The following is a 72,089-nucleotide window of genomic DNA, read 5'->3' as shown; positions in this document are numbered from 1 at the left end:
CCCTCATGGGTAGGAGCAAAGCTCAAGTTTCTTCTTAGTTCATCTCTAACCCTAATCTGGAGGAAGGGGTGAGGTATTTATAGACCCAGATTCGTACAGGGGTAAAGTTGGAATTACATAAATTATCCTGGTCCATGGATGGGAAATCGACGGTTGAGATGAAGTCAACAGGGGTGGGGCCGGCAGTGCCGGTGAGGAAGGGCCGGCAGTGCCGGTAGGGCCGGCAGTGCCGCTGGGTCCAGGCCGACAGTGCCGCTGGTTGCGTCTTCAGCTGGAAGGGCCGGCAGTGCCGGGGTGAGCAGGCCGGCAGTGCCGGGGTCTTGAGGCCGGCAGTGCCGGGGTGAGCAGGTGCGTCCTTCAGCTGGGACTCTTCTTCTCCTTCTTCCTTGTCCATCTTCGGGTCTGCTGTGATGTCCTTCTCTCGAGGTTCATATCTGATAACACAAAGCATATCGGCCTGAGGTAGCAGCCCATCCAATGGGGTATCGAGATCAAGGGTAGTGAGGAGTGAGTTCACCTTATCATGTAGCGCTTTGACTCGAGCCCGTGTCATCGGTCCACTTGGGGGACTTGTTGGTCTTGGTGTAGCGTCGTCGGTGAGCGGGGCTACATCATATTGAGTCATGACCATGTTTTGTGCGTGGTAAGCCAAGTACAAAGTCCATGCTTATGTCCGACCAAGGTGCATATGGAATGGGTAAAGGCATGTAAAGACCATAAGGATTGGAAGTAGACTTAGCTTGTAAGCATGTTGTACACCGTCGGCAAAGACGTTCCACGTCGCGGTACATTCTTGGCCAATAGTAGTGGGTTGAGAGCATGGCATATGACTTCTCTCGTCCAAAGTGACCCATGAGAGCACCTCCATGTGACTCTTGCAAAAGCAACTTACGAAGAGAAGACTCGGGGATGCAAATCTTGTTAGCTTTAAACAAGTAGCCATCATGCAAATAGAAATCATCAAATCCACGGTCAACGGAACACTTGGCAAAGATTGGACCAAAGAAAGCGTCGGAAGGGTAAAGTTCTTTGATCTCCTCAAGACCCAAAATGTGAAACTCCAAGCGGGTGAGTAGAAGAGTAATCTTACGGGAAAGTGCATCCGCAACCACATTTTCCTTGCCCTTTTTGTATTTGATTACATAAGGGAAAGACTCTATGAACTCAACCCACTTAGCATGTCTTTTGTTCAAATTGTGTTGACTTTTCAAATACTTCAAGGACTCATGATCCGAGTGGATAACAAACTCTTTTGGCCAAAGGTAATGTTGCCAAACTTCAAGAACACGAACCAAAGCATAAAGCTCCTTGTCATATATAGGATAGTTGAGGCGTGCGCCATCCAACTTCTCGCTATAGTATGCCACGGGTTTTCCATTTTGCATGAGAACACCACCGATTCCAAGGCCACTCGCGTCGCATTCTATCTCAAATGTTGTTGCAAAATCGGGAAGTGATGCAGCCCCACCCAAGGTCGACACTACATCAAGACCGACAAGCCCTCCTCGTGGTCCAATGACACGAGCTCGAGCCCAAGCACTACGCCAAGAGGTGAATTCGCTCCTCTCCACCTATGACTTTGACACCCCCTTGGATGGCTTGTTGCTTCATGCAAATACACTATGTTCAATCAGGTACATCGACCAAGACACAAGCCATGGAGACCAAGACGTTGGAGAGAGAGCTGGAAACGATGAAGATGGAGCTACATCGCACAGGCCGGAACTTCCGCCCCCCAGGACCGGAACTTCCGGCCAGATTCCTCCAAGATGCCCCTAAGATGCCCTCCAGCGCGCAGGAAAAAGCATCGGACCGGAACTTCCGCCCCGAGGGACCGGAACTTCCGCCCGGTCGGAACTTCCGCCCAAGTTCCGCCCAAGTTCCGAAAGTCCGTCAAAACGCCCCTGGATGTTACTGCAAGGAAACGGGCTAATTTCGGAACTTGGCCGGAACTTCCGGCCTGGCCGGAACTTCCGCCCCCCAGGACCGGAACTTCCGCCCCTGACCGGAACTTCCGCCCAAGATGACCGGAACTTCCGCCACCGCGAACTTCAGCACAGCACTACTTTTCAGCGTGTAACTTAACTCTTCGCCCCCTACCTATAAATAGCCTAGTTGGCTCAGATCTGAGATTAGACTTGATGTGAAATTAAAACACGAGCTTTGCTCATGACCCTTGTGGGAACCCTTCTAGATTTACCATCTACGAAGTTATCAACTCTTCTAGGAAGTCGATCTCTTCCATTCTAGGAATTCTAGAATTTGGATCTTTTGCTATTTGCAATTCTATCTTTGCGCTCTTTTCCTCTTTGGAACTCTATCGATTTCTATTGCCAATCTTTTGTGAGGGCTTCTACTCCTCGTGAGTCTTTTACCTCGCAATTCTATTGGGTTGGTGTATCGGGCCAACGAAGAACAACCGGTTTGTGTGTGTGCGTTGCGTTTGTATCTCCGATCCACCCCACCTACCACCGTGTTCTTCGCGTTCCTCCACCTCCCCCACGAATCCCTTCAAATCCGTGAAGATCGGGCACATCCCCGGGCTTAGCCCTTATCATATGGTATCAAGAGCTCCTTGGTTGCCACGGATTTGACCCCCACACCCACCAATTCCACCAATTTCGCCCAAAAAACTTTCCAAAAAAATTTCCCAAAAAAAATAGCCCCAAATTGGCCTTGGTTGGATCTCGTGATTTGTTGAGTTTTTCGTGGTTTTGGTCCAATAGAAACTTGTCTTTGGTGTTGATCTGCAATTCCCCCACCTTCCCACCGCTCTTAGTGCCAAATTTTCCACGAATTCGAAGATTTTTGGCCCGGATTTCCGCCCAAATCGAAGAACAGCCCGCAGATCTGATTGCGACCGGAAGTTCCGCCCCGGAGGACCGAAAGTTCCGCCCCTCAGGACCGGAAGTTCCGCCTGGCCGAATTTTTGACAGCATTCTTCGTTTTTCGTTTTGGCACTAACCCCTTGTGTTTGGACTCGTTGTGTGTGCCATTTCAGCTACCACAAGCTTCCGCAACATCAACTACGACGACGGCACCCCGAGGATCCAAGCGGTTCATTTGACACCTTCCACCATAGCAAGTTCAACATCGTCGGCCACCGTCATCAAGTGGTATAACTTGCCCCCTAACTTGTAGCCTTAGCTTCCTTTGCGTACCTTTCCTATCGAGAGTGGCTTTCTAGTGTTGCGAAGCATTGCGCAAGCGTCCCGACCGTGAGGGTGTGCGTGTGTTGAGAAAAGCTACGAAGCAAGCTCGTGTGAAAAGATAGGCAAAAGAAGTGTGACATACTTACATAGATAGTGAGAAAAAGAAAGCTTCTAAGCATACAAAAAAAAAGGAAAAGAAAAAGAAAAAGAGTGTGAGTGACACCTATACACAAAAGAGTCCAAAGCTTATAAGCAAAAGAGAGAAAAGAGAAGAGAGGCGTCTTGCGCAAATCTTGTTGCTTCTCAATTTTGCAACCAAGCCACGGTCTCTCTTGCGTTAGCGTGACACCGAGCTAGTAGTCTTTGTTAGGACCAATTTTGTTCGTGCTCATTTTCCGTCGCGCTAACCCCATTTTGTCCCACGCGTGTGTTCCACCTTGTGCATGCCTTTTGTGATCATCGCCGTTGACTTGTGACTTTTGGATCTTACCCACTTTTGACAATAGACTTTTCGTTTGGTTCTTCCATTTGGCTTTCCACACCCACACCTAACACCATATAGAGTTTTGTTTTGTGTGTGTAACCGGTTGTTCTTCACCTTGACACACCTTTTCCAATTTTGTTGTGAGTCTTTGACTTACTTGTGAGTTTTCCTCTAACCCCCCACAACATAGTTCTTGTTTTAGTTTGTGACCATGTCTAGTGGAGAGGGGACTATTGCCACCATCGCCAACAACCGAAGCCAACACTCAAGGTCTTCGCGCTCTCATAGTTCAAGGCATCGAACTCCGTCACCATCTCATCATGCCTCTAATGATGACCCACACCACCATAATGTGGATGCTCAAGTGCTTCAACGACAAGCTCAAGAAATGGAGCAAGCAAGATGATGCGGGGTGGCTTTTGGACACCTCCGCTTCAAGACCGACAAGTGCATCCCCGCCTATCGTCGACTCTACACCATGGCCAAGGAGTCCCCCAAGTGGACCAACAACACAAAACCCCGCCATATACGTCAAGGTGAACTCCTTCCTCTCTATGGTCGATCTCAACACCAACTTGAATGGCATGCTACCTCATGCCTATCATCATGATGTCTATAGGTGCCAACGTCGACAAGGACCAAGAGAGAAGGAACCCCCATGGTGCATGGAAGAAGGAAGAAGAAGAAGGGAAGAAGAGGAGAAGGAAGAGGAAGAAGAGGAGGGAGGAACAGGCCGGCCAGCCCAGAGGCCGGTCAGACCGGGCCACAGACCGGACAGGCCGGCGCAGAGGCCAGTCAGACCGGGCCACAGACCGGGCGCACCCAGGCATCGTACCGGAGACCAACCGGACGGACATCTGCGAGGTTTCCGGTTTGCGACCGGTCGACCGGACCCGTGACCGGACCACCCTGATGCAGCCCCACCCAAGGTCGACACTACATCAAGACCGACAAGCCCTCCTCGTGGTCCAATGACACGAGCTCGAGCCCAAGCACTACGCCAAGAGGTGAATTCGCTCCTCTCTACCTATGACTTTGACACCCCCTTGGATGGCTTGCTACTTCATGCGAATACCCTATGCTCAATCAGGTACATCGGCCAAGACACAAGCCATGGAGACCAAGACGTTGGAGAGAGAGCTGGAAACGATGAAGATGGAGCTACAGCGCCCAGGCCGGAACTTCCGCCCCCCAGGACCGGAACTTCCGGCCAGATTCCTCCAAGATGCTCCCAAGATGCCCTCCAGCGCGCAGGAAAAAGCATCAGACCGGAACTTCCGCCCCGAGGGACCGGAACTTCCGCCCGGTCGGAACTTCCGCCCAAGTTCCGCCCAAGTTTCGAAAGTCCGTCAAATCGCCCCTGGATGTTACTGCAAGGAAACGGGCTAATTTCGGAACTTGGCCGGAACTTGGCCGGAACTTCCGGCCAGGCCGGAACTTCCGGCCCCCAGGACCGGAACTTCCGCCCCTGACCGGAACTTCCGCCCAAGATGACCGGAACTTCCGCCACCGCGAACTTCAGCACAACAGCACTTTTCAGCATGTAACTTAACTCTTCGCCCCCTACCTATAAATAGCCTAGTTGGCTCAGATCTGAGATTAGACTTGATTTGAAAGAAAACCTGAGCTTAGCTCACCCTTGTGGGAACCTTACCTAGATCTATGATCTTGTATCGCCACCCGGGCTCCTATCGACTCGTGAAGATCTCTTTGGTGACTTCTACCGTTTGTTTGATATTTTGCTTGCACTTCTACCTATTTGGTCTTTTGCTTGCACTTCCATCAAACCTTCCGGTCTTTTCACCCTTCTAGATCTCCCGAGCTTCGATTAGTCGATCTCTTTGCGGGACTTCTACCGGAAGGTCTTTTCCTGCAATCTCTATCGAGTTGGTGTTTCGAGCCAACGAGGGAAAACTCGAATTGTGTGCGTGTGTGTGTTGTATCCCCGCGTTTCCCCCACGTGTTCACCGCGTTCATCCACCATCCCCCACGAACCCCTTCAAATCCGTGAAGATCGGGCACATCCCTGGGCTTAGCCCTTATCATATGGTATCAAGAGCTCCTTGGTTGCCACGGATTTGACCCCCACACCCACCAATTCCACCAATTTCGCCCAAAAATTTTCCAAATAATTTTCCCAAAAAAAAAATAGCCCCGAATTGGCCTTGGTTGGATCTCGCGATTTGTTGAGTTTTTGGTGGTTTTGGTCCAATAGAAACTTGTCTTTGGTGTTGATCTGCAATTCCCCCACCTTCCCACCGCTCTTAGTGCCAAATTTTCCACGAATTCGAAGATTTTCGGCCCGGATTTCCGCCCAAATCGAAGAACAGCCCGCAGATCTGATTGCGACCGGAAGTTCCGCCCGGAAGGACCGGAAGTTCCGCCCGGGGACCGGAAGTTCCGCCCCTCAGGACCGGAAGTTCCGCCTGGCCGAAATTTTGACAGCTTTCTTCGTTTTTCGTTTTGGCACTAACCCCTTGTGTTTGGACTTCGTTGTGTGTGCCATTTCAGCTACCACTAAGCTTCCGCAACATCAACTACGACGACGGCACCCCGAGGATCCAAGCGGTTCATTTGACACCTTCCACCATAGCAAGTTCAACATCGTCGGCCACCGTCATCAAGTGGTATAACTTGCCCCCTAACTTGTAACCTAAGCTTCCTTTGCGTACCTTTCCTATCGAGAGTGGCTTTCTAGTGTTGCAAAGCATTGCGCAAGCGTCCCGACCGTGAGGGTGTGCGTGTGTTGAGCAAAGCTACGAAGCAAGCTCGTGTGAAAAGATAGGCAAAAGAAGTGTGACATACTTACATAGATAGTGAGAAAAAGAAAGCTTCTAAGCATACAAAAAAAAAGGAGAAAAAGAAAAAGAAAAAGAGTGTGAGTGACACCTATACACAAAAGAGTCCAAAACTTATAAGCAAAAGAGAGAAAAGAGAAGAGAGGCGTCTTGCGCAAATCTTGTTGCTTCTCAAATTTGCAACCAAGCCACGGTCTCTCTTGTGTTGGCGTGACACCGAGCTAATAGTCTTCGTTAGGACCAATTTTGTTCGTGCTCATTTTTCCCGTCGCGCTAACCCCATTTTGTCCCACGTGTGTGTTCCACCTTGTGTATGCCTTTTGCGATCACCACTTTTGACTTGTGACTTTTGGATCTTACCCACTTTTGACAATAGACTCTTCGTTTGGTTCTTCCATTTGGCTTTCCACATCCATACCTAACACCATATAGAGTTTTTGTTTTGTGTGTGTGCATACATATCGGTTGTTCCTCGACTTGAAACACTTTTTCGATTTTGGTTTGCAAGTTTTGACACTCTTGGTAGTCTTTCCTAACCACCCACCACATAGTTCTTGTTTTAGTTGTAACCATGTCTAGTGGAGAAGGGAACCAACTACCGATGACGCGGCACCAACATTGGATAGCTACTCAAGCCGTCCACGCCAAGCTCAATCAATTTGAAGCCATGCTCAAGGATACCAACGTCCGCTATGAAGAAAGAGCTCAAGTGCAAAGGATTGACCTCAACAATCAAGTTCAAGAACTCAATGAGAAGATTTAAACTCAAGGCAATGAGTTGAAGGCAACACTCGCCATGCAAGGTCAAGAAACAAGAGAAATGAAGACGGCGTTGGACAACATCCTCCACACACTCAACCGTCAAGAAGATAGAAGACACCATTGAAGGTCTTCGCGCTCTCATAGCTCAAGGTCACGAGCTCCTACATCGTCGCATCATGATTCCAATCAAGACCCACGCCACCATAATGTGGATGCTCAACTGCTTCAACAACAAGCTCAAGAAGCGGAGCAAGCACGACTTCGACTTGTCCAAGAACGTCTACGCCTTGAAGAAGAACGCCTTCAACAAGAACATCTCCATGCTCAATTCCAAGAGGAACAACAACGTCTTCGTCATGATCAAGATCTCCTTCATGCACGTGAGCAAGAAAGGCTCCGCCAAGAGCAAGAGGCACATCATCATCAAGGGCAACCTCGCACGTCTCAAGTGGCCAATGCTCAAAGGCAACACCATAATGCCGAACAAGAAGTGAACCAAGACCGCCGCATCATCAATGTTGATCAACCTCCTCGTGATAGGGCACCACGCCGTCAAGGTCAAGACAACCGTCGTCATCATGATGATCGCCCTCATGGTAGAAGACCACCTCATCAAGCACGAGATGTTGAGATGGAGGAAGAATCAAATCATCACCAAGCATCAAGTGAAGAAAGTGTGAGGCCTCCTCAACGCCACAACAATGATGATCAAGATGAAGGTCATGGAAGACCACCTCCTCCTCAACAACAAAGAAACAACAATGAAGATGCTCAAGGTCCACAACCTCAACCTCAACAACGTCAAGCTCATGGTGAAGAAAGACCACCTCCTAGACGCAATGACCGCAATGAGGAAGAAATCTTTGGGAAGCTAAAATTCACCATGCCCAAGTTCCAAGGAGAGGAAGATCCCGACGCATACTTGTCTTGGGTACTCAAGGTTGACAAGATATTCCGCATCCACAACTTCTCCGAAGCAAAGAAAGTTGCCATGGCATCACTTGAGTTTGAAGGATATGCAAATGTTTGGTGGGAAGAGGTAAACAAGAAGCGTGAGAAGGAAGACTTAGCACCCATTGACACATGGGAAGAGATGCAAGAAGTCATGCACACCCGCTTTGTACCAACTCACCACAAGCGTGACCTCTTCAACAAGCTCACTCAACTCAAGCAAAGCTACAAGTCCGTTGAGGAATATTACAAGGAGATGCACATGACCATGATGAGTGCAAATGTGGATGAGCGAGAAGAGCAAACTATGGCAAGATTCTTGAATGGCTTGAACATCCCCGTCAAGAGAATAGTGGAATTCTTGCCTTACAAAAACATGGTTGAATTACTCCACCAAGCAACAAGGGCCGAGCGCCAAGTGCGAGAAGACCTAGCAAGTGCAAAGACAAAGACCTTCTTCGCCGCAAGAAATGCTATGAATGCCTCCTCAAGCATCAAGAACACAAGTCCACTTGCCTCCAAGGATCCTCCAAAGCAAGCAAGAAGTGCCATCAAGACAACAAGCTTCAAGCCGGAGCAATCAACCATGTCCTCCAAAGCTTCCACCGGATCTAGTAACATCACTTGCTTCAAGTGTGGTGCTCAAGGACATAAATCCTTTGAATGCAAGAACACAAGAGTTATGATCACTCGAGATGATGGAGATGTGGAGTACTTGAGTGAAGGTGAATATGAAGCCTTGGTACAAGCCGCAACCTCTCATGAAGATGATGACTTGGAAGACCAAGAGCAAGTCCTATGTGTGCATGATGCAAGCCCTTCTCTTGTGCTGACCAAAGTGTTGACAACCCATACACTTCCCAATGAAGACCAAAGGTGCAATATCTTCCAAACAAGAGCCGGAATCAATGGCAAGTCAATAAAGGTTATCATCGATGGAGGGAGTTGCCACAATCTTGCAAGCACCGAACTATGCACCAAGCTCAACCTCCCGCTCCGGAAACACCCCCATCCCTACCATGTGCAATGGCTAAGCGACAATGGAAATGTGAAGATCCAACACACCGTCACGATATCCTTCAAGATTGGCGCTTATGAAGACACCATTGATTGTGACGTCGTGCCTATGACGGTGTGCCACATGTTACTTGGTCGCCCTTGGCAATATGACAAGAAAGCCAACCATGATGGCTACACAAATGCCTATAGCTTCAAGGTCAACGACAAGACCTACATCCTACGCCCAATGACTCCTAGCCAAGTAATTGCGGACAATGCAAAGGCTTTAGCGAGGGCTAAGGAAGCCACTATCACTAGTGAGTTGAGAGGTGAGAGAGTGATCCACCAAAAAGAGAGTGAGCGCCACAAACCATATGTGAGTGAGATGAAAAGTGTCCTCCTAGCTACCAAGAGTGAGATGAGAGAAGTGCACCACAACCCATCCACCACCCTACACTACGTGCTCATTTGCAAGGGCCCCTCGGAGGAGACTAATGACTTAACCAACATTCCTTCGTCTTTGTTGTCTCTTTTGAAGGAATTCCAAGACGTCTTCCCCGACGAGCTACATCATGGACTACCACCGCTTCGGGGCATCGAGCACCGCATCGACCTCATACCCGGCGCTCCCCTTCCAAACCGAGCCGCCTACCGCACCAACCCCGAAGACACAAAGGAGATTCAACAACAAATACAAGACCTCCTCGCCAAAGGGTACGTTCGAGAAAGCCTTAGCCCTTGCGCCGTTCCCGTGATTCTTGTGCCTAAACCGGATGAGACGCAACGGATGTGTATGGATTTTCGCCCCATCAATGCCATTACCGTCCGTTATCGCCATCCCATTCCGCGTTTAGACGACATGCTTGATGAATTGAGTGGTGCCACCATTTTCTCTAAGATTGATTTGCGTAGTGGCTACCACCAAATTCGCATGGCAATTGGTGATGAATGGAAGACGGCATTCAAGACCAAGCTTGGTCTATATGAATGGCTTGTCATGCCATTTGGTCTTTCTAATGCTCCTTCGACTTTCATGCGTCTTATGAATCACATTTTGAGACCACTCATTGGCAAGAGCGTGGTTGTTTACTTTGATGACATTCTCGTCTATAGCAAAAATCTCGAGGACCATGTTCACCATGTGAGAGAAGTCTTATGCATACTACGCCACGAGAAGCTCTATGCCAACCTCCCAAAATGCACCTTTGCTCAAAACAAATTGGTTTTTCTTGGTTTTGTGGTTTCCGCCAACGGGATTGAAGTTGATTCTTCCAAAGTTGAGGCCATCCACAATTGGCCCACTCCCACAAATGTTGGTCAAGTTCGAAGCTTCCATGGACTCGCCGGATTTTACCGCCGCTTTGTGAAAGATTTTAGCACCATCGCTTGCCCTTTAAACGAGCTTACAAAAAAGAATGTTCCGTTTGTTTGGGGCAAAGCACAACAAAAAGCTTTTGATGAATTGAAAAAGAGACTCACCGAGGCACCACTACTTGTTCTTCCCGATTTTGCTAAGACATTTGAGATAGAATGTGACGCGAGTGGCCTTGGAATCGGTGGTGTCCTCATGCAAAATGGAAAACCCGTGGCATATTATAGTGAGAAGTTGGACGGCGCACGCCTCAACTATCATATATATGACAAGGAACTTTACGCTTTGGTTCGTGTTCTTGAAGTTTGGCAACACTATCTTTGGCCAAGAGAGTTCATTATTCACTCCGACCATGAATCTTTGAAGTATTTGAAAAGTCAACACACTTTGAACAAAAGACATGCAAAATGGGTTGAGTTCATTGAGTCCTTTCCATATGTAATCAAATACAAGAAGGGCAAGGACAATGTCGTGGCGGATGCCCTTTCCCGCAAGCTCACCCTTTTACTCACTCGTTTGGATTTCCATGTGTTGGGTCTTGATGAAATCAAAGAACAATATGCCTCCGATACCTTCTTTGGCCCAATTTTTGCAAAGTGTTCCATTGAAAAGGGCATCGATGATTTCTATTTGCACCAAGGATTCTTGTTGAAGGGCAACAAACTTTGTGTTCCAATGTCCTCGCTTCGCCTTTTGCTCTTACAAGAATCGCATGGTGGTGGTCTCATGGGTCACTTTGGGCGTGACAAGACACTCTCTATGCTCTCCACCCATTACTATTGGCCACGAATGAAGCGTGATGTGGAGCGCCTATGCAACCGTTGCACGACATGTTTACAAGCTAAGTCCACCTCCAACTCTTATGGTCTTTATACACCGTTGCCTTTTCCCTATGCTCCTTGGTCCGATATAAGCATGGACTTTGTACTAGGATTACCTCGAACTAAATATGGTCATGATTCCATCTTTGTGGTAGTGGATAGATTCTCAAAAATGGCTCATTTTATACCATGCTCCCGAACGGATGATGCTTCACACATTGCCTCCTTGTTTTTTAGGGAAATTGTGAGACTCCACGGTGTACCAAGAAGCATTGTCTCCGACCGAGATGTCAAGTTCATGAGCTATCTTTGGAAGACACTAATGGCCAAGTTCAACGTCAAGCTTTTGTTCTCATCATCCTCGCACCCCCAAACCGATGGGCAAACCGAAGTGGTGAACCGAAGCCTCTCCACGCTACTACGAGTCCTTGTCAAGAAGAATTTGAAAGCATGGGAAGATTGCATCCCACATGCGGAGTTTGCCTACAACCGCGCCAAGCACTCTACAACATCGAGAAGCCCATTCATGGTCGTCTATGGATTTGAACCACCTACGGCGATCGACCTTCTTCCTCTTCCGCTACATGAGCAAGTGAACATGGACATCGACAAGCGAGCACAATACATGAAGAAACTCCATGAAGACACAAGGGCAACGATCGAGCAACAAGTTCTCCGTCAAGCCACAAGACTAAACTTGAAGAAAAAAGCACGGATCTTCAATCAAGGCGACCTAGTGTGGATACACCTTCGCAAGGACCGCTTCCCTCAAGAAAGAAACTCCAAGCTCAAGCCCCGAGGTGATGGTCCCTTCAAGGTCCTCAAGCGCATCAACGACAACGCCTACGTCGTCGACATACCAACATCCAAGTACTTGGTGAGCAACACATTCAATGTGTCCGACCTATCACCAAACCATGGAGATGAGGAGAACATCGAGTCGAGGACGACTCTTTCCCAAGGGGGGGAGATGATGCAGCCCCACCCAAGGTCGACACTACATCAAGACCGACAAGCCCTCCTCGTGGTCCAATGACACGAGCTCGAGCCCAAGCACTACGCCAAGAGGTGAATTCGCTCCTCTCTACCTATGACTTTGACACCCCCTTGGATGGCTTGCTACTTCATGCGAATACCCTATGCTCAATCAGGTACATCGGCCAAGACACAAGCCATGGAGACCAAGACGTTGGAGAGAGAGCTGGAAACGATGAAGATGGAGCTACAGCGCCCAGGCCGGAACTTCCGCCCCCCAGGACCGGAACTTCCGGCCAGATTCCTCCAAGATGCTCCCAAGATGCCCTCCAGCGCGCAGGAAAAAGCATCAGACCGGAACTTCCGCCCCGAGGGACCGGAACTTCCGCCCGGTCGGAACTTCCACCCAAGTTCCGCCCAAGTTCCGAAAGTCCGTCAAATCGCCCCTGGATGTTACTGCAAGGAAACGGGCTAATTTCGGAACTTGGCCGGAACTTCCGGCCAGGCCGGAACTTCCGGCCCCCAGGACCGGAACTTCCGCCCCTGACCGGAACTTCCGCCCAAGATGACCGGAACTTCCGCCACCGCGAACTTCAGCACAACAGCACTTTTCAGCATGTAACTTAACTCTTCGCCCCCTACCTATAAATAGCCTAGTTGGCTCAGATCTGAGATTAGACTTGATTTGAAAGAAAACCTGAGCTTAGCTCACCCTTGTGGGAACCTTACCTAGATCTATGATCTTGTATCGCCACCCGGGCTCCTATCGACTCGTGAAGATCTCTTTGGTGACTTCTACCGTTTGTTTGATCTTTTGCTTGCACTTCTACCTATTTGGTCTTTTGCTTGCACTTCCATCAAACCTTCCGGTCTTTTCACCCTTCTAGATCTCCCGAGCTTCGATTAGTCGATCTCTTTGCGGGACTTCTACCGGAAGGTCTTTTCCTGCAATCTCTATCGAGTTGGTGTTTCGAGCCAATGAGGGAAAACTCGAATTGTGTGCGTGTGTGTGTTGTATCCCCGCGTTTCCCCCACGTGTTCATCGCGTTCATCCACCATCCCCCACGAACCCCTTCAAATCCGTGAAGATCGGGCACATCCCTGGGCTTAGCCCTTATCACACCCGGTCCACAGCCCGGTCTGACCGGCCCCAAACCGGATCCGTCGGGTTTGACCCACCAACTTGTACCTTTTCGACCCATGTCGCCTTGTATGCCTATAAAAGACCCCAGCTCGCCCCCATAGCTGGTTAGACTTGTTTAGAACTCAAACCTAACTTTGAGCTTAGTCTCCCTTGGGTATCATCCCTCTGTAATCAAGGCAACCCTTGTGGATGTATGGATTTGGTAGTGTGAGATTCTAGTGTTTTACACTCTCTCTCCCACTCCTTGATTCGTCCTCCCCACCGGTCTCTCCTCTCGGAATTCTACCTCGAGTCTCTTCTGGGCGGATTCTATTGGCACGGTCCATCGAGCCGTGAGGGTAAGCATCGATTGTATCGGGTTGGTGTGCGTGGATCTTCGTTTGTTCTTCGTGTTCTTCGTGTTCTTCCGCCTCTCCCCCTCTTTCCCCCTTGATTCCTTGGGTCATTCGCGAGATCGGGCCACAATCAGGGTCTCAGACCTCATCATATGGTATCAGCAGCCTTTGGTTTCCGCGAATTTGACCCCCCACCCATCAGATTTCGTCTTTAAAAAATTTCCCCAAAAAATCCCCAAAAAATAGCCCTAATTTGCCTTTGGATGGATCTGCGATTTGGTTGCGTTTTGAGTGGTTCTGGTCCATGGATTTGGTGTTGAGGTGCTTGATCTACTATTTCCCCCACTTTCTAGCCCCCAATTCCATCGTTTTCCTTCGATTTGGTCGATTTGGCTTGATTTCGCTCAAGAACAGGAGAGAGAAAATGTTAAGGTCTAAGACCCCGTGTGTGGCCCGATCTTGCGAATGACCCAAGAATCAAAGGGGGAAAGAGAGGGAGAGGCGGAAGAACACGAAGAACGCGAAGAACACAACGCACACCAACCCGATACAATCGATACTTACCCTCGTGGCTCGATGGACCACGCCAATAGAATCACCACGGGAGAGACTCGAGGTAGAATCCCGGAGTGAGAGATCGGTGTTGAGGATGGAGGTAGGTGAGGGAGAGAGAGTGGGCTACACTAGAATCTCACTCACATAGATCCAATCATCCAACATGGGGTGCCTTGATACAAAGGGGATGAAACCCTAGGGAGACAAAGCTCAAAGTCATGTTTAAGCCTAAATCTTGTCTAACCAGCTATGGGGGCGAGCTGGGGTCTTTTATAGGCATACAAGGCGACCTGGGTCGAAAAGGTACAAGTGGGTGGGTCAAACCCGACGGATCCGGTTTGGGGCCGGTCAGACCGGGCTGTGGACCGGGTGGTCCGGTCACTAGTCCGGTCGACCGGCCGCAAACCGGAAACCTCGCAGATTTCCGTCCGGTTGGTCTCCGGTACGATGCCTGGGTGCGCCCGGTCTGTGGCCCGGTCTGACCGGACTCTGCGCCGGCCTGTCCGGTCTGTGGCCCGGTCTGACCGGCCTCTGGGCTGGCCGGCCTGTTCCTCCCTCCTCTTCTTCCTCTTCCTTCTCCTCTTCTTCCCTTCTTCTTCTTCCTTCTTCCATGCACCATGGGGGTTCCTTCTCTCTTGGTCCTTGTCGACGTCGGCACCTATAGACATCATGATGATAGGCATGAGGTAGCGTGCCATTCAAGTTGGTGTTGAGATCGACCATAGAGAGGAAGGAGTTCACCTTGACGTATATGGCGGGGTTTTGTGTTGTTGGTCCACTTGGGGGACTCCTTGGCCATGGTGTAGCGTCGACGATAGGCGGGGATGCACTTGTCGGTCTTGAAGCGGAGGTGTCCAAAAGCCACCCCGCATCATCTCCCCCCCCCCTTGGGGAAGAGTCGTCCTCGACTCTTGCTCCTCCTCACCGATGAGGTAGACGGGAAGGACTTGTATAGGTGCCCTTGTGTCCTTAGGGATGCTCGTCGTAGTGCAGGCGTCTTTGTTGTAGTCCATAACGGGTCTCCCATGTAGTGGTGGAGGGTCCAAGTCTCGGTCGAAGAAGAACAAGGGGAAAAACAACTTGCAAAAGGAAATCTTGTGGATGCCAACTTGGTGACCGGCGAACAAGAGGCTCTCAATCAAATAGGAAGCATCAAGTCGTTTCTCCAAAAGGCATTGGGCAAAAATGGTGATCAAAAGAGTGTCGATGTATCCAAAATGTGGTAGGACAAAAATTTGTGCAAGTAAAAGTTTGCTTTGTAAGGTGTCAAAAATGTTGTGTGTAGCATTGTCCCACACAAATGGAACAATCAAAAGGCAAGTATCGGCGGCAAAATTTGGGGCAAAATTGTTATGTGCAATGGCAAGGCTATGGAGACTTCTAGCTTGGGAAAGTATGGTTGGCGTGAGCCGAGTATGGGTATCCTCAAGTTTCAAAGAATCCATTGCAATTGCCAAAGATGAAATGAGAAATCCAAAGGAGAGCAACTTTTTGTGTAACTTGTGGCACAAGGTGCATAAGGTTTCTCTCACATGTATGACATGGTCCTTGAGATTCTCGGAGTGTATGATGATCTCATCAAGACATACAACAACCATTGTGCCAACAAGATATGTCAAGATATGTTGCAAAAGAAACAAAAGAGGTGACGAGGAATTGGACCAAACCGGAAGCTCGACAAGAAATGTCGGGAACACACGATGGCGAAGGCGTTGGGAAACATACCCTTTGGTGTGAGTCCCGCGGGTTAGGTCCTTGATGGGGTAGCTCTCAATTGCGCGTTTCGTGAGATCATGCTCCGTAGCGGTGGAAGTGGTCGTCCGTGTACCTACACATGGAAGAAACAAGACAAAAAGCGTGTGTGCATGGTAGATGAATACATCATCCATCATGATGTTCCATGTCTTGTGCACATCACCATTAGTGTCAAGCAAGATAGTATGAAATGCATGGCGATGGTGCATATGGCAAGAAGGTGCATTCATGGCATGTGGTAACTCATGATCATCAAAAATTGAAAAGGCTATGGGGGCCTTCTCATGAACAATAAAATAAGCATTCTTGCATACCAAGCATAAGAAAGAGCAATTGTTCGCAATCTTGGATGCAAGGATCATGGAATAGTGCAAACATGTGGGGCAAAGCATGCGGAAGCTAATGTCATCCTTGTCATTATCATTGCAAGCAATAGATGGTAAAGAGCAAGTGGTCGACATATTGCAAGCAATGGTAGAGAAATTGAAGCTCTCATAGCATGGCATGGTCATGGTATCACAAGCACTCACTTCCACATGATCAACAATGTTATCAAGCAAAGCATCGCATGGGAAAATGAAAGTAGCATGTGATGTAGCAATTGTATCATCAAGATCATGCATGCACTCATAAGTCATCATGTCCACTAGTGGGATCATGGCATCATCAACACCTATGTTGTTACCTTTGAAGGCCGACTCAAGTGAAGTAGGTGTTGTGGAAGTAGGAGGATCCATGTGGTCGACATGTCCATCTTGGATATCATCGTCTTCATGCACCATGTACATCTTCTCCATGAGCGGGAACTCGTCCTCCGTGGAACCTAGTGCAACATAAGAAGACACAAACGAGGGAGAGGTTAATGTGTTAGCAAATGCGATGTCCTCCATGGACCTATCATCTACCTCTCTCAACTCACTTTGTGTATCACTCATGTCCTCCAAATGGAAGCACTCAAACTCACATATGGGGTGGAAGTCACTAAACTCACTATCACTCTCGCTCAAGTGGGCTAAGTGGCTCTCATGCTCACATGGGATTGGTACCAACTCATCAAGTAAGCATGTAGGAGTAGGTTCGACTTGCTCATCTCCATGCGCCTCCTTGGTTGAAGGGAACATCCCATGCTCAACCATCTCAACTCCATGCGCCTCCGTGGGTGAAGGGAGAATCCCATGCTCACCATGCTCAACTCCATCGCCTCCTAAGTCGTCCTCAAGTGGTGGCATCTTAGAGACTTGTGCATTGAGCTCGTCGAAGTATAGCTTCTTGGCGCTTGGCATTGTGCATTGCCATGCCACGTGACCCTTGCCCTTGCACACCTCACATAGGAGATTGGGACATTCCCGTGGAGGGTGGCCTTGTTGCTTGCACTTGTAGCATCGGAGTCCATAGGCATATGACGAGGTAGGGGCCATTGTGGTGGTGGCGCAAGAGGTAGAAGTCGCCTTATGAGGAAGGTCTTCATGTCGAGGCTCTCGTCTTCTTGCCTCATCACCATGTCTTGAGTGGTGTCGTCGAAGATCATGTGTGGAAAGATGTCGATGTAGACCATGAGGTGGTGGTGGTCGACGACGATCATGAGATGGTGTGAGTCGATGACGGTCCTTGCCTTGCCTAGGTGATGGCTCATGTTGGGGGCGCTCTTGATGCTCCATATGATGTCCGTGATGTCGATGATCTTGTGCATAGGCACTCTCATGATGGCACCTTGTGGAGCTCGGAGAAGTGTGTCGATGCCGAATATGTTGGGGACGCTCTTGATGATCCACATGATGATGCCATCGTGGAGGCCCTCGATCTTCATATGTAGCTCCATTGGCCAAGTAGGGGTATGTGGGAGCATCGGCGGTGGACATGGTGGGGTCGATGTCGTCCTCGTGATGGTGCTCCACCATGTCGTCCAAGCTTGTTGAGCAAGTGTCGATGTAGAGCTCGTCGATGTCGTCCATGTTGGCGATGCTCTCGGAGCCATAGTCGGTGTAGAGCTCCTCGATGTCGGTCATGTTGGCGATGCTCGCGGAGCCATAGTCGGTGTAGAGCTCCACATGTTCCTCCACATCCGCGGTGCTTGAAGAGGCATCCTCCTCGAAGTGCTCCGTGTACTCCTCCGTATCTTCTTCGTCGCTATACATGTTAGCAAGACAATATCTATATGGTGTATGTTAGTGGAAGAACACTACCTCGCAATCTTACCGTGGTATGACAAGATTGGGGTGATCCAACAAAGCCGAAAGTTAGAACAATTGTATCGGGCACTCACACAAAGACACACGCAAAAGCTAGCAAATATGGTGTTAGGTGAGTGTGGTGGAAAGCCAAAAGATGAAATCCGAAATCAAGTTTGTTGTTAAGGGTGGGTAAGATCCAAAAATTCAAATGTCAAAGCGATGATCACTATAAACACGGAAAAGATATGGAACTCACACACGGGATAAGCGGGGTTAGTGCGACCAAGGAATGAGCGGAAAAGTGTATGAAGCCCGAAAGCAAGGGTGGCTCGGTGTCACACTAACACAAGGAGAGGCAAAGCTTTGGTTGCAACATGAGAGACAACAAGATTCACACGCGGCCTCTCTTCTCTTTTCTCTCTTTTGCTTAAAAGCTTTTCCCTCTTTTTGTATTTGGTGGCACTTACACTCTTTGTGTATATGTATGTATGATGGCACTCGCACACTTTTGCTCTATGGTGCACTTGCACTCTTTTTGTATTTTGGCGGCTTTTTCTCGCACTATGTTAGCGTTAGCTCGCTTTTGCTATCTTGCCACACGAGTTTTGCTTAGAAGCTTGACTCCACACTACACACACCTCACAATCGGGGCCACGTGCAATGTCTCGCAACACTAGATAAGCAATGCTCGATAGGATAGATCGCAAAACGAAGAGGGCTACAAGGGTACTGCAAGTTATACCTGCGATGGTGGAGATGGTGGTGGTGGTGGTGGTCGGCGGTGGTGTTAGACGATGTCGAAGACGTGTGCCCGGTCGGTGGTCCGGTCGGACCGGGTCTGGCGCCGGCTGCTCCGGTCTGGGGTCCGGTTGACCGGCTTCTGGACCGGCTGGTCCGGTTGGCGGCCGGTTGATCGGGTTCTGCGCCGGACGGTCCGGTCTGGGGGCCGGTTGACCGGTTTCGCAACCGGATTTCTCGGTTTGGAGCTTTCTCTCTCCTGTTCTTCCCCAAACCAAAACCAAATCGACCAAATCGAAGGAAAACGATGGAATTGGGGGCTAGAAAGTGGGGGAAATAGTAGATCAAGCACCTCAACACCAAATCCATGGACCAAAACCACTCAAAACGCAATCAAATCGCAGATCCATCCAAAGGCAAATTAGGGCTATTTTTTGGGGATTTTTGGGGAAAATTTTTAGAGACGAAATTGGGTGGGTGGGGGGTCGAATTCGCGGAAACCAAAGGCTGCTGATACCATATGTTAAGGTCTAAGACCCCGTGTGTGGCCCGATCTTGCAAATGACCCAAGAATCAAAGGGGGAAAGAGAGGGAGAGGCGGAAGAACACGAAGAACGCGAAGAACACAACGCACACCAACCCGATACAATCGATACTTACCCTCGTGGCTGGATGGACCACGCCAATAGAATCACCACGGGAGAGACTCGAGGTAGAATCCCGGAGTGAGAGATCGGTGTTGAGGATGGAGGTAGGTGAGGGAGAGAGAGTGGGCTACACTAGAATCTCACTCACATAGATCCAATCATCCAACATGGGGTGCCTTGATACAAAGGGGATGGAACCCTAGGGAGACAAAGCTCAAAGTCATGTTTAAGCCTAAATCTTGTCTAACCAGCTATGGGGGCGAGCTGGGGTCTTTTATAGGCATACAAGGCGACCTGGGTCGAAAAGGTGCAAGTGGGTGGGTCAAACCCGACGGATCCGGTTTGGGGCCGGTCAGACCGGGCTGTGGACCGGGTGGTCCGGTCACTGGTCCGGTCGACCGGCCGCAAACCGGAAACCTCGCAGATTTCCGTCCGGTTGGTCTCCGGTACGATGCCTGGGTGCGCCCGGTCTGTGGCCCGGTCTGACCGGGCTCTGCGCCGGCCTGTCCGGTCTGTGGCCCGGTCTGACCGGCTCTGGGCGGGCCGGCCTGTTCCTCCCTCCTCTTCTTCCTCTTCCTTCTCCTCTTCTTCCCTTCTTCTTCTTCCTTCTTCCATGCACCATGGGGGTTCCTTCTCTCTTGGTCCTTGTCGACGTCGGCACCTATAGACATCATGATGATAGGCATGAGGTAGTGTGCCATTCAAGTTGGTGTTGAGATCGACCATAGAGAGGAAGGAGTTCACCTTGACGTATATGGCGGGGTTTTGTGTTGTTGGTCCACTTGGGGGACTCCTTGGCCATGGTGTAGCGTTGACGATAGGCGGGGATGCACTTGTCGGTCTTGAAGCGGAGGTGTCCAAAAGCCACCCCGCATCAGAAAAACTGTGCCCCGCGAAATCCGGTCGACCGGGCGCCAACCGGGCCAGTGACCGGACAGCCTGGTGCCAGGGCCGGTCAACCGGGCGCCAGACCGGGCGCCAACCGGGCGCCAACCGGGCGCCGACCGGGCCAGAACCCGGTCAACCGGGCTGTCGACCGGGCAGGCCGGTCCAGGGCCTGGTCAACCGGGCGCTAACCGGGCGCCACCTCCACCACCACCGCCGCCAACCACCGCCACCCTCTCCGCCGCCGGCAACCACCGCCACCCTCCCAAAACCACCGGGAAACATCACCGCGGCCCCATAACCTCCGCCGCAACCGCAAGGGCATCGACACCACCCACCACCGGCTTACCACCGCCACCACCGCCAAGCTACTTTGACCCTTTTCTTCCGCTAACTTGTGTTTGCTTGTTCCGGTTTGAGTGCCTTGTTTGTGAAACTAACCCGCAGCTCCGAAGCAAGCGATGACATCCTCGGCACCCCGGACTTGCAACCGTACTCTTGACATCACCGCCATCATCGCAAGTTGTGTGTTCATCACCGCCTAACATCTTAGGTATAACTTGCATTACACCTTGTAACCCCTCTTCTTTTGCGATCTATCCTATCGAGCATTGCTTATCTAGTGTTGCGAGACATTGCACGTGGCCCCGGTTGTGAGGTGTGTGTGTAGTGTGGAGTCAAGCTTCTAAGCAAAACTCGTGTGGCAAGATAGCAAAAGCGAGCTAACGCTAACATAGTGCGAGAAAAAGCCGCCAAAACACAAAAAGAGTGCAAGTGCACCATAGAGCAAAAGTGTGCGAGTGCCATCATACATACAAATACACAAAAGAGTGTAAGTGCCACCAAACACAAAAGAGAAAAAGCTTTTAAGCAAAAGAGAGAAAAGAGAAGAGAGGCCGCGTGTGAATCTTGTTGTCTCTTCGTTTGCAACCAAAGCTTTGCCTCTCCTTGTGTTAGTGTGACACCGAGCCACCCTTGCTTTCGGGCTTCATACACTTTTCCGCTCGTTCCTTGGTTGCACTAACCCCGCTTATCCCGTGTGTGAGTTCCACATCTTTTCCGTGTTTATAGTGATCATCGCTTTGACATTTGAGTTTTTGGATCTTACCCACCCTTAACAACAAACTTGATTTCGGATTTCATCTTTTGGCTTTCCACCATACTCACCTAACACCATATTTGCTAGCTTTTGCGTGTGTCTTTGTGTGAGTGCCCGATACAATTGTCCTAACTCTTGGTTTGTTGGATCACCCCAATCTTGTCATACACGGTAAGATTGCGCGGTAGTGTTCTTCCACTAACATACACCATATAGATATTGGCTTGCTAACATGTATAGCGAGGAAGAAGATACGGAGGAGTACACGGAGCACTTCGAGGAGGATACCTCTTCAAGCACCGCGGATGTGGAGGAACATGTGGAGCTCTACACCGACTATGGCGCCACGAGCATCGCCAACATGACCGACATCGAGGAGCTCTACACCGACTATGGCTCCACGAGCATCGCCAACATGGACGACACCGACGAGCTCTACATCGACACTTGCTCAACAAGCATGGACGACATGGTGGAGCACCATCACGAGGATGACATCGACCCCACCATGTCCACCGCCGATGCTCCAACATACCCCTACTTGGCCAATGGAGCTACATATGAAGATAGAGGACCTCCACGATGGCATCATCACGTGGATCTTCAAGAGCGTCCTCAACATGTTCGTCTTCGACACACTTCTCCGAGCTCGACAAGGCGCCACCATGAGAGTGCTTATGCACAAGATCAAGGACATCATATGGAGCATCAAGAGCGTCCCCAACATGATCGCCATCGACAGGCTTCTCCAAGCTCCTCTAGGCGCCGCAAGCAACATGCCAAGTCGCATGAGCCATCATCTAGGCATGGCAAGGACCGTCATCGACTCACACCATCTCATGATCGTCGTCGACCACCACCACCTCATAGTCTACATCGACATCCCTCCACACATGATCTTCGACGACACCACTCAAGACATGGTGATGAGGCAAGAAGACGAGAGCCTCGACATGAAGACCTTCCTCATAAGGCGACTTCTACCTCTTGCGCCACCACCACAATGGCCCCTACCTCGTCATATGCCTATGGACTCCGATGCTACAAGTGCAAGCAACAAGGCCACCTTCCACGGGAATGTCCCAATCTCCTATGTGAGGTGTGCAAGGCCAAGGGTCACGTGGCATGGCAATGCACAACGCCAAGCGCCAAGAAGCTCTACTTCGACGAGCTCAATGCACAAGTCTCCAAGATGCCACCACTCGAGGACGACTTAGGAGGCGATGGAGTTGAGCATGGTGAGCATGGGATTCTCCCTTCACCTATGGAGGCGCATGGAGTTGAGATGGTTGAGCATGGGAAGTTCCCTTCAACCAAGGAGGCGCATGGAGATGAGCAAGTCGAACCTACTCCTATATGCTTGATTGATGAGTTGGTACCAATCCCATGTGAGCATGAGAGCCACTTAGCCCACTTGAGCGAGAGTGATAGTGAGTTGAGTGACTTCCACCCCATATGTGAGTTTGAGTGCTTCCATTTGGAGGACATGAGTGTTACACAAAGTGAGTTGAGAGAGGTAGATGATAGGTCCATGGAGGACATCGCATTTGCTAACACATTAACCTCTCCCTCGTTTGTGTCTTCTTATGTTACACTAGGTTCCACGGAGGACGAGTTCCCGCTCATGGAGAAGATGTACATGGTGCATGAAGACGATGATATCTCACCATGCTTGCTCCAAGATGGACATGTCGACCACATGGATCCTCCTACTTCCACAACACCTACATCACATGAGTCGGCCTTCAAAGGTAACAACATAGGTGTTGATGATGCCATGATCCCACTAGTGGACATGATGACTTATGAGTGCATGCATGACCTTGATGATATATTTGCTACGTCACATGCTACTTTCATTTTCCCATGCGATACTTTGCTTGATAACATTGTTGATCATGTGGAAGTGAATGCTTGTGATACCATGACCATGCCATGCTATGAGAGCTTCAATTTTTCTACCATTGCTTGTAATGATAATGACAAGGATGACATTAGCTTCCAAATGCTTTGTCCCAAGTGTTTACACTCTTCCATGATCCTTGCATCCAAGATTGCGAACAATTGCTCTTTCTTATGCTTGGTATGCAAGAATGCTCATTTTATTGTTCACGAGATGGCCCCCATAGCCTTCTCAATCTTTGATGATCATGAGTTACCACATGCCATGAATGCACCTTCTTGCCATATGCACCATCGCCATGCATTTCATACTATCTTGCTTGACACTAATGGTGATGTGCACAAGACATGGAACATCATGATGGATGATGTATTCATCTACCATGCACACACGCTTTTTGTTTTCTCTATTGTGTGTATAGGTACACGAACAACAACTTCCACCGCTACGGAGCATGAGCTCACAAAACGCGCAATTGAGAGCTACCCCAACAAGGACGAGATACATGTTCCAACCCATGGGATTCACACCAAAGGGTATGTCCCCAAAAAACTTTCGCCCTCTTTTGCCATGTCTTGACGAGTTTCCGGTTTGGTCCAATTCCTCGTCACCTCTTTTGCTTCTTATGCGACATATTTTGCAACATCTTGTTGGCACAATGGTTGTTGTATGTATTGATGATATCATCATACACTCCGAGAATCTCAAGGATCATGTCATACATGTGAGAGACACATTATGCACCTTGTGCCACAAGTTACACAAAAAGTTGCTCTCCTTTGGATTTCTCATTTCATCTTTGGCAATTGCAATGGATTCTTTGACACTTGAGGATACCCATACTCGGCTCACGCCAACCATACTTTCCCAAGCTAGAAGTCTCCATAGCTTTGCCATTGCACATAAAAATTTTGCCCCAAATTTTGCCGCCGATACTTGCCTTTTGATTGTTCCATTTGTGTGGGACAATGCTACACACAACATTTTTGACACCTTACAAAGCAACCTTTTACTTGCACAAATTTTTGTCCTACCACATTTTGGATACATCGACACTCTTTTGATCACCATTTTTGCCCAATGCCTTTTGGAGAAACGACTTGATGCTTCGTATTTGATTGAGAGCCTCTTGTTCGCCGGTCACCAAATTGGCATCCACAAGCTTTCCTTTTGCAAGTTGTTTTTCCCCTTGTTCTTCTTCGACCGAGACTTGGCCCCTCCACCACTACATGGGAGACCCGTTATGGACTACAACAAAGACGCCTGCACTACGACGAGCATCCCTAAGGACACAAGGGCACCTATACAAGTCCTTCCCGTCTACCTCATCGGTGAGGAGGAGCAAGAGTCGAGGACGACTCTTCCCCAAGGGGGGGGGAGATGATGCGGGGTGGCTTTTGGACACCTCCGCTTCAAGACCGACAAGTGCATCCCCGCCTATCGTCGACGCTACACCATTGCCAAGGAGTCCCCCAAGTGGACCAACAACACAAAACCCCGCCATATACGTCAAGGTGAACTCCTTCCTCTCTATGGTCGATCTCAACACCAACTTGAATGGCATGCTACCTCATGCCTATCATCATGATGTCTATAGGTGCCAACGTCGACAAGGACCAAGAGAGAAGGAACCCCCATGGTGCATGGAAGAAGGAAGAAGAAGAAGGGAAGAAGAGGAGAAGGAAGAGGAAGAAGAGGAGGGAGGAACAGGCCGGCCAGCCCAGAGGCCGGTCAGACCGGGCCACAGACCGGACAGGCCGGCGCAGAGGCCGGTCAGACCGGGCCACAGACCGGGCGCACCCAGGCATCGTACCGGAGACCAACCGGACGGACATCTGCGAGGTTTCCGGTTTGCGACCGGTCGACCGGACCCGTGACCGGACCACCCGGTCCACAGCCCGGTCTGACCGGCCCCAAACCGGATCCGTCGGGTTTGACCCACCAACTTGTACCTTTTCGACCCATGTCGCCTTGTATGCCTATAAAAGACCCCAGCTCGCCCCCATAGCTGGTTAGACTTGTTTAGAACTCAAACCTAACTTTGAGCTTAGTCTCCCTTGGGTATCATCCCTCTGTAATCAAGGCAACCCTTGTGGATGTATGGATTTGGTAGTGTGAGATTCTAGTGTTTTACACTCTCTCTCCCACTCCTTGATTCGTCCTCCCCACCGGTCTCTCCTCTCGGAATTCTACCTCGAGTCTCTTCCGGGCGGATTCTATTGGCACGGTCCATCGAGCCGTGAGGGTAAGCATCGATTGTATCGGGTTGGTGTGCGTGGATCTTCGTTTGTTCTTCGTGTTCTTCCGCCTCTCCCCCTCTTTCCCCCTTGATTCCTTGGGTCATTCGCGAGATCGGGCCACAATCGGGGTCTCAGACCGTATCACAAGAGCTCAACTTGAACAAGAAAGGCTACAACAAGCAAATCGTGAAGCTCAATTCCAAGAGGAACAACAACGTCTTCATCATGATCAAGATCTCCTTCATGCACGTGAACAAGAACGTCGTCGCCATGAACAAGAGGAACTTCAACACCAAGGGCAACCTCGCCCATCTCAAGTGAACCAAGAACGCCAAATTATCAATGTTGATGCTCCTCAAGATAATGGCGCAAGAAGGAACAACAATGACAATAGAAGACACAATTCCTTCAATCATCGAGCTCGTCAACAACCTCATGCACCTCAAGATGAAGCAAGGCACCACAATGAAGATGACGCACCAAGTGAAGCTAGTGTAAGGCAACACCCTCGGCCACCACTTGGAAGGCGTCCTCCTCCTCCAAACCACCGCAATGATGATGAGGATCTTCATCAACAACCTCACAACCATAATGAGGATGACGAGGAAGAAAGACCACCTCCTCGACGCAATGACCGCAATGAGGAAGAAATCTTTGGGAAGCTCAAATTCACCATGCCTAAGTTCCAAGGAGAGGAAGATCCCGACGCATACTTGTCTTGGGTCCTCAAGGTTGATAAGATATTCCGCATCCACAACTTCTCCGAAGCAAAGAAAGTTGCCATGGCATCACTTGAGTTTGAAGGATATGCAAATGTTTGGTGGGAAGAGGTAAACAAGAAGTGTGAGAAGGAAGACTTAGCACCCATTGATACATGGGAAGAGATGCAAGAAGTCATGCACACCCGCTTTGTACCAACTCACCACAAGCGTGACCTCTTCAACAAGCTCACTCAACTCAAGCAAAGCTACAAGTCCGTTGAGGAATATTACAAGGAGATGCACATGACAATGATGAGTGCAAATGTGGATGAGCGAGAAGAGCAAACTATGGCAAGATTCTTGAATGGACTAAACATCCCCGTCAAGAGGATAGTGGAATTCTTGCCTTACAAAAACATGGTTGAGCTACTCCACCAAGCAACAAGGGCCGAACGCCAAGTGCGAGAAGACCTAGCAAGTGCAAAGACAAAGACCTTCTTCGCCGCAAGAAATGCCATGAATGCCTCCTCAAGCATCAAGAACACAAGTGCACTTGCCTCCAAGGATCCTCCAAAGCAAGCAAGAAGTGCCATCAAGACAACAAGCTTCAAGCCGGAGCAATCTACCATGTCCTCCAAAGCTTCCACCGGATCTAGTAACATCACTTGCTTCAAGTGTGGTGCTCAAGGACATAAATCATTTGAATGCAAGAACACAAGAGTTATGATCACTCGAGATGATGGAGATGTGGAGTACTTGAGTGAAGGTGAATATGAAGCCTTGGTACAAGCCGCAACCTCTCATGAAGAAGATGACTTGGAAGACCAAGAGCAAGTCCTATGCGTGCATGATGCAAGCCCTTCTCTTGTGGTGACCAAAGTGTTGACAACCCATGCACTTCCAAATGAAGACCAAAGGTGCAATATCTTACAAACAAGAGCCGGAATCAATGGCAAGTCAATAAAGGTTATCATCGATGGAGGGAGTTGCCACAATCTTGCAAGCACCGAACTATGCACCAAGCTCAACCTCCCGCTCCGGAAACACCCCCATCCCTACCATGTGCAATGGCTAAGCGACAATGGAAATGTGAAGATCCAACACACCGTCACGATATCCTTCAAGATTGGCGCTTATGAAGACACCATTGATTGTGACGTCGTGCCTATGACGGTGTGCCACATGTTACTTGGTCGCCCTTGGCAATATGACAAGAAAGCCAACCATGATGGCTACACAAATGCCTATAGCTTCAAGGTCAACGACAAGACCTACATCCTACGCCCAATGACTCCTAGCCAAGTAATTGCGGACAATGCAAAGGCTTTAGCGAGGGCTAAGGAAGCCACTATCACTAGTGAGTTGAGAGGTGAGAGAGTGATCCACCAAAAAGAGAGTGAGCGCCACAAACCATATGTGAGTGAGATGAAGAGTGTCCTCATAGCTACCAAGAGTGAGATGAGAGAAGTACACCACAACCCATCCACCACCCTACACTACGTGCTCATTTGCAAGGGCCCCTCGGTGGAGACTACCGACTTAACCAACATTCCTTCGTCTTTGTTGTCTCTTTTGAAGGAATTCCAAGACGTCTTCCCCGACGAGCTACCTCATGGACTACCACCGCTTCGGGGCATCGAGCACCGCATCGACCTCATACCCGGCGCTCCCCTTCCAAACCGAGCCGCCTACCGCACCAACCCCGAAGACACAAAGGAGATTCAACGACAAATACAAGACCTCCTCGCCAAAGGGTACGTTCGAGAAAGCCTTAGCCCTTGCGCCGTTCCCGTGATTCTTGTGCCTAAACCGGATGAGACGCAACGGATGTGTATGGATTGTCGACCCATCAATGCCATTACCGTCCGTTATCGCCATCCCATTCCGCGTTTAGACGACATGCTTGATGAATTGAGTGGTGCCACCATTTTCTCTAAGATTGATTTGCGTAGTGGCTACCACCAAATTCGCATGGCAATTGGTGATGAATGGAAGACGGCATTCAAGACCAAGCTTGGTCTATATGAATGGCTTGTCATGCCATTTGGTCTTTCTAATGCTCCTTCGACTTTCATGCGTCTTATGAATCAAATTTTGAGACCACTCATTGGCAAGAGCGTGGTTGTTTACTTTGATGACATTCTCGTCTATAGCAAAAATCTCGAGGACCATGTTCAACATGTGAGAGAAGTCTTATGCATATTGCGCCACGAGAAGCTCTATGCCAACCTCCCAAAATGCACCTTTGCTCAAAACAAATTGGTTTTTCTTGGTTTTGTGGTTTCCGCCAACGGGATTGAAGTTGATTCTTCCAAAGTTGAGGCCATCCACAATTGGCCCACTCCCACAAATGTTGGTCAAGTTCGAAGCTTCCATGGACTCGTCGGATTTTACCGCCGCTTTGTGAAAGATTTTAGCACCATCGCTTGCCCTTTAAACGAGCTTACAAAAAAGAATGTTCCGTTTGTTTGGGGCAAAGCACAACAAAAAGCTTTTGATGAATTGAAAAAGAGACTCACCGAGGCACCACTACTTGTTCTTCCCGATTTTGCTAAAACATTTGAGATAGAATGTGACGCGAGTGGCCTTGGAATCGGTGGTGTCCTCATGCAAAATGGAAAACCCGTGGCATACTATAGCGAGAAGTTGGATGGCGCACGCCTCAACTATCCTATATATGACAAGGAACTTTATGCTTTGGTTCGTGTTCTTGAAGTTTGGCAACATTATCTTTGGCCAAAAGAGTTCATTATTCACTCCGACCATGAATCTTTGAAGTATTTGAAAATTCAACACAATTTGAACAAAATACATGCAAAATGGGTTGAGTTCATTGAGTCCTTTCCATATGTAATCAAATACAAGAAGGGCAAGGACAATGTAGTTGCGGATGCCCTTTCCCGCAAACTCACCCTTTTACTCACTCGTTTGGATTTCCATGTGTTGGGTCTTGATGAAATCAAAGAACAATATGCCTCCGATACCTTCTTTGGCCAAATTTTTGCAAAGTGTTCCATTGAAAAGGGCATCGATGATTTCTATTTGCACCAAGGATTCTTGTTTAAGGGCAACAAACTTTGTGTTCCAATGTCCTCGCTTAGCCTTTTGCTCTTACAAGAATCGCATGGTGGTGGTCTCATGGGTCACTTTGGACGTGACAAGACACTCTCTATGCTCTCTACCCATTACTATTGGCCACGAATGAAGCGCGATGTGGAGCGCCTATGCAACCGTTGCACGACATGTTTACAAGCTAAGTCCACCTCCAACTCTTATGGTCTTTATACACCGTTGCCTATTCCTTATGCTCCTTGGTCCGATATAAGCATGGACTTTGTACTAGGATTACCTCGAACTAAATATGGTCATGATTCAATCTTTGTGGTAGTTGATAGATTCTCAAAAATGGCTCACTTTATACCATGCTCCCGAACGGATGATGCTTCACACATTGCCTGCTTGTTTTTTAGGGAAATTGTGAGACTCCACGGTGTACCAAGAAGCATTGTCTCCGACCGAGATGTCAAGTTCATGAGCTACCTTTGGAAGACACTAATGGCCAAGTTCAACGTCAAGCTTTTGTTCTCATCATCCTCGCACCCCCAAACCGATGGGCAAACCGAAGTGGTGAACCGAAGCCTCTCCACGCTACTACGAGTCCTCGTCAAGAAGAATTTGAAAGCATGGGAAGATTGCATCCCACATGCGGAGTTTGCCTACAACCGCGCCAAGCACTCTACAACATCGAGAAGCCCATTCATGGTCGTCTACGGGTTTGAACCACCTACGGCAATCGACCTCCTTCCTCTTCCGCTACATGAGCAAGTGAACATGGACATCGACAAGCGAGCACAATACATGAAGAAGCTCCATGAAGACACAAGGGCAACGATCGAGCAACAAGTTCTCCGTCAAGCCACAAGACTAAACTTGAAGAAAAAAGCACGGATCTTCAATGAAGGCGATCTAGTGTGGATACACCTTCGCAAGGACCGTTTCCCTCAAGAAAGAAACTCCAAGCTCAAGCCCCGAGGTGATGGTCCCTTCAAGGTCCTCAAGCGCATCAACGACAACGCCTACGTCATCGACATACCAACATCAAAGTACTTGGTGAGCAACACGTTCAATGTGTCCGATCTCTCACCATACCATGGAGATGAGGAGAACATCGAGTCGAGGACGACTCTTTCCCAAGGGGGGGGGGAGATGATGCAGCCCCACCCAAGGTCGACACTACATCAAGACCGACAAGCCCTCCTCGTGGTCCAATGACACGAGCTCGAGCCCAAGCACTACGCCAAGAGGTGAATTCGCTCCTCTCCACCTATGACTTTGACACCCCCTTGGATGGCTTGCTGCTTCATGCAAATACACTATGTTCAATCAGGTACATCGACCAAGACACAAGCCATGGAGACCAAGACGTTGGAGAGAGAGCTAGAAATGATGAAGATGGAGCTACAGCGCACAGGCCGGAACTTCCACCCCCCAGGACCGGAACTTCCGGCCAGATTCCTCCAAGATGCCCCCAAGATGCCCTCCAGCGCGCAGGAAAAAGCATCGGACCGGAACTTCCGCCCCGAGGGACCGGAACTTCCGCTCGGTCGGAACTTCCGCCCAAGTTCCGCCCAAGTTCCGAAAGTCCGTCAAAACGCCCCTGCATGTTACTGCAAGGAAACAGGCTAATTTCAGAACTTGGCCGGAACTTGGCCGGAACTTCCGGCCTGGCCGGAACTTCCGGCCCCCAGGACCGGAACTTCCGCCCCTGACCGGAACTTCCGCCCAAGATGACCGGAACTTCCGCCACCGCGAACTTCAGCACAGCACTACTTTTCAGCGTGTAACTTAACTCTTCGCCCCTACCTATAAATAGCCTAGTTGGCTCAGATCTGAGATTAGACTTGATGTGAAATTAAAACACGAGCTTTGCTCATGACCCTTGTGGGAACCCTTCTAGATTTACCATCTACGAAGTTATCAACTCTTCTAGGAAGTCGATCTCTTCCATTCTAGGAATTCTAGTGTTTGGATCTTTTGCTATTTGCAATTCTATCTTTGCGCTCTTTTCCTCTTTGGAACTCTATTGATTTCTATTGCCAATCTTTTGTGAGGGCTTCTACTCCTCGTGAGTCTTTTACCTCGCAATTCTATTGGGTTGGTGTATCGGGCCAACGAAGAACAACCGGTTTGTGTGTGTGCGTTGCGTTTGTATCTCCGATCCACCCCACCTACCACCGTGTTCTTCGCGTTCCTCCACCTCCCCCACGAATCCCTTCAAATCCGTGAAGATCGGGCACATCCCCGGGCTTAGCCCTTATCAGGAAGAGCAAGTAGTGGTGCCTCGGTGAGTCTCTTTTTCAATTCATCAAAAGCTTTTTGTTGTGCTTTGCCCCAAACAAACGGAACATTCTTTTTTGTAAGCTCGTTTAAAGGGCAAGCAATGGTGCTGAAATCTTTCACAAAGCGGCGGTAAAATCCGGCAAGTCCATGGAAGCTTCGAACTTGACCAACATTTGTGGGAGTGGGCCAATTGTGGATGGCCTCAACCTTGGAAGAATCAACTTCAATCCCGTTGGCGGAAACCACAAAACCAAGAAAAACCAATTTGTTTTGAGCGAAATGGCATTTTGGTAGGTTGGCAAAGAGCTTCTCGTGGCGCAAGATGCATAAGACTTCTCTCACATGTTGAACATGGTCCTCGAGATTTTTGCTATAGATGAGGATATCATCAAAGTAAACAACCACGCTCTTGCCAATGAGAGGTCGCAAAATGTGATTCATAAGACGCATGAAAGTCAAAGGAGCATTTGAAAGACCAAATGGCATGACGAGCCATTCATATAGACCAAGCTTGGTCTTGAATGCCGTCTTCCATTCATCACCAATTGCCATGCGAATTTGGTGGTAGCCACTACGCAAATCAATCTTAGAGAAAATGGTGGCACCACTCAATTCATCAAGCATGTCGTCTAAACGCGGAATGGGATGGCGATAACGGACGGTAATGGCATTGATGGGTCGACAATCCATACACATCCGTTGCGTCTCATCCGGTTTAGGCACAAGAATGACGGGAACGGCACAAGGGCTAAGGCTTTCTCGGACGTACCCTTTAGCGAGGAGGTCTTGTATTTGGCGTTGGATCTCCTTGGTATCTTCGGGGTTGGTGCGGTAGGCGGCGCGGTTTGGTAGGGGAGCGCCGGGTATGAGGTCGATGCGATGCTCGATGCCCCGAAGCGGTGGTAGTCCATGAGGTAGCTCGTCGGGGAAGACGTCTTGGAACGCCTTCAAAAGAGACAACAAAGACGAAGGAATGTTGGTTAAGTCGTTAGTCTCCGACGAGAGGCCCTTGCAAATGAGCACGTAGTGTATGGTGGTGGATGGGTTGTCTTTCACTTCTCTCCACTCGCTTTTGGTGGCTAGGAGGACACTCCTTCGCTCACTCATATGTGGGTGGTGGCGCTCACTCTCTTTTTGGTGGGTAGCTCCCTCTCCTCTCAACTCACTATGGTGGGTGAGGTGTTGTGCCCTCGCTAAAGCCTTCGCATTGTCGGCGATGATTTGGCTAGGAGTCATTGGGCGAAGCTCGAACTTCCTGTCCTTGACCTTGAAGGTGTATGCATTGGAGTAACCATCATGTATGGCCTTCTTGTCAAATTGCCATGGGCGGCCAAGCAACATGTGGCACACGGTCATAGGCACCACGTCACACTCAACGGTGTCTTCATAGGGTCCTATCTTGAAGTTGACGTTGACGGTGTGTTGAATCTTGACATTGCCCTTGTCGCTCAACCATTGGACATGGTATGGATGAGGATGCTTGCGAAGCGTGAGGTTGAGCTTCTCACATAGCTCGGTGCTTGCCAAGTTGTGGCAACTCCCACCATCGATGATGACCTTGATTGACTTGCCACCAATGCCGGCGCGAGTTTGGAAGATGTTGCATCTTTGGTCTTCCATAGCTTGGGGTTGAGTGGTGAGCACTCGAGTGACCACAAGTGAAGGGCTTGGGTCGTGGGTGCATAAGAGAGGGTCTTCTCCACTTTCTTCATCATACTCTTCCTCATTAGCAACGGCGGCTTGCACTAGGGCTTCATATTTGCCCTCACTTAGCGTCTCTATGTCACCATTCTCCATAGTGATCATAACCTTGGTGTTCTTGCACTCAAAGGATTTGTGGCCTTGAGTGCCACACTTGAAGCAAGTGACATTGGAGGGTCCCGTAGAGGCCTTGGAGGAGGCGGTGGAGGACACTGTTTGCTTCATGCGACTTTGTATAGAAGGTTGCTTGGAAGGTGTGGAGGATGCAGTTGGCTTGACACTTGTTGTGGGCGTTGATGTAGCAAGCTTGGAGGCGAAGTATTGCTCGGACTTCGAGTACTTGATGTCCTCATTCACTTGACGCTCGGCCTTGGAAGCTTGGTGAACCAACTCAACCATGTTGGAGTATTGTTGGAACTCCACAATCCTCTTGATGGGGTAGTTGAGGCCATTGAAGAACCTAGCAATGGTTTGGTTCTCGGACTCTTGGATGTTTGCTCGCATCATGGTTAACTCCATTTCCTTGAAGAACTCCTCAACGGTCTTGGTGCCTTGCTTCAACTTTTGGAGCTTGTTGAAGAGATCGGTCTTGTAGTGTGTAGGGACAAAGCGAGCTTGCATCTCCTCCTTCATATCTTCCCATGTGTCAATTGGAGGTTCACCCTTTTCTTCCCTTTGAGTAACAACTTGTTCCCACCAAGTGTTGGCATATTCTTCAAACTCGAGGGAGGCCATGGCTACTTTCTTGGCACCGGAGTAGTTGTGGATGCGGAAGATCTTGTCAACCTTGAGTGCCCATGAGAGGTAGGCCTCGGCGTCGTCTTCACCCTTGAACTTGGGCATGTTGAACTTGAGTTTCCCATACATGTTCTCTTCATCTTCCAAGTTTCGGCGGCGAGGACGGATGCCTTCATCTCTTTCGGCTTGAGGTGGTAGAGGAGGTCTTCCACGACCAACCATAGCATTGGGTTGGCGGTTGAGGTGAACACTAGCTTCACTTGGCTCACGTTGATGAAGTTGTTGCGGATCTTGACGAGGTTGTTGACGTTGTCCAATGTTGGCCCTCTCATCTTGATCAAGTTGTGGTTGTCCTCGGCCCCTTTGGTCATGGCGAGGATGGTTCCGGAGGTCACGCCTTGGTGGATCTTGATGACCTTGGTCTTGAGCATCCACATGGGCTTGACGATGAGGTGCCCGGTCCATGTTGTGGAGGACGTTGTCTTGGGGTTGGTCGTCATGCCCATGGTGGGCATGGCGAGCCGCTTGATGACGATCTTGGTGAATAGCTTGGTCTTGTTGAGGACGCTCATGAGGACGAGCATGGCGGTGGAACTCTCCGCGCCTTGAGTTTGAGCGGGAATCATCATGACGAGCGTGCGGTCGACGAGAGCGATGATGATCTCCATGCCTTGAGTCGGAGCTTGAGGACGAATGGTGATCATGGGAGTAGTCATCATGTGAGGAGGTCGATGACGATGAAGAAGTAGAGCGGTGGCGATGTCGACGTCCCAAGTTGGTGATGGCGCGCTCGAGGCTATCCATGCGCCGCTCCATGTTGGCATCATTGGCCGTCACTTGGTCATGCAAGTTGTCCGTAGCTTCACGAAGAAGATTCATATCTTGGTTCACTTGAGTGAAATTGTGAGCCACTTCTTCATATTGTTCATCGATGCGAGTCTCGAACAAGGTAAGTTGCTCCTTGAACTCTTGGCGTTGCACCCATAGATTGTGTTGGGTGGCCAACCTCTCGGTGTTGCGGAGGACTTCTCCATCCCTTGGCTCATCTCCGTTCCTATCCATGATGGAAAGACAAGAACTATGTTGTGGATGTTAGTGGAAGGAGACTACCTCGCACTCTTACCTTGGTAAGATAGTATTGAGGCAATCAACCAAGACCAAAGTAAGACCAAGTGTATCGAGACACACACAAAGGCACACGCAAAAGCTAGCAAATATGGTGTTAGGTGTGGATGGTGGAAAGCCAAAAGACGAAATCCAAAATCGAGTATGTTGTTAAGAGTGGGTAAGATTCAAAAGTCACAAGTCAAAAGCGGAGATCACAAAAGGCATACACAATGTGGAACACACACGTGGGACAAAATGGGGTTAGCGCGACGGAAAATGAGCACGAACAAAAAGGTCCTAACGAAGACTACTAGCTCGGTGTCACGCTAACGCAAGAGAGACCGTGACTTGGTTGCAAAATTGAGAAGCAACAAGATTTGCGCAAGACGCCTCTCTTCTCTTTTCTCTCTTTTGCTTAGAAGCTTTGGACTCTTTTGTGTATAGGTGTCACTCACACTCTTTTTCTTTTTCTTTTCTTTTTCTTTTTCTTTTTCTTTTTCTCACTATGGAAAGCTACTACTATCTATGAGTATGTCACACTTCTTTTGCTTATCTTTTCACAACGAGCTTGCTTCGTAGCTTTGCTCAACACACGCACACCCTCACGGTCGGGACGCTTGCGCAATGCTTCGCAACACTAGAAAGCCACTCTCGATAGGAAAGGTACGCAAAGGAAGCTTAGGCTACAAGTTAGGTGCAAGTTATACCACGTGATGATGGTGGCCGACGAGCTTGAACTTGCTATGGTGGAAGGTGTCAAATGAACCGCTTGGATCCTCGGGGTGCCGTCGTCGTAGTTGATGTTGCGGAAGCTTTACGGTAGCTGAAATGGCACACACTACGCAGTCCAAACACAAGGGGTTAGTGCCAAAACGAAAAACGAAGTTAGCTGTGAAAATTTCGGCCAGGCGGAAGTTCCGGTCCTGAGAGGCGGAACTTCCGGTCCGGGGGCGGAACTTCCGGTCCTCCGGGGCGGAACTTCCGGTCGCAATCAGATCTGCGGGCTGTTCTTCGATTTGGGCGGAAATCCGGGCCAAAAATCTTCGAATTCGTGGGAAAAATTGGCACTAGAAGCTGTGGGAAGGTGGGGAATTGTAGATCAACACCAAAGACAAGTTTCTATTGGACCAAAACCACTCAAAACTCAACCAAATCACAGATCGGTCCAAAGGCAATTTGGGCTATTTTTTGGAAAATTTTCTAGAAACGAAATCGGGTGGGTGGAGGGTCAAAATCGCGGTAACCAAAGTGATGAGATCTGAGATCCCGGATGTGGCCCGATCTCGCGATTCAACCCAAGGATCAAGGGGAAAAGGTGGGAGGACGTGAGGAACACGAAGAACACGATGAACACGGTACTCACGCACGCACACCAACCCGATACACCCGATACTTACCCCCGTGACTCGGTAGATCACGCCAATAGAATCTCCAAGGAAGAGGCACGCGGCAGAATTCCCGGAGAGAGATTGGTGTTGGAGAGAAGGGGATTGGTAAGGGAGAGAGAGTGCCTTGCACTAGAATCTCACCTAGCAATTCACAAATTAACAACAAGGATGGCCTTGATTACAGAGGGATGATACCCAAGGGAGACTAAGCTCAAAGTTAGGTTTGAGTTCTAAACAAGTCTAATCTCAGATCTGAGCCAACTAGGCTATTTATAGTCGGGTAGGCGAATGGGTAAGTTACACGCTGAAAAATAGTGCTGTGCTGAAGTTCGCGGTGGCGGAAGTTCCGGCCGACTTGGGCGGAAGTTCCGGTCAGGGGCGGAAGTTCCGGTCCTGGAAGGCGGAAGTTCCGGCCCGGCCGGAAGTTCCGGCCAAGTTCCGGTCAAGTTCCGAAATTAGCCCATTTCCTTGCAGTAACATCCAGGGGCGTTTTGACGGACTTTCGGAGCTTGGGCGGAACTTGGGCGGAAGTTCCGGGTGGGCGGAAGTTCCGGTCCCTGGGGGCGGAAGTTCCGGCTGGTTCCACTTCTCTGGGCGCTGGACGGCATCTTGGCAGCATCTGGGAGGAATCTGGCCGGAAGTTCGGTCCTGGAGGGCGGAAGTTCCGGCCTGTGCGCTGGAGCTCCATCTTCATCATTTCCAGCTCTCTCTCCATTGGCTTGGACTCCATGGCTTGTGTCTTGACCGATGTACCTGATTGAACATAGTGTATTTGCATGAAGTAGCAAGCCATCCAAAGGGGTGTCAAAGGTAGAGGTAGAGAGGAGCGAATTCACCTTATCATGTAGGGCTTTAACTCGAGCCCTTGTCATTGGTCCACTTGGGGGACTTGTCGGTCTTGGTGAGGAGGTGTCCGAAGGCCACCCCGCATCATCTCCCCCCCCCTTGGGAGAGAGTCGTCCTCGACTCTTGTTCCTCCTCATCTCCATGATAGGGTGAGAGATCCGAGATGTTGAAAGTGTTGCTCACCAAGTACTTTGATGTTGGTATGTCGATGACGTAGGCGTTGTTGTTGATGCGCTTGAGGACCTTGAAAGGTCCATCTCCTCTTGGCTTGAGCTTGGAATTGCGTTCTTGCGGGAACCTTTCTTTCCGTAGGTGGATCCAAACGAGGTCTCCTTCTTCAAACACGCGTTCCTTTTTCTTGGCGTTGAGGCGGTTAGCTTGGCGAAGTACATGCTCTTGTATGGTTGCTCTTGTCTCTTCATGTAGTTTCTTCATGGCGGTGGTGCGCTCATCGAAATCCATGTTCGTCCTTTGATGAAGAGGTAGTGGGAGGATGTCGAGTTCCGTTGGAGGTTCGAATCCATAGACGATCATGAAGGGACTCCTTGAGGTTGTGGAGTGCTTGGCTCGATTGTAGGCGAACTCCGCATGGGGTAGGCAATCTTCCCATGACTTCAAATTTGTCTTCACAAGTGTGCGGAGGATTGTGGAGAGGCTTCGATTGACCACTTCGGTTTGTCCATCGGTTTGAGGGTGCGAGGACGATGAGAACAAGAGCTTCACTCCAAACTTCGCCATGAGTGACTTCCATAGGTAACTCATAAACTTGACGTCTCGATCCGACACAATGCTTGCTGGTATTCCATGTAGGCGAACCACTTCCCTGAAAAACAATGAAGCAATGTGTGAAGCATCATCGCTCTTATGACATGGTATGAAATGAGCCATTTTAGAGAACCTATCCACTACCACAAATATTGAGTCATGACCATGTTTTGTGCGTGGTAAGCCAAGTACAAAGTCCATGCTTATGTCTGACCAAGGTGCATATGGAATGGGTAAAGGCATGTAAAGACCATAAGGATTGGAAGTAGACTTAGCTTGTAAGCATGTTGTACACCGGCGGCAAAGGCGTTCCACGTCGCGGTACATTCTTGGCCAATAGTAGTGGGTTGATAGCATGGCATATGTCTTCTCTCGTCCAAAGTGACCCATGAGACCACCTCCATGTGACTCTTGCAAAAGCAACTTACGAAGAGAAGACTCGGGAATGCAAATCTTGTTAGCTTTAAACAAGTAGCCATCATGCAAATAGAAATCATCAAAACCTCGGTCAACGGAACACTTGGCAAAGATTGGTCCAAAGAAAGCATCGGAAGGGTAAAGTTCTTTGATCTCCTCAAGACCCAAAATTTTGAACTCCAAGCGGGTGAGTAGAAGAGTAATCTTGCGGGAAAGTGCATCCGCAACCACATTTTCCTTGCCCTTTTTGTATTTGATTACATAAGGGAAGGACTCTATGAACTCAACCCACTTAGCATGTCTCTTGTTCAAATTGTGTTGACTTTTCAAATACTTCAAGGACTCATGATCCGAGTGGATAACAAACTCTTTTGGCCAAAGGTAATGTTGCCAAACTTCAAGAACACGAACCAAAGCATAAAGCTCCTTGTCATATATAGGATAGTTGAGGCGTGCGCCATCCAACTTCTCGCTATAGTATGCCACGGGTTTTCCATTTTGCATGAGAACACCACCGATTCCAAGGCCACTCGCATCACATTCTATTTCAAATGTTTTGGCAAAATCGGGAAGAGCAAGTAGTGGTGCCTCGGTGAGTCTCTTTTTCAATTCATCAAAAGCTTTTTGTTGCGCTTTGCCCCAAACAAACGGAACATTCTTTTTTGTAAGCTCACTTAAAGGGCAAGCAATGGTGCTGAAATCTTTCACAAAGCGGCGGTAAAATCCGGCAAGTCCATGGAAGCTTCGAACTTGGCCAACATTTGTGGGAGTGGGCCAATTGTGGATGGCCTCAACTTTGGAAGAATCAACTTCAATCCCGTTGGCGGAAACCACAAAACCAAGAAAAACCAATTTGTTTTGAGCGAAATGGCACTTTGGTAAGTTGGCAAAGAGCTTCTCGTGGCGCAAGATGCATAAGACTTCTCTCACATGTTGAACATGGTCCTCGAGATTTTTGCTATAGATGAGGATATCATCAAAGTAAACAACCACACTCTTGCCAATGAGAGGACGCAAAATGTGATTCATAAGACGCATGAAAGTGGAAGGAGCATTGGAAAGACCAAATGGCATGACGAGCCATTCATAGAGACCAAGCTTGGTCTTGAATGCCGTCTTCCATTCATCACCAATTGCCATGCGAATTTGGTGGTAGCCACTACGCAAATCAATCTTAGAGAAAATGGTGGCACCACTCAATTCATCAAGCATGTCATCTAAGCGCGGAATGGGATGGCGATAACGGACGGTAATGGCATTGATAGGGCGGCAATCCATACACATCCGTTGCGTCTCATCCGGTTTAGGCACAAGAATGACGGGAACGGCACAAGGGCTACGGCTTTCTCTGACGTACCCTTTAGCGAGGAGGTCTTGTATTTGGCGTTGGATCTCCTTGGTATCTTCGGGGTTGGTGCGGTAAGCGGCGCGGTTTGGTAGTGGAGCGCCGGGTATGATGTCGATGCGATGCTCGATGCCCCGAAGCGGTGGTAGTCCATGAGGTAACTCGTCGGGGAAGACGTCTTGGAACTCCTTCAAAAGAGACAACAAAGATGAAGGAATGTTGGTTAAGTTGTTAGTCTCCGACGAGAGGCCCTTGCAAATGAGCACGTAGTGTATGGTGGTGGATGGGTTGTCTTTCACTTCTCTCCACTCGCTTTTGGTGGCTAGGAGGACACTCTTTCTCTCACTCATATGTTGGTGGTGGCGCTCACTCTCTTTTTGGTGGGTAGCTCCCTCTCCTCTCAACTCACTATGGTGGATGTGGTGTTGTGCCCTCGCTAAAGCCTTCGCATTGTCGGCGATGATTTGGCTAGGAGTCATTGGGCGAAGCTCGAATTTCTTGTCCTTGACCTTGAAGGTGTATGCATTGGAGAAACCATCATGTATGGCCTTCTTGTCAAATTGCCATGGGCGGCCAAGTAACATGTGGCACACGGTCATAGGCACCACGTCACACTCGACGGTGTCTTCATAGGGTCCTATCTTGAAGTTGACGGTGACGGTGTGTTGAATCTTGACATTGCCCTTGTCACTCAACCATTGGACATGGTATGGATGAGGATGTTTGCGAAGCATAAGGTTGAGCTTCTCACATAGCTCGGTGCTTGCCAAGTTGTGGCAACTCCCACCGTCGATGATGACCTTGATTGACTTGCCACCAATGCCGGCACGCGTTTGGAAGATGTTGCATCTTTGGTCTTCCATAGCTTGGGGTTGAGTGGTGAGCACTCGAGTGACAACAAGACAAGGGCTTGGATCATGTGTGCATAAGAGAGGGTCTTCTCCACTTTCTTCATCATAGTCTTCCTCATTAGCAACGGCGGCTTGCACTAGGGCTTCATATTCACCTTCACTTAGAGTCCCTATGTCACCATTCTCCATAGTGATCATGACCTTGGTGTTCTTGCACTCAAAGGATTTGTGGCCTTGGGTGCCACACTTGAAGCAAGTGACATTGGAGGGTCCCGTAGAGGCCTTAGAGGAGGCGGTGGAGGATACCGTTTGCTTCATGCGACTTTGTATGGAAGGTTGCTTGGAAGGTGTAGAGGATGCGGTTGGCTTGACACTTGTTGTAGGAGTTGATGTGGCAAGCTTGGAGGCGAAGTATTGCTTGGACTTCGAGTACTTGATGTCCTCATTCACTTGACGCTCGGCCTTGGAAGCTTGGTGAACCAACTCAACCATGTTGGAGTATTGTTGGAACTCCACAATCCTCTTGATGGGGTAGTTGAGGCCATTGAAGAACCTAGCGATGGTTTGGTTCTCGGACTCTTGGATGTTTGCTCGCATCATAGTCAACTCCATCTCCTTGAAGAATTCCTCAACGGTCTTGGTGCCTTGCTTCAACTTTTGTAGCTTGTTGAAGAGATCGGTCTTGTAGTGTTTAGGGACAAAGCGAGCTTCCATCTCCTCCTTCATGTCTTCCCAAGTATCAATTGGAGGATCACCCTTTTCTTCCCTAAGAGTGACAACTTGTTCCCACCAAGTGTTGGCATAGTCTTCAAACTCGAGGGAGGCCATGGCTACTTTCTTGGCACCGGAGTAGTTGTGTATGCGGAAGATCTTGTCAACCTTGAGTGCCCATGAAAGGTAGGCCTCGGCATCGTCTTCACCCTTGAACTTGGGCATGTTGAACTTGAGCTTTCCATACATATTCTCTTCATCTTCCATGTTCCTTCGGCGAGGACGGATGCCTTCATCTCTTGCGACTTGAGCTGGTAGAGGAGGTCTTCCACGACCAACCATAGCATTGGGTTGGCGGTTGAGGTGAACACTAGCTTCACTTGGCTCATGTTGAGGATGTTGTTGCGGGTCTTGGCGAGGTTGTTGGCGTTGCCCAATTATGGCCCTCTCATCTTGATCATGTTGTGGTTGCCCTCGGCCCCTTTGGTCATGGCGAGGATGGTTCCGGAGGTCACGCCTTGGTGGATCTTGATGACCTTGGTCTTGAGCATCCACATGGGCTTGACGATGAGGTGCCGGGTCCATGTTGTGGAGGACGTTGTCTTGGGGTTGGTCGTCATGCCCATGGTGGGCATGGCGAGCCGCTTGATGACGATCTTGGTGAAGAGCTTGTTGTTGTTGCGGACGTTCATGAGGACGAGCATGGCGATGGAACTCTCCGCGCCTTGAGTTGGAGCGAGAATCATCATGACGAGCGTGCGGTCGACGAGAGCGATGATGATCTCCATGCCTTGAGTCGGAGCTTGATGAGGAATGGCGATCATGGGAGTAGTCACCGTATGATGAGGTTGATGACGATGAAGAAGTAGAGCGGTGGCGATGTCGACGTCCCAAGTTGGTGATGGCGCGCTCGAGGCTATCCATGCGCCTCTCCATGTTTGCATCATTGGCCGTCACTTGGCCATGCAAGTTTTCCGTAGCTTCACGAAGAAGATTCATATCTTGGTTCACTTGAGCGAGGTTGTGAGCCACCTCTTCATATTGTTCGTCGATGCGAGTCTCGAACAAGGTAAGTTGCTCCTTGAACTCTTGGCGTTGCACCCATAGATTGTGTTGGGTGGCCAACCTCTCGGTGTTGCGGAGGACTTCTCCATCCCTTGGCTCCTCTCCGTTCCTATCCATGATGGAAAGACAAGAACTATGTTGTGGATGTTAGTGGAAGGAGACTACCTCGCACTCTTACCTTAGTAAGATAGTATTGAGGCAATCAACCAAGACCAAAGTAAGACCAAGTGTATCGGGACACACACAAAGGCACACGCAAAAGCTAGGAAATATGGTGTTAGGTGTGGATGGTGGAAAGCCAAAAGACGAAATCCAAAATCGAGTATGTTGTTAAAAGTGGGTAAGATGCAAAAGTCACAAGTCAAAAGTGGTGATCACAAAAGGCATACACAATGTGGAACACACACGTGGGACAAAATGGGGTTAGCGCGACGGAAAATGAGCACGAACAAAATTGGTCCTAACGAAGACTACTAGCTCGGTGTCACGCTAATGCAAGAGAGACCGTGGCTTGGTTGCAAAAATGAGAAGCAACAAGATTTGCGCAAGACGCCTCTCTTCTCTTTTCTCTCTTTTGCTTATAAGCTTTGGACTATTTTGTGTATAGGTGTCACTCACACTCTTTTTTCTTTTTCTTTTTCTTTTTCTTTTTCTTTTTCTTTTTCTTTTTCTCACTATCTATGTAAGTATGTCACACTTCTTTTGCCTATCTTTTCACACGAGCTTGCTTCGTAGCTTTGCTCAACACACGCACACCCTCACGGTCGGGACGCTTGCGCAATGCTTCGCAACACTAGAAAGCCACTCTCGATAGGAAAGGTACGCAAAGGAAGCTAAGGCTACAAGTTAGGTGCAAGTTATACCACGTGATGACGGTAGTCGACGAGCTTGAACTTGCTATGGTGGAGGTGTCAAATGAACCGCTTGGATCCTCGGGGTGCCGTCGTCGTAGATGATGTTGCGGAAGCTTTATGTTAGCTGAAATGGCACACACTATGAAGTCCAAACACAAGGGGTTAGTGCCAAAACGAAAAACGAAGTTAGCTGTGAAAATTTCGGCCAGGCGGAAGTTCCAGTCCTGAGGGGCGGAACTTCCGGTCCGGGGGCGGAACTTCTGGTCCTCCGGGGCGGAACTTCCGGTCGCAATCAGATCTGCGAGCTGTTCGTCGATTTGGGCGGAAATCCGGGCCGAAAATCTTCGAATTCGTGGGAAAAATTGGCACTAGAAGCTGTGGGAAGGTGGGGAATTGTAGATCAACACCCAAAACAAGTTTCTATTGGATCAAAACCACTCAAAACTCAACCAAATCACAGATCGGTCCAAAGGCAATTTGGGCTATTTTTTGGAAAAATTTCTAGAAAAGAAATCGGGTGGGTGGAGGGTCAAAATCGCGGTAACCAAAGGCTGCTGATACCATATGATGAGATCTGAGATCCCGGATGTGGCCCGATCTCGCGATTCAACCCAAGGATCAAGGGGAAAAGGTGGGAGGACGTGAGGAACACGAAGAACACGATGAACACGGTACTCACGCACGGACACCAACCCGATACACCCGATACTTACCACCGTGACTCGGTAGATCACGCCAATAGAATCTCCAAGGAAGAGGCACGCGGCAGAATTCCCGGAGAGAGATTGGTGTTGGAGAGAAGGGGATTGGTAAGGGAGAGAGAGTGCCTTGCACTAGAATCTCACCTAGCAATTCACAAATCAACAACAAGGATGGCCTTGATTACAGAGGGATGATACCCAAGGGAGACTAAGCTCAAAGTTAGGTTTGAGTTCTAAACAAGTCTAATCTCAGATCTGAGCCAACTAGGCTATTTATAGTCGGGTAGGCGAATGGGTAAGTTACACGCTGAAAAATAGTGCTGTGCTGAAGTTCGCGGTGGCGGAAGTTCCGGCCGACTTGGGCGGAAGTTCCGGTCAGGGGCGGAAGTTCCGGTCCTGGAAGGCGGAAGTTCCGGCCCGGCCGGAAGTTCCGGCCAAGTTCCGGTCAAGTTCCGGAATTAGCCCATTTCCTTGCAGTAACATCCAGGGGCGTTTTGACGGACTTTCGGAGCTTGGGCGGAACTTGGGCGGAAGTTCCGGGTGGGCGGAAGTTCCGGTCCCTGGGGGGCGGAAGTTCCGGCTGGTTCCACTTCTCTGGGCGCTAGACGGCATCTTGGCAGCATCTGGGAGGAATCTAGCCGGAAGTTCCGGTCCTGGAGGGCGGAAGTTCCGGCCTGTGCGCTGGAGCTCCATCTTCATCATTTCCAGCTCTCTCTCCATTGGCTTGGACTCCATGGCTTGTGTCTTGACCGATGTACCTGATTGAACATAGTGTATTTGCATGAAGTAGCAAGCCATCCAAAGGGGTGTCAAAGGTAGAGGTAGAGAGGAGCGAATTCACCTTATCATGTAGGGATTTAACTCGAGCCCTTGTCATTGGTCCACTTGGGGGACTTGTCGGTCTTGGTGAGGAGGTGTCCGAAGGCCACCCCGCATCACAAAGGCTGCTGATACCATATGATGTGATCTGAGATCCCGGATGTGGCCCGATCTCGCGATTCAACCCAAGAACCAAGGGGAAAAGGTGGGAGGACGTGAGGAACACGAAGAACACGAGGAACACGGTACTCACGCACGCACACCAACCCAATACACCCGATACTTACCCCCGTGACTCGGTAGATCACGCCAATAGAATCTCCAAGGAAGAGGCACGCGGCAGAATTCCCGGAGAGAGATTGGTGTTGGAGAGAAGGGGATTGGTAAGGGAGAGAGAGTGCCTTGCACTAGAATCTCACTTAGCAATTCACAAATCAACAACAAGAGTGCCTTGATTACAGAGGGATGATACCCAAGGGAGACTAAGCTCAAAGGTAGGTTTGAGTTCTAAACAAGTCTAATCTCAGATCTGAGCCAACTAGGCTATTTATAGTCGGGTGGGCGAATGGGTAAGTTACACGCTGAAAAGTAGTGCTGTGCTGAAGTTCACGGTGGCGGAAGTTCCGGCCGACTTGGACGGAAGTTCCGGTCAGGGGCGGAAGTTCCGGTCCTGGATGGCGGAAGTTCCGGCCCTGCCGGAAGTTCCGGCCAAGTTCCGGTCAAGTTCCGAAATTAGCCCATTTCCTTGCAGTAACATCCAGGGGCGTTTTGATGGACTTTCGGAACTTGGGCGGAACTTGGGCGGAAGTTCCGGGTGGGCAGAAGTTCCGGTCCCTCGGGGCGGAAGTTCCGGCCGGCTCCACTTCTCTGGGCGCTGGACGGCATCTTGGCAGCATCTGGGAGGAATCTGGCCGGAAGTTCCGGTCCTGGAGGGCGGAAGTTCAGGCCTGTGCGCTGGAGCTCCATCTTCATCATTTCCAGCTCTCTCTCCATTGACTTGGACTCCATGGCTTGTGTCTTGACCGATGTACCTGATCGAACATAGTGTATTTGCATGAAGTAGCAAGCCATCCAAGGGGGTGTCAAAGGCATAGGTAGAGAGGAGCGAATTCACCTTATCATGTAGAGCTTTAACTCGAGCCCTTGTCATTGGTCCACTTGGGGGACTTGTCGGTCTTGGTGAGGAGGTGTCCGAAGGCCACCCCGCATCAAGTTCTCCGTCAAGCCACAAGACTAAACTTGAAGAAAAAAGCACGGATCTTCAATGAAGGCGACCTAGTGTGGATACACCTTCGCAAGGACCGCTTCCATCAAAAAAGAAACTCCAAGCTCAAGCCCCGAGGTGATGGTCCCTTCAAGGTCCTCAAGCGCATCAACGACAACGCCTACGTCATCGACATACCAACATCAAAGTACTTGGTGAGCAACACGTTCAATGTGTCCGACCTCTCACCATACCATGGAGATGAGGAGAACATCGAGTCGAGGACGACTCTTTCCCAAGGGGGGGGGAGATGATGTAGCCCCACCCAAGGTCGACACTACATCAAGACCGACAAGCCCTCCTCGTGGTCCAATGAAACGAGCTCGAGCCCAAGCACTACGCCAAGAGGTGACTTCGCTCCTCTCCACCTATGACTTTGACACCCCCTTGGATGGCTTGCTACTTCATGCAAATACCCTATGTTCAATCAGGTACATCGACCAAGACACAAGCCATGGAGACCAAGACGTTGGAGAGAGAGCTGGAAACGATGAAGATGGAGCTACAGCGCCCAGGCCGGAACTTCCGCCCCCCCAGGACCGGAACTTCCGGCCAGATTCCCCAAAGATGCCCCCAAGATGCTGTAACACCTCAAATTTTCAAATAAAGGAAGAAGAACAAGTCCCATTTACCCAAATTTGAGAACTAACAAAAACTTTTCAAATTTCATATAGTGCCCTGCATAGGATTTGTGCATTTTGAGTGCTATGCCATGATGAGTGTCATTTTGTGTATGTGATCAATTCCACAACCCTAGAGTGATCCAATGATGATTACCAAACAAATAAATGAAAAAGAGAAAGACATCAAATAAGAATAAAACCCTAAAAACCCTAACATAAGACATATGATATTTGACCCTGGACCCAATTGGTCTTCACCATTAGTTGTAATATGATATTAAATAGTTATTACAACTTTGAGAATCAGAGAAACCCAAATTAAATCAAAGCCAAGAATTAAAATATGCTCACATAAGATAATGGCCATTTTTGACAATTACAATCTGGTCACCACTTTGAGCCTCTCTATTTCAAAATTTCTAAACTAAACACCTCCAACTCTTTGAATGTCATCCAAGTACACAACAAAATGAACAACTTTTGTAAAAGGGACCATACCAAATTCATCTTGGATCAAGAGCTAGGATCAAGCAAAGTAGAGACTTTTTAATGAAAACAAGATCATCACATTTTTGAATTTGATCAAACCAGCCCAAATCTTGACCACCACCAGCCCTAGCAGTGACCTCTGGACCCCACCACATCGAGCCCATGCCAAAGAAACACCAAGGGAGGGCCAGGCATGGCGTGGACATGGCCATGCCGGCCATGTCGCACCTCGACGCACCTCCCCTCTTTTCTCTCCACGATCGGCCTCACCACCGTGTCCAACGCGTTGCCAAGGATCCCAGAAGATCGCCCATATCCCCCATCGATCGCGAGGACGCCGACAAGCCCCGGACGACGCGCGCCCAGGTACGCCCAGGTACGCCGCGAACGGCATGGGCGACGTCACTGGCGTACGGACACGCCCGCCACGGCCACGCGGCGTTCGCCGTACCCCGACCAAGCCCGCTCTCCCTGGTACTCGACGCGCCACGCGGAGCTCGCCGGACACGCTCGCGTCACCCCCTAGCCCCTACCGTCGCCGGAGAGGACGAACGCGCCCGCCACGGCCGCGCCAGTACGAGCAAGCGCCCGACCACCGTACGCCGCCATTGACCGCGCCGTTGACGCTCCAAGGACCGCGGTGATGTCGTGAACACGACCCCGTCGTCGCCTAGCCCTCTAGACCCCCGGAACGGCCGCGCCCTTGTCGACCTCGCCGCAGCACCCACGGCACCTCACGCGCCTATAAAAGGAGGCCTCCCCTCGACGAGCTGAGCACACCACCATGACCACCACTCACCACCGCTTCGCCCAGCACCAGTAGCCACCCCGATTGACGCCGGAGCAAGCCCAATTGGAGGATCGGAGCCGCCAGTACCCGGAGGTCGCCACCGACGATTGGAGCCGCCCCTGACGACGCCACTGCTACAGGCTGCTTCCTCGTCCTCGACAACCTCGAACGGAACCCCGCCGCCGCTCACCGGAGCTCCGACGCGCTCTCCGACCCCCTACTGCTGCCGCGCCGGTGAGTTCTTCTCGCCGGAGACGACGACGGCTCTGCGCCGTTCGATCCCATCCTAATCCAACGTCTCTGGTGAGCCCATACCGCTTCGGCGTTTTAACGTCACTAACGGGTGGAGCCCACTGTCAGGCGGCCCGCGCGTGCACAAATGCGTGGTGGGCTGGCCTTGGGCCGTTCTAAACCTTTGGGCCCAGTTAGTTTTCCCGCCGGCCTATTTAATTCAAATTTCGTTTAATCCATTTTGTTTGAATTCAATACTGGACCCAACTTTGAAAATTCATAGAAACTATTTGGCTTGGCCAAATTTAACAAACTTTATATATTTAGAAAGCTTAAGAAATTATCTACACAATGCCACTGGTTTGAACCATAGATCCATTATAGAATTAAAATGGAAAAATAAACAAGGCAGGGACTTTTCTGCCTTAGAATAATTATTAAAAATCAACTAATATAGATATTTGAATAATTCCTGATGTGGGTCTGAGACCCCGATTGTGGCCCGATCTCGCGAATGACCCAATGAATCAAGGGGGAAAGATGGGGAGAGGCGGAAGAACACGAAGAACACGAAGAACACACGAAGATCCACGCACACCAACCCGATACAATCGATGCTTACCCTCACGGCTCGATGGACCGTGCCAATAGAATCCGCCCGGAAGAGACTCGAGGTAGAATTCCGAGAGGAGAGACCGGTGGGAAGGACGAATCAAGGAGTGGGAGAGAGAGTGTAAAACACTAGAATCTCACACTACCAAATCCATACATCCACAAGGGTTGCCTTGATTACAGAGGGATGATACCCAAGGGAGACTAAGCTCAAAGTTAGGTTTGAGTTCTAAACAAGTCTAAAGAGCTAAAGGGGTGCTTGGGGTGCTTATATAGTCTTACAAGGCGTCACAGGCCGAAAAGGTAAGTTTGGGCCGAAAATATAACTTAAGTCGTGCAGGCCGGTCAGGGAGCCGGTCAGACCGGGCCTGTGACCGGGCGGGCCGGTCCTGACCGGGCCTGTGACCGGGCGTCAACCGGACGAGGTTCCGAGGCCCCGGGATGTTGCCCGGATGGCACGAGCGCCAAATCCGGTTTGGACCGGGCGGCCCGGTCAGGAGGCCGGTCAGACCGGGCTGGGGACCGGGTGGCCCGGTCAGGAAGCCGGTCTGACCGGGTTCTGGACCGGACGTCCCTCTTCTCTTCCTTGCGCTCTTCGGGCGACTTCCAGTCCAGCTCCGTGTACATCTTCTCGATCAGCTGCTCCTCTCCTTCCCTTGACCATGACGTACCGTCCTCTCCGTGATCTTGATGCTCCACGTACCTAATGACACAAAGGGTTTCGGCATGAGGTAGCATTCCATCCAATGGGGTATCTAGGTCGAGGGAAGTGAGGAGCGAGTTCACCTTGTCGTGTAGAGCTTTAACTCGAGCCCTTGTCATTGGTCCACTTGGGGGACTTGTTGGCCTTGATGTAGTGTCGTTGGTGAGCGGGGCTACATCATCTCCCCCCCCTTGGGAGAGAGTCGTCCTCGACTCTTGTTCCTCCTCATCTCCATGATGTGGGGAGAGGTCCGAGATGTTGAAAGTGTTGCTCACCAAGTACTTGGATGTTGGTATGTCGATGACGTAGGCGTTGTTGTTGATGCGCTTGAGTACCTTGAAAGGCCCATCTCCTCTTGGCTTGAGCTTGGAGTTGCGTTCTTGAGGGAACCTTTCTTTCCTTAGGTGAACCCACACTAGGTCTCCTTCTTCAAACACTCGTTCTTTCTTCTTTGCGTTGAGGCGGTTAGCTTGGCGAAGGACATGGTCTTGTATGGTTGCTCTTGTTTCTTCATGTAGTTTCTTCATGGCGGTGGTGCGCTCGTCGAAGTCCATGTTGGTCCTTTGATGAAGAGGGAGTGGAAGGATGTCGAGTGCCGTTGGAGGTTCGAATCCATAGACGACCATGAAGGGACTCCGTAATGTTGTGGAGTGTTTGGCTCTATTGTAAGCGAACTCCGCGTGGGGGAGGCAATCTTCCCATGACTTCAAGTTTTTCTTCACAAGTGTGCGGAGGAGTGTGGAGAGGCTTCGATTGACCACTTCGGTTTGTCCATCGTTTTGAGGGTGCGAGGACGATGAGAATAAGAGCTTCACTCCAAACTTGGCCATGAGCGACTTCCATAGATAACTCATGAACTTGACGTCTCGATCCGACACAATGCTTGCCGGTATCCCATGTAGGCGAACCACTTCCCTGAAAAACAATGAAGCAATGTGTGAAGCATCATCGCTCTTATGGCATGGTATAAAATGTGCCATTTTTGAGAACCTATCCACTACCACAAAGATTGAATCATGCCCATGCTTTGTTCTTGGTAAGCCTAACACAAAGTCCATGCTTATATCCGACCAAGGTGCATATGGAATGGGTAAAGGTATGTAAAGACCATGGGGGTTGGATGTTGACTTAGCTTGTAAGCACGTTGTGCAACGGTTGCAAAGGCGCTCCACGTCTCGCTTCATGCGTGGCCAATAGTAGTGTGTGGATAGCATCGAAAGAGTCTTGTCGCGTCCAAAATGACCCATGAGGCCACCTCCATGTGACTCTTGCAAAAGCAACTTACGAAGAGAAGACTCGGGTATGCAGACTTTGTTAGCTTTAAACAAGTAGCCATCATGCAAGTAGAAATCATCAAAACCTCGGTCAATGGAACACTTTTCAAAGATTGGTCCAAAGAAAGAATCGGATGGGTAAAGTTCTTTGATCTCCTCAAGACCCAAAATGTGAAACTCCAAGCGGGTGAGTAGGAGAGTAATCTTGCGGGAAAGTGCATCCGCAACCACATTTTCCTTGCCCTTTTTGTATTTGATTACATAAGGGAAGGACTCTATGAGCTCAACCCACTTAGCATGTCTCTTGTTCAAATTGTGTTGACTTTTCAAATACTTCAAGGACTCATGATCCGAATGGATAACAAACTCTTTTGGCCAAAGGTAGTGTTGCCAAACTTCAAGAACACGAACCAAAGCATAAAGCTCCTTGTCATATATAGGATAGTTGAGGCGTGCGCCATCCAACTTCTCGCTATAGTATGCCACGGGTTTTCCATTTTGCATGAGGACACCACCGATCCCAAGGCCACTCGCATCGCATTCTATCTCAAATGTTTTGGCAAAATCGGGAAGAGCAAGTAGCGGTGCCTCGGTGAGTCTCTTTTTCAATTCATCAAAAGATTTTTGTTGTGCTTTGCCCCAAACAAACGGAACATTCTTTTTTGTAAGCTCGTTTAAAGGGCAAGCAATGGTGCTGAAATCTTTCACAAAGCGGCGGTAAAATCCGGCAAGTCCATGGAAGCTTCTAACTTGACCAACATTTGTGGGAGTTGGCCAATTGTGGATGGCCTCAACTTTGGAAGAATCAACTTCAATCCCGTTGGCGGAAACCACAAAACCAAGAAAAACCAATTTGTTTTGAACGAAATGGCATTTTGGAAGGTTGGCAAAGAGCTTCTCGTGGCGCAAGATGCATAAGACTTCTCTCACATGTTGAACATGGTCCTCGAGATTTTTGCTATAGATGAGGATATCATCAAAATAGACAACCACGCTCTTGCCAATGAGAGGTCGCAAAATGTGATTCATAAGACGCATGAAAGTGGAAGGAGCATTGGAGAGACCAAACGGCATGACGAGCCATTCATAGAGACCAAGCTTGGTCTTGAATGCCGTCTTCCATTCATCACCAATTGCCATGCGAATTTGGTGGTAGCCACTACGCAAATCAATTTTCGAGAAAATGGTGGCACCACTCAATTCATCAAGCATGTCATCTAAACGCGGAATGGGATGTCGATAACGGACGTTAATGGCATTGATAGGGCGGCAATCCATACACATCCGTTGCGTCTCATCCGGTTTAGGCACAAGAATGACGGGAACGGCACAAGGGCTAAGGCTTTCTCGGACATACCCTCTAGCGAGGAGGTCTTGAATTTGGCGTTGGATCTCCTTGGTATCCTCGGGGTTGGTGCGGTAGGCGGCGCGGTTTGGTAGGGGAGCGCCGGGTATGAGGTCGATGCGATGCTCGATGCCCCGAAGCGGTGGTAGTCCATGGGGTAGCTCGTCGGGGAAGACGTCTTGGAACTCCTTCAAAAGAGACAACAAAGACGAAGGAATGTTGGTTAAGTCATTAGTCTTCGACGAGAGGCCCTTGCAAATGAGCACGAAGTGTATGGTGGTGGATGGGTTGTCTTTCACTTCTCTCCATTCGCTTTTGGTGGTTAGGAGGACACTCTTTCTCTCACTCATATGTGGGTGGTGGCGCTCACTCTCTTTTTGGTGGGTAGCTCCCTCTCCTCTCAACTCACTATGGTGGATGTGGTGTTGTGCCCTCGCTAAAGCCTTCGCATTGTCGGCGATGATTTGGCTAGGAGTCATTGGGCGAAGCTCGAACTTCTTGTCCTTGACCTTGAAGGTGTATGCATTGGAGAAACCATCATGTATGGCCTTCTTGTCAAATTGCCATGGGCGGCCAAGCAACATGTGGCACACGGTCATAGGCACCACATCACACTCGACGGTGTCTTCATAGGGTCCTATCTTGAAGTTGACGGTGACGGTGTGTTGAATCTTGACATTGCCCTTGTCACTCAACCATTGGACATGGTATGGATGAGGATGCTTGCGAAGCGTGAGGTTGAGCTTCTCACATAGCTCGGTGCTTGCCAAGTTGTGGCAACTCCCACCATCGATGATGACCTTGATAGACTTGCCACCAATGCCGGCACGCGTTTGGAAGATGTTGCATCTTTGGTCTTCCATAGCTTGGGGTTGAGTGGTGAGCACTCGAGTGACCACCAGAGAAGGGCTTGGATCATGTGTGCATAAGAGGGGGTCTTCTCCACTTTCTTCATCATACTCTTCCTCATTAGCAACGGCGGCTTGCACTAGGGCTTCATATTCACCTTCACTTAGAGTTTCTATGTCACCATTCTCCATAGTGATCATGACCTTGGTGTTCTTGCACTCAAAGGACTTGTGGCCTTGGGTGCCACACTTGAAGCAAGTGACATTGGAGGGTCCCGTAGAGGCCTTAGAGGAGGCGGCGGAGGATACCGTTTGCTTCATGCGACTTTGTATGGAAGGTTGCTTGGAAGGTGTAGAGGATGCGGTTGGCTTGACACTTGTTGTAGGAGTTGATGTGGCAAGCTTGGAGGCGAAGTATTGCTTGGACTTCGAGTACTTGATGTCCTCATTCACTTGACGCTCGGCCTTGGAAGCTTGGTGAACCAACTCAACCATGTTGGAGTATTGTTGGAACTCCACAATCCTCTTGATGGGGTAGTTGAGGCCATTGAAGAACCTAGCGATGGTTTGGTTCTCGGACTCTTGGATGTTTGCTCGCATCATGGTTAACTCCATCTCCTTGAAGAATTCCTCAACGGTCTTGGTGCCTTGCTTCAACTTTTGTAGCTTGTTGAAGAGATCGGTCTTGTAGTGTTTAGGAACAAAGCGAGCTTCCATCTCCTCCTTCATGTCTTCCCAAGTATCAATAGGAGGATCACCCTTTTCTTCCCTAAGAGTGACAACTTGTTCCCACCAAGTGTTGGCATAATCTTCAAACTCGAGGGAGGCCATGGCTACTTTCTTGGCACCGGAGTAGTTGTGTATGCGGAAGATCTTGTCAACCTTGAGTGCCCATGAGAGGTAGGCCTCGGCATCGTCTTCACCCTTGAACTTGGGCATGTTGAACTTGAGCTTTCCATACATATTCTCTTCATCTTCCATGTTCCTTCGGCGAGGACGGATGCCTTCATCTCTTGCGACTTGAGGTGGTAGAGGAGGTCTTCCACGACCAACCATAGCATTGGGTTGGCGTTGGAGGTGAACACTAGCTTCACTTGGCTCATGTTGAGGATGTTGTTGCGGGTCGTGGCGAGGTTGTTGGCGTTGCCCAATTATGGCCCTCTCATCTTGATCATGTTGTGGTTGCCCTCGGCCCCTTTGGTCATGGCGAGGATGGTTCCGGAGGTCACGCCTTGGTGGATCATGATGACCTTGGTCTTGAGCATCCGCATGGGCTTGACGATGAGGTGCCGGGTCCATGTTGTGGAGGACGTTGTCTTGGGGTTGGTCGTCATGCCCATGGTGGGCATGGCGAGCCGCTTGATGACGATCTTGGTGAAGAGCTTGTTCTTGTTGCGGACGTTCATGAGGACGAGCATGGCGATGGAACTCTCCGCGCCTTGAGTTGGAGCGAGAATCATCATGACGAGCGTGCGGTCGACGAGAGCGATGGTGATCTCCATGCCTTGAGTCGGAGCTTGAGGACGAATGGCGATCATGGGAGTAGTCATCATGTGAGGAGGTCGATGACGATGAGGAAGTAGAGCGATGTCGATGTCGACGGCCCAAGTTGTTGATGGCGCGCTCGAGGCTATCCATGCGCCGCTCCATGTTTGCATCATTGGCCGTCACTTGGTCATGCAAGTTGTCCGTAGCTTCACGAAGAAGGATCATATCTTGGTTCACTTGGCCGAAGTTGTGGGCCACTTCTTCATATTGTTCATCGATGCGTGTCTCGAACAAGTGGAGTTGGTCCTTGAACTCTTGGCGTTGCACCCATAGGTTGTGTTGGGTGGCCAACCTCTCGGAGGGGTGTAGGACCTCATCCTCCTTTGCTTGGTCTCCGTGCCTATCCATGATCACAAGACAAGAACTATGTTGTGGATGTTAGTGGAAGGAGACTACCTCTCACTCTTACCGTGGTAAGATAGTATTGAGTCAATCAACCAAGCCGAAAGTAAGACCAATTGTATCGGGACACACGCAAGGCACACGCAAAAGCTAGCAAATATGGTGTTAGGAATGGATGGTGGAAAGCCAAAAGACGAAATCCAAAATCGAGTATGTTGTTATGAGTGGGTAAGGTCCAAAAATCCAAGTGTCAAAGTGGCGATCACTATAAACACGGAAAAATGTGGAACTCACACACGGGATGAGCGGGGTTAGTGCAACCAAGGAACGAGCGGAAAAAGGAAAAACCCAAACGAGGGTGCTCAATGTCACACTAACGCAAGAAGAGAACGAAGCTAGGTTGCATAGAGTAGAAACACCAAGATTCGCACGAGGTCTCTCTTCTCTATCTCTCTTGCTTGCTTAAAAGCTTTTCACTCTTTTTGTATCGGTGGCACTTTGCACTTTGTTTTTTTTTTTTTTTTTTCACTAGCACACTATGCTCTTACTCTTTTGCTGGCCACTCACGAGCTCCACTTATGAGCTTTACTCACACAACGCACACCCTCACGGTCGGGACCTCGTGCGATGTTTCGCAACACTCGGAAGCTTCGCTCGTGGGATAGATCGCAAAAGAAGAGGGCTACAAGGGTTACTGCAAGTTATACCTGCGATGGTGGAGATGGTGGTGGTGGTGGTGGTCGGCGGTGGTGTTAGACGATGTCGAAGACGAGGAGCCCGGTCGGTGGTCCGGTCGGACCGGGTGTGGCGCCGGCTGCTCCGGTCGGTGGGCCGGTTGACCGGCTTCTGGACCGGCTGCTCCGGTTTGCGGCCGGTTGACCGGGTTCTGCGCCGGACGGTCCGGTCTGGGGGCCGGTTGACCGGGTTCGAAACCGGGTTCGTCGATTTGGAGCTTTCTCTCTCCTGTTCTTCCCCAAACCAAAACCAAATCGGCCAAAACGAAGGGAAACGATGGAATTGGAGGCTAAAAGTTGGGGAAATAGTAGATCAAGCACAACAACACCAGATCCACGGAGCAAAACCACTCAAAACTCAACCAAATCACAGATCCGTCCAAAGGCAATTTAGGGCTATTTTTTGGAAAATTTTCTAGAAACGAAATTGGGTGGGTGGAGGGTCAAATCCGCGGAAACCAAAGGCTGCTGATACCATATGATGTGGGTCTGAGACCCCGATTGTGGCCCGATCTCGCGAATGACCCAATGAATCAAGGGGGAAAGAGGGGGAGAGGCGGAAGAACACGAAGAACACGAAGAACACACGAAGATCCACGCACACCAACCCGATACAATCGATGCTTACCCTCATGGCTCGATGGACCGTGCCAATAGAATCCGCCCGGAAGAGACTCGAGGTAGAATTCCGAGAGGAGAGACCGGTGGGAAGGACGAATCAAGGAGTGGGAGAGAGAGTGTAAAACACTAGAATCTCACACTACCAAATCCATACATCCACAAGGGTTGCCTTGATTACAGAGGGATGATACCCAAGGGAGACTAAGCTCAAAGTTAGGTTTGAGTTCTAAACAAGTCTAAAGAGCTAAAGGGGTGCTTGGGGTGCTTATATAGTCTTACAAGGCGTCACAGGCCGAAAAGGTAAGTTTGGGCCGAAAATATAACTTAAGTCGTGCAGGCCGGTCAGGGAGCCGGTCAGACCGGGCCTGTGACCGGGCGGGCCGGTCCTGACCGGGCCTGTGACCGGGCGTCAACCGGTCGAGGTTCCGAGGCCCCGGGATGTTGCCCGGATGGCACGAGCGCCAAATCCGGTTTGGACCGGGCGGCCCGGTCAGGAGGCCGGTCAGACCGGGCTGGGGACCGGGTGGCCCGGTCAGGAAGCCGGTCTGACCGGGTTCTGGACCGGACGTCCCTCTTCTCTTCCTTGCGCTCTTCGGGCGACTTCCAGTCCAGCTCCGTGTACATCTTCTCGATCAGCTGCTCCTCTCCTTCCCTTGACCATGACGTACCGTCCTCTCCGTGATCTTGATGCTCCACGTACCTAATGACACAAAGGGTCTCGGCATGAGGTAGCATTCCATCCAATGGGGTATCTAGGTCGAGGGAAGTGAGGAGCGAGTTCACCTTGTCGTGTAGAGCTTTAACTCGAGCCCTTGTCATTGGTCCACTTGGGGGACTTGTTGGCCTTGATGTAGTGTCGTTGGTGAGCGGGGCTACATCAATTCCAACTCTTATAGCTCACACATGACTTACACTAATTGATTATGCAATAAAATGGTGTGGTCACTTTGCATGATCATGCCCTAGATTAATTAATGGACAATATGGCTAGTTTAGTAAGTGATATTGTCCCAAATTTATTATGTAAATCATATGGAGGATTTCCCTTCATTTAAATCTTGTCCCAAATGAGTTCATGAGATGTTTGCACCTCTGGTCCAAACACTCCTATATGAATATTTGGAGATTTAAATCATTTGAGGAATTATAAAATAGTATGAGGTGAATTATCTCATTTAAATCATTTTCTCAAATAATGATAATGAAGGTTTGACTTAGGTCAATAAGAATTCATATATGATTATTTGAGAAGTTAAATCTTAAGAAGATTTCAATGAGAGGAAATTATTTTCTCAAGAACTAAATGAAGATTATTAATCACCTATGATTGAGAGGAAATTAGTTTCTTTAATAAAGAAAACCAATGCACCTAATTATTTTATGAGTGTGCTTAGCATAGTTTGTGTGAGATAATGATGTGCTTAGCATAGACTGTGAGTTTGTTTAGTGATTATACCTTGTATTTAAATTTAGACGCTAGCACCGGAAATTACCAAGAGGAAGGAGAATTCTACCAAGAAGAGGAAGAAGAGAACCTTGAGAACTACCAAGGCAAGATAATACTCTTGCAAAGTGCAAAGCCCACCTTGGGCAAGGCACCATGATTCTTATCTATCTGCATACAAGCTTATCCTATTTGTATACCCTACAAGTCTTACTTGTTGTGTTTTTCAAAAGAGTTATTCAAATGGTATAGTTGAACAAAACTATTAGAGTAGCAAAGCTAGTCCTATAGATGGCAAGCAATGTAGCACCCCTCATGATTAGTGCTAGTGCTAAACTACTAAAACTTTGACTACTCTAGATGGGAACATGTGACTTGATTGAAACCTTGGAATGGTGAGGCATTCCATTGAAAGTTGTGAAGTTGAATGTGACCAAGAGAAGATAGTGATTTTTGGTAAAATCCCATGGAAAGTTTTGAAGTTGAATATGACCAAGAGAAGATGGTGATTTTTGATAAAACCCTGATATTGGTTTGAATGCGATACCTTTCCAAATACAAGTACCCCCACAATACCTGATTATGGGTAGGGCTTAACTGGAAGTTTATACATCTTAGTATGGGTTCCCTCTGAACACACATCATAGGGGTTATGCTGAGGCTGCCTCCGTTGTTGAGAAAGATGTGAATTGAGGTGAAATTGTACGGCCAAGCCCTGTGCAGTTCCCAGGTTAACAGTTGGTTTTCACTGGGAGGCCAAGCTCATGGGGAGAGGTGCGCATACTAGGGTTTGTAAGCGAAAGGTTAGGGTTGATGATCCGCGTACTGTGTTACGGTGACTCGGAGTTATTCCGACGGATGAAATCAAATGTTGTGGCACAAGTGTGCAACCTCTGCAGAGTGTCAATCTATTCGAATAGCCGTGTCCACGGTTACGGACAATTGGAAAGGCCATAGAATCTCCCGTGTCAGTCTTTTTGAAACTTTAGGGAATAATGAATGGTGACTTGGTGACTTGGTAGAAGTACAACCATTGTGTGGGAATGACACTAATGTTCCCACTTGAGTAGTTAGTACATGCGCCATTACTTATAAACTGAAATATGGTTTATGCAAGACAAAATAGGGTTTAACTCCAAGAGCTAGCATTTTACATTGGTATTAGTTTGCAAGTACTTGAAGTACTTACGGCTTTGTCCCTGGCTATTCAAATGGCCAGAGTACGATGACGAACAGAATTACCGCGAGGATGATCAGCAGGACGCCTACGATAACTAGGAGCTTTCTGACGTCAAGCGTTGGCCTGTGGACTACAGAGTCCCTTTATCTTTACGCTTCCGCATTGAACTTATGTTTGTTTGTTGATCAATAGATCAACTATTTGTGTAATATGGATCATGTGATTCAAGTTGTAAGACTTATTGAGTTGTAATAAATGATGAATGTGATACTTAGCTATTATATCTCGCAACAACAATATTCCTGGGATTGCGATGAATGATATAATAGGCATCCGGACTTAAAAAGCCGGGTGTTGACAAGTTGGTATCAGAGCCATTGTTTGACCTTAGAAAACCTTAGTTAGAATGGGCGTTCATAAAAACTTAGCTTGGAAATCAAAATGAAGCAGATATTTGTGAAAACTTACAATACTCTTGTCTTTGAGGCTTTTTCCAAAACTTGGTGAAATCATGCTCTTTCTTGTTTAAATATACTTAAAAGTTTGCCACATGTAATCACTCACTAATTTATTCCTCCATTTCACTTTCAGATGGAGCCGAATGAACCCCTCAACACCAAGTTCTACCAGCTCGGGAATGGTGGAGACTTGATCTTTGAGCACGACCTCAACGCGCTCTCTGACATCCTTGGCCGTCCTCACCCGGAGTTCCACGGGATCCAGGTGAACGACCAGGTCGGAGGCGAGTTGCAGTGGATCATCACCGCCGACTTGAGGGGCAAGCTGGAGCCTCCCACCTCGGAGAGGATCCTCTTCTCCTTCCGCGAGAGCAACTGGCTCGATGGTCTTGCACGTGGCCTTCAGGAGGCACTTGCACGCCTCTGTGGACAGAACGTGGTGCGCATACTTGCGTCCCGCTATGCACACCTCGTGAGGCGTGATGCTATGGGTGTGCCCATGGAGCTGCAGTCGCACCCACAGCTGAGGCACCACGCTGAGCATCTGGACTACATGCTGTACCACACTCAGAAGGAGTTAGACAACTCCCGTGCGTACGCGAACCAGACTCACCTCACACTGATCACGCATGGCGATGCCATCAAGCAGCTGTCCAGGGACCGCAACAAGCTTCGCCTGAAGTGCGCGAAGAAGGATGTCACCATTACACGCCTTCGCGCACAGATCGCATCACTTGAGGCCACTGTCAAGGCTCAGGAGGAGCAGCTGATGGAGATAGAGGAAGACGAGGCCGGTGCTGACCTTCGAGGAGGAGACGCCTTCCTGAGTGACGACGATGACTTCGAGGAGGACGGGTTCACTGAGGAGGAGGACTACGCGTTCCTGGAGCCAGGACCTGATGATGTCGTTCCCATCGACATTGAGGATGAGGGTAGCCACACTTGATCACGTATGTAGGTGTGAGTTGCATCCTGTCCCGTGTATCGTAGCATGAAGGGTTCTTAAAACCCTGGGTATGAGTGTGTTTCCTATCCCTTGTATCGTAGTCTGAGAAATGGCTCTTAAAACCATGGAAGTGTGGAAGGTTAGTTGTAATGTGTGATGTGAAATGAATGAATGTGTGTTTGTCATCAAAATCATTCAAGTTTTACAAGATTTTAAACTCACCCCAAACTAAACCTTAGACAATTCCCTCTTATCTTATAATCTTCTATATATCCAGATGGCCCCTCCCAATCGCAACAACAACGATGCCATGATGCAACTGCTGCAAACTCTGCTTCAAGACAGGGAGACGGAAAGAGCTGAACGTCAAGCCAACATAGCAGCACTGCAAAACCTTGCTCACCAAGGCCATGGGAATCATGATCACCCCGGATCCAAACTCAAGAACTTCCAGAACACCAATCCATCGGTGTTTAGCAAGACCGAAGAACCCCTCGACGCCGACGACTGGCTTCAGACTATGGAGAACAACTTGGAAGTCGCCGGAGTCGAAGCCAATGAGAAGGTCCTGTTTGCAACCCACTACCTTGCCGGACCAGCCCGAGCTTGGTGGACCAGCACCCGTGCCATGAACGGAGGTCAAGTCATGACTTGAGCAGAATTCAAACTCAAGTTCAGCAAGTACCATGTGCCCCCGGGTCTCATCAAGAAGATGCGGGATGAATTCCGCGAACTGAAGCAAGGAAGGATGACGGTGGTAGAATACCGCGACAAGTTCCTTACACTGTCAAGGTACGCCCCCGATGAGACTGACACTACTGAGAAGAGGCAAGAGAGATTCCTGAATGGACTGCATGATGAGATGCAGACGGTCCTAGTCAACATCCCCTTTGCAGACCTTGAAGCCCTTGTTGACTCCGCCATCCAGATGGAGGGCAAGTTGAACCAAGCCAATGAAAACCGCAAACGCCGCATGATGCACCAGAGTGGGCCCAGCCATACTCCCAAGTATCGCCCCAGCTCAAGCGGAGGTTTTGCCCCCAGAAACACTAAGCCCCAGATGCAGACTTCACGCCCCGGATTCCAGAACCGGAGTGGAGGAAACCCCAGGCCAGGAGGCCACCACAACAACAACCACAACTACCAGAACAACACCAACAACTTCAACCGCGCGCCAATGCGAGCCCCCAACACCAATAACAGCAACACCAACACCGCTCCAAGGACTGGGAGCAACGCCATTCCGGTCGCCAACAAGGACAAGTCCACTATCACTTGTTATGAGTGCGGTATAGTGGGACACTACTCCAACGAGTGCCCCAAGAGGCTTGCCAAGCTCGCCGGCAACACCCCTGCACCTGCTCAGCAGCAACGCCGCGTCTCTACCGGAAAGAAGTTCGCCCCCAACAACCCCAACAACCGCAGCGGCCGTCTCTTTCACATGGAGGCAGAAGAAGCCCAGGAAGCACCGGACGTTGTCTTGGGTATGTTTCCTGTCAACTCAGTACCTGCCAGAGTGTTGTTTGATTCCGGAGCATCTCATTCTTTTGTCACTGAAGACTTTGCATCAACAAGTAAAATTCAACCTATCAGCTTGAAACATGTCATGATAGTGCAAATCCCCGGATCAACCACTAAAGCCAGAAAATTCTGTAAAAATGTACCCATCAAAATACATGAAGTAGAATTCTATGCCAATCTGATAATTCTGGGAACCAAAGGTTTGGAGGTAGTGCTAGGTATGGATTGGATGGCCAAGCATCATGGAATGATTGACTGTGCAAAGAAAGCCATCACCATGACCAGTAGCACTGGTATTATAGTAGAGCATGTCTCTGAACTGCTACCCAGAAAATTTACCTGCAACCAGAGTTTAACCAAGCCAACTTTGGATCAGATCAGGGTCGTTTGTCGATACCCTGATGTGTTTCCCGAAGGTTTACCCGGTATGCCCCCAGATCGGGACATCGAGTTCATCATCGAGTTAATTCCCGGAACCGGACCTATAGCCCAGAGAGCCTATAGCATGAACCCAGCAGAGCTTGTGGAGCTGAAGAAGCAACTGGATGAACTATTAGCCAAAGGTCTGATTCGACCGAGTGCGTCACCATGGAGATCCCCAGTGTTGTTTGTGGATAAGAAGGATGGTGCCAGTCGTTTATGTACGGACTACCGTAAGCTTAACGATGTCACCATCAAGAACAAATACGCCTTGCCCAAGATAGAAGACCTGTTTGACCAGTTGACCGGTGCTGTAGTATTCTCGAAGATTGACCTCAGGACTGGATACCACCAGCTGAAGATTCGTGCATCTGACATTCCCAAAACTGCCTTCACCACCAGATATGGATTGTACGAATACAATGTCATGTCATTTGGATTGACCAATGCCCCTGCTTATTTCATGAATCTCATGAATAAGATCTTCATGAACTTTCTGGATAAGTTTGTTGTCGTTTTCATCGATGACATCCTAATCTACTCCAAGTCCGAGGAGGAACATGAGCAACACCTAGAAGCTGTCCTGGAGACCCTTAGAGAGCATAAGTTGTATGCTAAGTTCAGCAAATGTGAATTTTGGCTGAAGGAAGTAGGATTCCTGGGACATATCTTGTCTGCAGGAGGAATTGCCGTAGATCCAGCCAAGATCAAGACCGTTGCAGAATGGAAAGCCCCAACCACCCAGACCGAGGTCCGTGCTTTTCTTGGATTAGCCAGATACTACCGCAGATTTGTAGAAGGCTTTTCGAGCATCGCTCGACCAATGACCCAGTTGTTAAAGAAGGACAAGAAGTTCGAATGGACGGACAAGTGTGAAGAGAGTTTTCAACAACTCAAGCTTAGACTGACCACAGCCCCAATCCTGATCATGCCGGATATCACCAAACCCTTTGACGTTTACTGCGATGCATCCAAGATTGGTCTTGGATGTGTGCTGATGCAGGAAGGAAAGGTGATATCTTATCTGTCCCGGCAACTGAAGCAGCATGAGCAGAACTATCCAACCCATGACCTTGAACTCGCAGCCGTAGTTTTAGCACTGAAGGTGTGGCGCCATTACCTCATGGGTAATCGCTGTGAGATCTATTCTGATCACAAGAGCCTGAAGTATATATTCACCCAGAAGGAGCTGAATATGAGGCAACGGAGATGGTTAGAATTGATCAAGGACTATGATATGGAGATCCACTACCACCCCGGCAAGGCCAATGTGGTAGCGGATGCGTTGAGTAGACTGCCGTGTCAGCTAAACTCAATGATCGCCGAGGAACAACCCAGCCTATACCAGGAGTTTGAGCAGTTTAGAATGGAGTTAGTCAGTAAAGGATTTCTAGCTAGTATAGAGCTACAACCCACCCTGGTTGGTCAGATCAAGGAAGCCCAGAAGGGCAATGCCAGCATTGACGGAATCAAGAAGCAGATAGCTGCGGGGAAAGCACCGGGATTCACCATTGATGAAGAAGGAGTCCTTTGGTACAACGGACATCTGTGTGTACCGTCAGACTCAGAGTTGAAGCAAGTTATTCTGAAGGAAGCCCATGACACCTTATACTCTATCCACCCTGGCGGTACTAAGATGTATCAGGATTTGAAGGAACAATTCTGGTGGCATGGAATGAAGAGGGAGATTGGAAGCTACATCGCCAAGTGCGATATCTGTCAACGGGTCAAAGCCGAACATCAGCGACCCGCAGGACTGCTGCAGCCACTACAGATTCCAGAATGGAAGTGGGATTCTGTAGGGATGGACTTTATCACCGGGTTGCCCAAATCCAGCAAAGGAAATGATTCCATCTGGGTAGTTGTTGATAGATTGACCAAGGTAGCCCACTTCATCACTGTCAAGACAACCTACCAAGGCCCAAAGTTAGCGGAGCTGTACATCTCTAGAATAGTCGCATTGCACGGAACCCCAAAGTCAATAGTGTCAGATAGAGGTTCACAATTCACCTCCAGATTCTGGCAGAAGGTGCATGAAGGATTAGGAACCCGTCTGAATTTCAGCACTGCCTATCACCCGCAGACTGATGGACAGACCGAGAGAGTCAATCAGATATTGGAGGACATGCTGAGAGCCTGCGTCCTAGAATATGGATCCAAGTGGGAGGACTGTCTGCCCTACGCAGAATTCTCTTACAACAACAGCTACCAAGCCAGTCTACAGATGGCCCCCTTCGAAGCCCTGTACGGAAGGAAATGCCGTACCCCCCTGAATTGGTCCGAAGTCGGAGATAGCCAAGTCTTTGGACCTGATGTGCTTCGAGAAGCAGAAGAGAAGGTGCACAAGATCCGAGAGTACCTCAAGACCGCTCAGTCCCGCCAGAAGAGCTACGCCGACAAGAGACGCCGAGAGATGACCTTTGAGGTCGGAGATTTTGTCTATCTCAAGGTGTCACCCCTGAAGGGAATGCAGCGTTTCCAACTCAAAGGGAAGCTTGCACCCCGGTATGTCGGACCCTTCAAAGTTCTCAGCCGCCGAGGAGAAGTCTCCTATCAACTAGAGCTACCAGAAGAAATGGCGGCTGTGCACAACGTGTTCCACATCTCACTCCTCCGGAAGTGCTTAGAAGTGCCAGAGAAGACCGAGGTATTCAAGAACATCGACCACCGTTCGGTGGATATCAATCACGACCTTACCTACCGCGAAGTGCCGATTCGCATCTTGGAAGAGGCATACCGAACCACCCGCACCCGAAGCATCAAGTTTCTGAAGATACAGTGGAGCAATCATACCGAAGATGAAGCCACTTGGGAGCGAGAAGAAGATATGAAGAAGGAGTACCCAGATCTCTTTAATCTCTAGACTGTTTTTCTTCTAGATCTCGGGACGAGATCTTTTGTAAGGGGGAAGGGTTTGTAACACCTCAAATTTTCAAATAAAGGAAGAAGAACAAGTCCCATTTACCCAAATTTGAGAACTAACAAAAACTTTTCAAATTTCATATAGTGCCCTGCATAGGATTTGTGCATTTTGAGTGCTATGCCATGATGAGTGTCATTTTGTGTATGTGATCAATTCCACAACCCTAGAGTGATCCAATGATGATTACCAAACAAATAAATGAAAAAGAGAAAGACATCAAATAAGAATAAAACCCTAAAAACCCTAACATAAGACATATGATATTTGACCCTGGACCCAATTGGTCTTCACCATTAGTTGTAATATGATATTAAATAGTTATTACAACTTTGAGAATCAGAGAAACCCAAATTAAATCAAAGCCAAGAATTAAAATATGCTCACATAAGATAATGGTCATTTTTGACAATTACAATCTGGTCACCACTTTGAGCCTCTCTATTTCAAAATTTCTAAACTAAACACCTCCAACTCTTTGCATGTCATCCAAGTACACAACAAAATGAACAACTTTTGTAAAAGGGACCATACCAAATTCATATTGGATCAAGAGCTAGGATCAAGCAAAGTAGAGACTTTTTAATGAAAACAAGATCATCACATTTTTAAATTTGATCAAACCAGCCCAAATCTTGACCACCACCAGCCCTAGCAGTGACCTCTGGACCCCACCACATCGAGCCCATGCCAAAGAAACACCAAGGGAGGGCCAGGCATGGCGTGGACATGGCCATGCCGGCCATGTCGCACCTCGACGCACCTCCCCTCTTTTCTCTCCACGATCGGCCTCACCACCGTGTCCAACGCGTTGCCAAGGATCCCAGAAGATCGCCCATATCCCCCATCGATCGCGAGGACGCCGACAAGCCCCGGACGACGCGCGCCCAGGTACGCCCAGGTACGCCGCGAACGGCATGGGCGACGTCACTGGCGTACGGACACGCCCGCCACGGCCACGCGGCGTTCGCCGTACCCCGACCAAGCCCGCTCGCCCTGGTACTCGACGCGCCACGCGGAGCTCGCCGGACACGCTCGCGTCACCCCCTAGCCCCTACCGTCGCCGGAGAAGACGAACGCGCCCGCCACGGCCGCGCCAGTACGAGCAAGCGCCCGACCACCGTACGCCGCCATTGACCGCGCCGTTGACGCTCCAAGGACCGCGGTGACGTCGTGAACACGACCCCGTCGTCTCCTAGCCCTCTAGACCCCCGGAACGGCCGCGCCCTTGTCGACCTCGCCGCAGCACCCACGGCACCTCACGCGCCTATAAAAGGAGGCCTCCCCTCGACGAGCTGAGCACACCACCATGACCACCACTCACCACCGCTTCGCCCAGCACCAGTAGCCACCCCGATTGACGCCGGAGCAAGCCCAATTGGAGGATCGGAGCCGCCAGTACCCGGAGGTCGCCGCCGACGATTGGAGCCGCCCCTGACGACGCCACTGCTACAGGCTGCTTCCTCGTCCTCGACAACCTCGAACGGAACCCCGCCGCCGCTCGCCGGAGCTCCGACGCGCTCTCCGACCCCCTACTGCTGCCGCGGCGGTGAGTTCTTCTCGCCGGAGACGACGACGGCTCTGCGCCGTTCGATCCCATCCTAATCCAACGTCTCTGGTGAGCCCATACCGCTTCGGCATTTTAACGTCACTGACGGGTGGAGCCCACTGTCAGGCGGCCCGCGCGTGCACAGATGCGTGGTGGGCTGGCCTTGGGCCGTTCTAAACCTTTGGGCCCAGTTAGTTTTCCCGCCGGCCTATTTAATTCAAATTTCGTTTAATCCATTTTGTTTGAATTCAATACTGGACCCAACTTTGAAAATTCATAGAAACTGTTTGGCTTGGCCAAATTTAACAAACTTTATATATTTAGAAAGCTTAAGAAATTATCTACACAATGCCACTGGTTTGAACCCTAGATCCATTATAGAATTAAAATGGAAAAATAAACAATGCAGGGACTTTTCTGCCTTAGAATAATTATTAAAAATCAACTAAAATAGATATTTGAATAATTCCAACTCTTATAGCTCACACATGACTTACACTAATTGATTATGCAATAAAATGGTGTGGTCACTTTGCATGATCATGCCCTAGATTAATTAATGGACAATATGGCTAGTTTAGTAAGTGATATTGTCCCAAATTTATTATGTAAATCATATGGAGGATTTCCCTTCATTTAAATCTTGTCCCAAATGAGTTCATGAGATGTTTGCACCTCTGGTCCAAACACTCCTATATGAATATTTGGAGATTTAAATCATTTGAGGAATTATAAAATAGTATGAGGTGAATTATCTCATTTAAATCATTTTCTCAAATAATGATAATGAAGGTTTGACTTAGGTCAATAAGAATTCATATATGATTATTTGAGAAGTTAAATCTTAAGAAGATTTCAATGAGAGGAAATTATTTTCTCAAGAACTAAATGAAGATTATTAATCACCTATGATTGAGAGGAAATTAGTTTCTTTAATAAAGAAAACCAATGCACCTAATTATTTTATGAGTGTGCTTAGCATAGTTTGTGTGAGATAATGATGTGCTTAGCATAGACTGTGAGTTTGTTTAGTGATTATACCTTGTATTTAAATTTAGACGCTAGCACCGGAAATTACCAAGAGGAAGGAGAATTCTACCAAGAAGAGGAAGAAGAGAACCTTGAGAACTATCAAGGCAAGATAATACTCTTACAAAGTGCAAAGCCCACCTTGGGCAAGGCACCATGATTCTTATCTATCTGCATACAAGCTTATCCTATTTGTATACCCTACAAGTCTTACTTTTTGTGTTTTTCAAAAGAGTTATTCAAATGGTATAGTTGAACAAAACTATTAGAGTAGCAAAGCTAGTCCTATAGATGGCAAGCAATGTAGCACCCCTCATGATTAGTGCTAGTGCTAAACTACTAAAACTTTGACTACTCTAGATGGGAACATGTGACTTGATTGAAACCTTGGAATGGTGAGGCATTCCATTGAAAGTTGTGAAGTTGAATGTGACCAAGAGAAGATAGTGATTTTTGGTAAAATCCCATGGAAAGTTTTGAAGTTGAATATGACCAAGAGAAGATGGTGATTTTTGATAAAACCCTGATATTGGTTTGAATGCGATACCTTTCCAAATACAAGTACCCCCACAATAGCTGATTATGGGTAGGGCTTAACTGGAAGTTTATACATCTTAGTATGGGTTCCCTCTGAACACACATCATAGGGGTTATGCTGAGGCTGCCTCCGTTGTTGAGAAAGATGTGAATTGAGGTGAAATTGTACGGCCAAGCCCTGTGCAGTTCCCAGGTTAACAGTTGGTTTTCACTTGGAGGCCAAGCTCATGTGGAGAGGTGTGCATACTAGGGTTTGTAAGCGAAAGGTTAGGGTTGATGATCCGCGTACTGTGTTACGGTGACTCGGAGTTATTCCGACGGATGAAATCAAATGTTGTGGCACAAGTGTGCAACCTCTGCAGAGTGTCAATCTATTCGAATAGCCGTGTCCACGGTTACGGACAATTGGAAAGGCCATACAATCTCCCGTGTCAGTCTTTTTGAAACTTTAGGGAATAATGAATGGTGACTTGGTGACTTGGTAGAAGTACAACCATTATGTGGGAATGACACTAATGTTCCCACTTGAGTAGTTAGTACATGCGCCATTACTTATAAACTAAAATATGGTTTATGCAAGACAAAATAGGGTTTAACTCCAAGAGCTAGCATTTTACATTGGTATTAGTTTGCAAGTACTTGAAGTACTTACGGCTTTGTCCCTGGCTATTCAAATGGCCAGAGTACGATGACGAACAGAATTACCGCGAGGATGATCAGCAGGATGCCTACGATAACTAGGAGCTTTCTGACGTCAAGCGTTGGCCTGTGGACTACAGAGTCCCTTTATCTTTACGCTTCCGCATTGAACTTATGTTTGTTTGTTGATCAATAGATCAACTATTTGTGTAATATGGATCATGTGATTCAAGTTGTAAGACTTATTGAGTTGTAATAAATGATGACTGTGATACTTAGCTATTATATCTCGCAACAACAATATTCCTGGGATTGCGATGAATGATATAATAGGCATCCGGACTTAAAAAGCCGGGTGTTGACAGATGCCCTCCAGCGCGCAGGAAAAAGCATCGGACCGGAACTTCCGCCCCGAGGGACCGGAACTTCCGCCCCGAGGGACCGGAACTTCCGCCCCGAGGGACCGGAACTTCCGCCAGGTCGGAACTTCCGCCCAAGTTCCGCCCAAGTTCCGAAAGTCCGTCAAAACGCCCCTGGATGTTACTGCAAGGAAACGGGCTAATTTCGGAACTTGGCCGGAACTTGGCCGGAACTTCCGGCCGAGCCGGAACTTCCGGCCGGGCCGGAACTTCCGCCTTCCAGGGCCGGAACTTCCGCCCCTGACCGGAACTTCCGCCCAAGTCGGTCGGAACTTCCGCCACCGCGAACTTCAGCACAGCACTACTTTTCAGCGTGTAACTTAACTCTTCGCCCCTACCTATAAATAGCCTAGTTGGCTTAGATCTGAGATTAGACTTGATTTGAAAGAAAACCTGAGCTTAGCTCACCCTTGTGGGAACCCTACCTAGATCTATGATCTTGTATCCCCACCCGGGCTCCTTATCAACTCGTGAAGATCTCTTTGGCGACTTCTACCGATTGTTTGATCTTTTGCTTGCACTTCTACCTTATTTGGTCTTTTGCTTGCACTTCTATCAAGCCTTCCGGTCTTTTCGCCCTTCTAGATCTCCCGAGCTTTGATTTGTCGATCTCTTTGCGGGACTTCTACCGGAAGGTCTTTTCCTGCAATCTCTATCGAGTTGGTGTTTCGAGCCAACAAGGGAAAACTCGAATTGTGTGCGTGTGTGTGTTGTATCCCCGCGATTCCCCCACGTGTTCATCGCGTTCATCCACCTACCCCCACGTATCCATTCAAATCCGTGAAGATCGGGCACATCCCCTGATAAGGGCTAAGCCCAGGGATGTGCCCGATCTTCACGGATTTGAAGGGATACGTGGGGGTAGGTGGATGAACGCGATGAACACGTGGGGGAATCGCGGGGATACAACACACACACGCACACAATTCGAGTTTTCCCTCGTTGGCTCGAAACACCAACTCGATAGAGGTTGCAGGAAAAGACCTTCCGGTAGAAGTCCCGCAAAGAGATCGACAAATCAAAGCTCGGGAGATCTAGAAGGGCGAAAAGACCGGAAGGTTTGATAGAAGTGCAAGCAAAAGACCAAATAGGTAGAAGTGCAAGCAAAAGATCAAACAAACGGTAGAAGTCGCCAAAGAGATCTTCACGAGTTGATAAGGAGCCCGGGTGGGGATACAAGATCATAGATCTAGGTAGGGTTCCCACAAGGGTGAGCCATGCTCAGGTTTAATTTCACATCAAGTCTAATCTCAGATCTGAGCCAACTAGCCTATTTATAGGTGGGGGCGAAGGGATAAGTTACACGCTGAAAAGTGCTGTTGTGCTGAAGTTCGGTAGGGCGGAAGTTCCGGCCGTCTTGGGCGGAAGTTCCGGTCATGGGCGGAAGTTCCGGTCTTCGGGGCCGGAAGTTCCGGTCCGGCCGGAAGTTCCGGTCAAGTTCCGGCCAAGTTCCGAAAGTGGCCAATTTCCTTGCAGTAACATCCAGGGGCGTTTCGGCGTAATTTCGGAACTTGGGCGGAACTTGGGCGGAAGTTCCGAGTGGGCGGAAGTTCCGGTCCCTCGGGGCAGAAGTTCCGGCCTGATCCATTTCTCTGGGCGCTGGAAGGCATCTTGGCGGCATCTGGGCGGAAGTTCCGGTCCTTGGGGGCGGAAGTTCCGGTGGGGCGGAAGTTCCGGTGGGGCGGAAGTTCCGGCCATCAGGGGCGGAAGTTCCGGCCTGGAGCGTCCAGCTCCTCTTTCTCCTTCTCTTCCATGCTTCCGTGACATCGGCCTTGCGTCCTCGGGTCTCCATGGCATCCTCTCTTGGCGATGAAGTGTATGATGCGGTGTAGGCCGAAGGTCGGGCTGCATCATCTCCCCCCACTTGAAAAATAGTCGTCCTCGACGATAACTCTTCATGAATGTGTAAAGGAGGTAGATGACACCAACGCTTGAATGTCCCTTCACTTGTCAAGAGCCCTATGAATATCACAAGAAAAGCCAAGCAACACTCAAAGCGTAGCCAATGTTCAACGGATTTAGCAATATGTCCCAAGTATAAGGAGGTCACCTTAGTATAATGTCGGTGTGCTCTCATGGAGAGATCTTGTGTAGTCGAAGTGTGGGGTTGAACCCATTCGTTGACGCTCATCCACAAGTCACTTGTACCTTCACACAACAAAGACCAAGCAAAATATGTTTGTGTGTGATATTGGAGCACATCATCGATGACATGTCCTTTCATGTTCACAACACCGTTAGCACAACACAAATATATCAAGAATAATGCATGTGCAAGGTCAATGTGTAAAAACTCCTTATGAACATCTTCCAAATGTGTAAACACAAAAACTCCCAATTGTGAGACAACCGTGGTGTCCATCTCTTGTAGAAAGTCATTTTCATTGTTGCTCTCAAGGCATCGGAAAGAGAAATTGTTCAACATCCTTGAAGCAACAATTGGAGAATTTGGCAAAAACACATACGAA

Source organism: Lolium perenne, chromosome 5, assembly GCF_019359855.2.
Source record: "Lolium perenne isolate Kyuss_39 chromosome 5, Kyuss_2.0, whole genome shotgun sequence".
Taxonomy (NCBI): Eukaryota; Viridiplantae; Streptophyta; class Magnoliopsida; order Poales; family Poaceae; genus Lolium; species Lolium perenne.
The sequence above is the reverse complement of the archived record's forward strand: the minus strand, read 5'-3'. Positions refer to the sequence as shown.